Source organism: Adiantum capillus-veneris, chromosome 22 (assembly GCF_014529385.1).
Source record: "Adiantum capillus-veneris isolate H3 chromosome 22, ASM1452938v2, whole genome shotgun sequence".
Lineage (NCBI taxonomy): Eukaryota > Viridiplantae > Streptophyta > Polypodiopsida > Polypodiales > Pteridaceae > Adiantum > Adiantum capillus-veneris.
The window spans coordinates 46,127,568-46,199,656 of record NC_140952.1 but is presented as its reverse complement, the minus strand read 5'-3'; the positions used below and the strand labels follow the sequence as shown (position 1 = coordinate 46,199,656).

General features: G+C 41.1%; 2 protein-coding genes across 3 annotated transcripts; one reads left to right on the top strand and one right to left on the bottom strand.

Moving 5' to 3' along the window:
- Window positions 1–26,448: 26,448 nt before the first annotated feature.
- On the top strand, window positions 26,449–27,910 carry LOC147429270 (S-adenosylmethionine decarboxylase proenzyme-like). The gene has a single exon (XM_086495388.1). The coding sequence runs from the start codon at window positions 26,587–26,589 to the stop codon at window positions 27,727–27,729; it is 1,143 nt and encodes a 380-aa protein (XP_086351514.1). The 5' UTR covers window positions 26,449–26,586; the 3' UTR covers window positions 27,730–27,910.
- Window positions 27,911–39,732: 11,822 nt separating this feature from the next.
- LOC147429269 (putative voltage-gated potassium channel subunit beta) lies at window positions 39,733–44,882 on the bottom strand. 2 transcript variants are annotated; one of them, XM_086494950.1, is made up of 4 exons: window positions 43,976–44,882; window positions 43,636–43,779; window positions 43,290–43,454; window positions 39,733–40,042 (listed from the first exon to the last, which is right to left on the bottom strand). In XM_086494950.1, the coding sequence occupies exons 1-4, from the start codon at window positions 44,537–44,539 to the stop codon at window positions 40,028–40,030; spliced, it is 888 nt and encodes a 295-aa protein (XP_086351076.1). In that variant the 5' UTR covers window positions 44,540–44,882; the 3' UTR covers window positions 39,733–40,027. The 2 variants fall into 2 exon arrangements, with proteins under 2 accessions (XP_086351076.1, XP_086351075.1); XM_086494949.1 differs by lacking the exon at window positions 39,733–40,042 and adding an exon at window positions 41,881–42,210 and having other exon boundaries at window positions 43,976–44,881.
- Between the last annotated feature and the right edge of the window lie 27,207 nt (window positions 44,883–72,089).

Genomic DNA, 72,089 nt, shown 5'->3' with positions numbered 1-72,089 from the left:
CTAAAAGAATTACAAAAGAAACTCATGCAAGAAATCTACCATGAGAACCATGTGACCACAAAAGTAGCAAATAACATAGCAACCCAAGCAGAGGAGGAAAGCCCCGATCAAAGATCAAAACTGAGTGCAAATGTAAGATTGGTGACCTTTACTCAAATGCCACCTTGTTTCTTCAATGTTCATATGTGAAGTGCATCAAGCACCCAACTGTTATAGAAGTTCTTTAAAGTTTGGAACTTGATCAACCTACAATCAATGGTTAGAATATGAGTCGATAGCCATGATCCACATACCTTACATTTTTGAGCTATCCACCCATGGTATTCAACATGGCCAATTCTTTTTTTTGCAACTCTTTTTCTATTTTTCCATTCTCACGATTGTGAGTGGAAGAGTAATATTAACCCCAAAAAAAGGTACAAATATCCTCAAGCACATATGGTGCCTTGAGGGATCATATTCCATAGACGGAATATGATCCCTCAAGGCTGCATCGTCCTTGAGAGCCAAGAGTTACTAGGTAGTTCATTGTAGCCCGATAGGGCTTTAGCCGTTAGATTCCAATCTTCAGAGTTCTTCTATATACAATAGAGATGATCGCTCCCCTACTTTGTCATAAAATCTAATATCTAACCTACCCAAATGATTTTCTCATATTAAATTGATCATTTAATGTGGGAGAATAAACAAGGACAGGGGTTAGAATATAGACATGTGCTTATGGATCTATCTCAACATGGGGCCAAGGTTAAAGGGGTCCAAATGAGAGATGGTCTGTCAAAAAAAAAAAGCTTGCATAATGGAGCTTGGAAGACCTTGGGGTTAGCTTCATTATATACCTCCAATGGTTAGTGTAAAAGTCCTTAGACCTTAGGTTAAGCTAGGCCTATGCTTGAGGTGCTTGATGATTAAAATGCATGTGATGCTTGATAGCTAATGTGCATGCTTAAGCTAGGCATGAAATTGAAAAGTCAAATCAATCCCTACAAGGAGGGGGCGAGCCCTTGAAGCTAGGGGCATGAGTAAGAGAGATCTTATACTCTTGCTAACCTTGCACTTGATGACTAAGGTGCTTAAGAAGCTTCCCATGCCTTGGGGGGTAAGGTGCTTGAGGAGCTTGAGTCAAAAAGTGTCCTACAAAGGAGGGGGCGAGCCCCAAAGCTAGGGGAATGATTTGAACAACCCCCCACTCACCCAAAGGACACCCCTTCCTCAAGGGGCACAAGGACACATGTCTAGTTCTCCCTATGCTTAGCCACATGGGGTGCTTGAATCCTATTGGCTAGGCTAAAATGGGGTCCAATGAGCATTTAGTTATTTAATTGCTTGTCTAAAGAATTTTCCAAGTCCTCTCTCTCAAAGGGGAAAGGAGGACACTTGTCCAAATGCTACCATGGTTGCTTGATATGCAATATACATGTGATTGGCTAGGATTGTAGGGGTCCAATCAAATTTTAGCTTGCCCGACAAGGAGGGGTCGACCAAGAGAATCTAGGGGTGCGCTTGGGGGGTATACTCTCTCTCAGACACACTCACGAGCTCATTCTCAATTGGGCAAAGTGAAAGAACTCCATCTCCTTCTCCAAGCTTGTTGAGAACTTGAGAGCCTACACCAACACTCTTGGCTATGGAATGCAAATCCAACGAAGAGCCATGGTTCAATGCTTAATCTTTCCATCTTCTTCATCTTCATTACTATGCTATTATGCTATGCTAAGCAAGAAGAGCGATGATAAGTGAGGAACTATTTCTTTCTTCTATGAGTGTTTCTTCCTCCTCTTCCCTACCCTCATTCCCCGCTAGCTCTCTCCACCTTTGAAGGTGTTTGAGGCCTTGGAATTGAGACCGGGGATGGTTAATGCTTTTACAAAGATTATGTTATGCTTGTGATGCATGAATCTTTCCATCTTGATTGCATCACCTAGGTCACGAGGAACACAAAAATTGTATTGTACCAAGTCTCTCTTGAAGGGAGAATCTATAATACAAAAGCCTATTATAGGGAGAACCGGATCCACATAAATCCGGTCTTCAACTGTTGTCATGTTCTCTAATTATTTCTCTTGAAAAAATATTGTCTATGCCAAGTTAATTAAGTAAAATGATTATGTTGCTACCGCTAATTAAGTTCACCCTCTATGTTCTCAAAGTAGTATCACAAAAATGCTCACTCTAATTCTCTTAATTCTGCTATTCTCAAAGTTCATAGGCCATTTCCATTACATTAGTATCAGAGCTATTGGTTTTTCTTTTCTTGCTTAAGAAGAGAAGTCCTTAAGTTGTCCATGAAAGGTTGGACCTATTCATTTCAATAGGGTAAGTGGGATAGGATCCATTATCTTGGTTGAGAAGGACTTAGTTTGAGGTACACCTTTGGGAACTATAGTCTTAATAATGGAGTCTCTTGGGGCTTGCCTTTGGCTTAACCATTATTGAGCTACAAGCAAGCTCAACAGGAACCATAATCAACGGAGCAATGTTAGACCCTTCCACTAGTCTTCGCAATCAACAGTGTCTAAACCATGGGTGTGGCTGCTTGAGCACTAATTTTCAAAGGTAAAGAAGAGTAGCGACTAAGGTTTTTGAGGGTACCAAAGCACAAAGTAATTATATACATAAGTTTAATTAGCATGGCTGACAATAATCTAGAGAGTAGATTGAATATTGATAACTTTGATTTTTCACATGAAGATGCTAATGATGATGCCCCCATGTTCATTAAATACTTTGTTACTAGGTTGCAGCAAGCTATGGGCAACCCTGCTTTGCAAGCCAAAGTTACCCAACAACTTCGTGCTTATGGGATTTCCCTTCCTGTCCAAGGGAAGAGAGAGCTTAGGAGGTCTCTTGATGAGACTCCCAAAATAAGACTCTCTCCCATAAGAGAGGAGGAATCCAAAAAACGAGAAAGAAGTGAATCCCTAAATTCCTCTAAAGATGTGGCTCCACGAAGACAACGGTCTAGACGGTCGCCAACTCCTCCCAAGAGGAAATGGTCAACCTACAGTCCTTGTCCTCATCACTCCAAAAGGGAAGAGAGGAAACAAAGGAAGAAAATGGCAAGAAAGAAGTCACCCTCTTCTCCTTCTTCTTCACCCTCCTCCTCTTCCGACGAAAGCAATAGCTATTTTCCTAGAGCATACAAGAGGAGAGGACATCACAAATCTTACCCTGCACGGCGAAGGTCCCAAAAGCTCAAGAACTTCAAACAAGGAGAAAAGAGTATCTCTTTTCTCACCTATGATGGCACCTTTAGTACTACAGACAAAGTTTTAGCCTTCATCCAACAGTTTGATGTGTCCTTTGGAGACAAGGGCTTCATAGAGTCCTCCAAGCTATGCCATGTAGCTATGCACTTCCAGAAATCTGCTCGTCAATGATGGTCTAACCTTCGTGGCAACGACGAAGCCCCAAAGACATGGAAAACTCTACGAGTTTCCATCCTGAAGCAATTCCTTGCAAGCGATGCAAAGGACAAAGTGCTTATTGAATGGCGGAGTTTGAAGCTTCTCTCCCATGAGTCTATCCATAAATATGTGGACAAGTTTTTGGATTTACATCTCAAGGTTACTATCTTTCAAAAGATAGACACCGCCGAGCAAAAGCAACGATTCTATACAGGATTACCTGAAGAGATGGCCGAGTACGTTAACTCCCAACAGCCTGGTTCTATTAGCGAAGTAATCCACCACACTATGGTTGCTTCGTGCATCAATTTCCAACAAGGGGCTAAAAGGAATACTAAGCCCATGGAAAGCAAAGATAAAAAGTGATGCAAAGGGGAAAAAATGCCCAAAATTCTTCCCAAGGCAATTCCAACAACGACAACAAGCAGTCCAAGGAAAAGGGAGTTTACAAAGGTAAAAATAAACTCTCTCTTGAAGAGCTTGGACCACAAATTTTTGAAGTGTGGAGAGCAAGGACATGTCTATCGTTCTTGCCCAAGAGAATGACCGCAATGATACTCCTAGAGCTTCCACGATCGAAGCTCCAAAACAGGATGCTCATTGGAAAGTTTCACCTCTCTCCTATGCTTGAGGAAAGGTAAGGGAGCATGATGCCTTCATCTTGTTTGACCCTGGCTCTACTCACAACTTCATATCAACAGAGTTGGCCACTAAGTTGGGCATTCAAGCTTTCGAGATGGGAGATACAGTAGCTACCGATGGAGATTTCAAGGGACAACAAGCCTCCGTTACTCACTTGATTAAGAAGTTGAGGTTTCATGTCCAAAGCTACGTCGACAAAGAAGACTTTTTTATCTTTCCCCTCTAACATGAGGATGTTATCCTAGGGGCGCCATGGTTCAATCGCATGGCTACCAACATGTTCCCTGAAAGGAGAATCTACTTCACCTACTACAGAGAAAAGAGCATGTATATAGTGGCTAATGAGTCCGGTCCTACTATACCACTTGTAAATTCACATGTTGTTGATAAGTCAATGAAAAACTCAGTTTTTGCATACATGATTTTTGTCAAAGAGTCTCTAAATGATGTTAATGTTTTAAAAAAGCAAAGTGTTAGGAATCAAGGAGAGTTAGACTTGTCTAATTTTCTAAATGGATTTCAAGGATGTGTTTATCGATGATATCCCTATGGACTTACCTCCAAAACGAGGGGATGATGACCATCAAATTGAGCTCCTACCAGGAAGCTCACCGCCTAACAAGCCTCCTTGTCGAGTTTATCAAGCTCAACAAGAGGAGATCATGAGACAAGTACAAGAATTGGTAGACAAAGGGATGGTGAGGCCTAGATCCTCTCCCTTTTGTTCTCCAGTCCTTTTAGTGCAAAAAAAAGATGGTACATATCGCATGTGTGTGAAATATTGAGCGCTAAACCATATCATTATCAAAAACAGATTTCTCATACCGCGGGTAGAAGATTTGTTTGATAAGATACAAGGTTCGACCTACTTCAATAGGATTGACCTTAAAAGTGGCTATCATCAAATAAGGATAGTGAATGAAGATATCGTAAAGACAGCGTTTGTACAACGTTTGGTCTTTATGAATATCTAGTCATGCCTTTTGGCTTGACTAATGCACCGGCCACATTCAATCGTTTGATGGAGAAAATATTTAGACCCTATCGCAAATTCACTGGAGTGTTCTTTGATGATATCATCATCTACTCCAAGTCTTTGGAGGAGCACAAGCAACATCTCCAAGTGATTTTTCAAACTTTAAGGGAGAACAAGCTTTTTATCAATCAAAAGAAGAGCATTTTTTTCCTTCAAGAGATTCAATACCTAGGTCATATTATCTCTCAAGATGGTATCCATATGGATCCATCAAAGTTGGAGGTAATAAAAGCATGGCCTAATCCAAGGAATCTACATGATCTACGAAGCTTTATTAGTATGTGTGCATACTATAGACGCTTCATAGCCAAATTCTCTCAAATAGCGGGACCATTGCTTGACTTAACAAAGAAGACCGTTAAGTACTTATGGACTGCTAAAGAGAAAAATCCTTTTGACAAGCTCAAAGAGAAGCTTACCTCCCAACCAGTCCTTATGCTTCCGGATCTCTCAAAGCCATTTGAGGTCCAATGTGATGCTTGTGGTGATTGCCTTGGAGTAGTCTTGCTTCAAGAAGGGCATGCCATAGCATATGAGAGCCGAAGGCTCAATGCCAATGAACGAGTCTTCGGCATATATGAAAAAGAGCTTTTAGTTGTTCTACATGCCCTAGACACATGGAAGCACTATCTATTGGGGACTCCATTTATTTTGTGAACAGACCACCGAAGTCTCAAAAACTACTTCATGACACAAACCAAGCTTTCCGACAAACAAATGAGGTGGACAAATTTTCTTTCGCAATTTTATTTTCATATTGCTCACATTGTGGGGTAAGCACAATCAAGTGTGGCCAATGCACTTTCACGATGACCAAGAGTTAATGCACTGTCTATAGCAACTCACAACGATCCATCTTATGATAGATGAGTACGCTACTGACCCTGACTTTAAAGACATAATGTCAGCCATTGCATTGGGAAAGAAAGAAGAACCTGAAGTGTGTGTGCAAGAGTGTGTGTGTGTGTGTGTGTGTGTGTGTGTGTGTGCAGTAATGGAGAAGAGATGAGACACAGGTTTGGGTGGACTCCAGACACAATAGTGTTAGGGTTATGAGTCCTTATTCTTTTATGTAGAATGAATGGTCAATGTTAGTTCCCAGCTAGTCTCATGCTGCCCAACACTCAGGCACAACACATTGGGCTTTACCACCCCAACAACCTCCCACTTAAAGGACAATGTGCCTTTAAGCTGGGGTGACAATGTATATATACATACAATACAGGTAAACAATGACCATGATCATCTACACAATGCCCATGAGTGCCCGACAATGTGCAAACCGCTCTGAAGGTAATCCCTTTGCTAAAAAATCATCATGATTCTTAGTGGTGTGAATCTTGGCAAGCTGCAGTCGCTTGTCCTCAAGCACCTCACAAATGAAGTGATACTTCACATCCACATGCTTTGTCTTGCATGAAACACAGGATTCTTTGTCAATTGTATAGCACTTTGGCTATCACAATGTAACACATGCATCTTTAACATTGATTCCCAAGTCTCCCACTAGCCAACCAAGCCATATAGCTTCCTTGCAAGCTTCTGAAGCTGCAACATATTCAACCTCTGTAGTAGACAAGGTAACACAATCTTGCAAATGAGATCGCCATGAAACTGCACCTCCAGTGAATTCAAAAAACATAGCCTGAAGTGGACCTTCTCTTGTCCAAGTCTCCTGCATAATCTGCATCTGTGTAACCCATTACACATACTTCCTTTCTTCCAAAGCAAATGCACATACCTTTTGTACCATTCAAATATTGCATAACCCCTTTCACTGCCTCCCAATATCTCTTGCCTGGATTTGACATATATCTGCTAACAACTCCCACTACAAAAGCAATATCAGGCGGTGTAGCAATCATAGCATACATCAAATTCCCAACTGTAGATGAATAAGGCACTTGTGCCATTTCAGTCTTTTCCTCTTCAGACTTAGGGCAATCATTTTTAGAAACTTTTACATATGGAGGCAATGGAGTACTCAATGTCCTTCTCCATATTGAAACGCTTGAGCACTTTAGCAATGTACTCAGATTGAGACAAATAGACCAATTTCTTGCATTTGTCTCATTTAATGCGCATGCCAAGGATATGGCTTGCTTCACCCATGTCTTTCATTTCAAATTTTGCATGTAACTCTGCCTTCAAGGCTGAAATTTCATCCCTACATTTCCCGCCACATAAAGGACCAAAATCAGCAAACTGCCATCTTAAGCTCGCTTAGTGTAGAGGCAATGGTCCATATTGCTACGTTTGTAGCCTTGAGAGAGCATGAATGAGTAGAATTTATGATACCACTCCCTTGATGACTGTTTTAGACCATAAAGAGTCTTTTCTAACTGACACACCAAGTCTTCATTGCCCTTCTCAACAAAACCTTATGGTTGTTGCATATAAACTTCTTCTTGAAGATCACCATGCAAGAACGCTGTCTTGACATCCATCTGGTCAAGTTCCATGTTGTCTTTAGCAACCAATGCAAGTACACACCGCAGAGTAGTCATCTTGACAACTGGAGAAAAGATCTCATCAAAGTCAATACCCTGTTGCTACTTAAATCCTTTAGCAAAAAGTCGTGCCTTGTACTTGGGTTTATTATCATAAGGTGTAATTTTTTGCTTCTACACCCATTTGCATGGTAATGCCTTTTTACCTTTAGGCAACCAAACCAACTTCCAAGTTTGATTCTTATGCAACGAGTCCATTTCTAATTGCATAGCTTTCTCCCACTTTGCCTTGTCATCCATTGACATGGCTTCCTTATAGCAGGAAGGCTCTCCGCAATCTGTCAACATAATGTAGTCCAGTGAGGGAGTAAATCTATAAGGAGGCCTTGAAACTCTTGTAGACCTTCTAATAACTACTTGAGCCGGTTTTCCCTTAGCAACATCTTGTACTACAGGAGGATTCTGTCATTGTTGTCTGACATTAGGCACTTCAGCCCTATTGTGGACAATTCCATCTTCGTGGAAGATAACGCTCCTTACCTCCACTGTATGCATAGGCTTCTTATGCATCTTTTCTTCATTGAAGTATACGTCATTGCTACGAACTATCTTTTTGGCTTCAGGATCTCATAACCAAAATCCCATCTCGCCAGGATTCCCATAGCCAAGAAATATGCATTTCTTTGACTTAGGAGCCAACTTGCTTTGAAACTCCTTTGGAACATGGCAATACGCTTCACAGCCAAAGACTCTAAGATGCTTATAAGAAGGTGGCTTCCCAGACCAAAGCTCTTTTGGTACCTTCCCATCTAAAGCCTTGTTAGGAGATCTATTAATAAGATTGATAGCAGATGCTAACACTTCCGCCCAAAATCTATTAGGAAACTCTGCATTAGACAACATGCTACGTAACTTCTCTTGTATGGTACGGTTCATCCTCTCAGCAATACCATTTGGTGGAGGGTTATATGGAGAAGTCAACTCTCTTTTGATGCATTTGTAATCACAAAAATTCTGAAAGGCTTTAGTGACATACTCACCACCATTGTCTGACCTTAAGCACTTGACTTTCTTGCCACACTGATTCTCCACTAATGCCACAAAATTCTAAAATTCTGAAAGAAATTCATCCTTCTTCTTGAGAGGATATACCCACACTTTCCTTGGAGAAGACATCAATAAATGTAACAAAGTACAATGAACCTCCCATGGATATGTTAAGCATAGGTCCACACACATCACTATGCACTAACTCTAATGGCTCACTTTTTTGAGTGCTTCCCCTTTTGTGTGGTGATTGTGTTTGTTTACCATAAAGACAATGCTCACAAACTGAAAAGTCTGAGAAATTGAAGCCAGGAACATAACCAAAATGAGCCAAGATTTTCATTCCCTTTTGAAACATATGTCCTAACCGGCAATGCCACAAAGAAACACTTGGCTACTCGGCTACACAAATTACATGGATTTTAACATTAAATACATGTAGCATGTACGAAGTCCCAGACTTTGAACCATGTGCTACCACTAAAGAACCTTTGGTGATCTTTCACAAACTGTCACCAAATGTGCAGTAATATCCTGCATCATCCAATTGTCCTGTACTAATCAAGATTTCGGTAAGATTTGGCACATGTCTCACATTCTTGAGCATGAATGAAGAACCATTCTGAAATTTCAGTTGCACATCGCCGACACCAACTATGTCGCAAGCAAAATCATTGCAAAGACAAACATGACCTTTACGGGCTGCATCATATGTACTGAACCACTCTCTGTGAGGAGTCAGTCACATGAAACGATGCACCTGAGTCAATAACCCAATCCTATAAAGCATAGTCATTAGTGGTGCACCAAAAATGTTGAATCCATGGCAGATGTGAGATAAATGTCTCCATCAAAATCTTCAACAAAAACATTGTTGATCTCTTCAATCTTTATACTGCCTTCCTTAGTCTTGCCTTCTTCCTGCCTCTTGTCTTTACCTTTCTCTTGTTTCCACTTTTGACAGTAATTCTTCATATTACCCTTTTTGTGACAATGATAGCACTCAATGTCTTTTCGCTGATGTGATTTTCTATGAGATTTTCCTCTCTGATTGTGCTTGTCCTTTTCTTGTAATCGACCACAAACAATGAGAGCATTGCTAGTACTACGAGAAGTATCAAGATTCTTCGTGCTAACCTCTTAAGTAAGAAAATTGCCCTCAACATCAACACATCTTAAACCATCAGGAGGTGCTGAGTTACTTATGGCTGTGCGAAAAGTATCCCAACTTTCTGGCAACGTAACTAGCAAGAACATTGCTTTGAACGAATTGTCGAAATTGAATTGTGTCGAACTCATTGAGATGGTTGCACATGGGTGTGCCCTCATCCATCTTCGAATCAACTCACTTTTTTAGCCAATAAACCTGTGATGCTGCACTTTGCTTCTCATACAGGTCACATAGCTTCTTCCATAGCTCATAGCTAGTCTTTTCCATGTTCACATTGAAGTACACATGCTTTGACAAAGTCAGCATGATGGTGGACCTGCTTGCTCATCCAACTCCTCCCAATCATACTCGTCCATATCCTCAGGCTTTATCCCCTTCATCTTTATCAACCAGATCTGCTTCTTCTGTACTAAGACATTGTAAATTTGTTCCTTCCAAAATGGGAAGTTAGTCCCATCTAACTTCTCAATGTTGAACAAAGAGTTCTCCGATGATGAAGCCATCACTCGATATGGAAAAAAAGTGATAGATCTGCCGCACTAAAGAAGATGATAAAAAACCTGAGAATTTTTGCCAGAGTTTCCCTGCAAAACTAACTTTTGAACCCAAAACAAATGTGTATAATGACTGAAATGCTGATCAAAGTGGCTAAACTGGCAAGATAGAATCTCAAAGAACTGTCACTATCAGTGTCTCCAACTCTAGAAGAGTGTCTCTGACCAACTGAACACTGTTAAATGCATACACATAAAGATGACAGCAATGCCAACAATGGCGGGTCAGTAGATACAAACCAATACTACACTAACCGCATAAACATACATCCTATGTCGATGTCGAAACTGTGGGGATGTTGGGGGCTCGCTCCAAAACCTGTATCATCGAAAGGATCTCCACATTTGAGAATCCCCCAGCTCAATGAAACCTTACCACTACCCTCAACAATAGGCTTTGCATATTTCCATCACAATACATAAACCGCATAAGATCTTACATCAACCACAGAAACCCTTTCGTGTAACCTCTATGGCGGTTTGTCTGAGTTAACAGACTCTCAAGATCTTACATCAAATATGCATGTGATAGAGATTGCAGAAAGAGTCTGCAACAAAAATCTATACGCAGAAGAACCGACGAAGGTAGACCACTCTGCTGTCTGAAATGAATATCTCTCAAACCGTGCAAAATTTACACAAACTTCCTTTTGCAAAGTTGTAGATCACGCAACAACGGGTAGGAATTGCGAGAATGGTCAAAACAGATCTGTAAAAATATGTAGCTTATACTTCATGACCTGCAGGCAGTCTGAGTGACGTATCTCAAAATTGGTGAAGATTTTAAGAAAACTTTTTTCTACAAAGTTGAAGAGGACAAAAAACCAGTTAGAAATCGTGGGAATCGGCTTGAATGAAGACGTTTTGGTAGGCCAAAATAGATCTGTAAAACGTGTTGCAGTTTTTGTTGCTTCTCCGCCTGCCTCCCTACTAAGCTCCAATGGTGCTCCCAATCCCTAAGCTCTGATACCAGTTAAAGTGCGCGTGCGAGAGCGCGCGCGTGTGTGTGCAGCAATGGAGAAGAGAGGAGAAGAGATGAGACACAGGTTTGGGTGGACTCCAAAAACAATAGTGTTAGCGTTATGAGTCCTTATTCTTTTATGTGAAATGAATGGTCAGTGTTAGTTCCCAGTTAGTCTCCGGCCGCCCAACACTTAGGCGCGGCACATTGGGCTTTACCACCCCAACAGAACCAATCATCTTGCAGGATGGTTATCGTCTCCATGGCAATAGGCTATGTGTCACCCACTCCCTTCGTGAGAAAGTCATGTATGAATCACATGCTCCTCCCTATACAGGGCATAATGGCATTCAACCTACTTTTCGAGGAGTAGAGACGTACCTCTATTGGCCTACCATCATGAAGGTGGACATATAAGAGTATGTTTCAAAATGTGTGGTATGCCAAAAGACTAAGTATGATAGAGGGATGCAACCTGGATTACTTTAGCCATTGCCAGTCCCTAATTCACCATGGGAGAGTATATTCATGGATTTTATCTTTGGATTACCCAAAGTCTATCCATGGGAATATGGACAATAGTCGACACGTTTAGCAAGCAAGCACACTTTAATCCTGTCAAAAAGACTATTAGGGCACACCAAATGGCAACTCTCTTTATATCTCAAATTTTCAAACACCATGGATTGCCAACATCCATCATGTCAGATAGAGATCCTAGAATGACCAGTAATTTTTGGAAAGGTCTCTTTGAAAATCTAGGTACAAGATTGAATTTCTCTTCAGCCTACCACCCCACAAACAGATGGCCAAAGTGAGATAGCCAATCTTACGATACTCGATCTACTAAAGACTTATGTTACAGAAGTAGATCAACGCTCACAATGGGAGAAGTATTTACCCCTTGTAGAGTATGCATACAATAACAGTGTCCATATTTCTATGAGAAAAGCAACTTTTGAAATCATAGAGGGAAGACCTAAAAGTCTCTTGCTACTTAAAATACATGAAAAGATCTTCATTGCCGATGAGTATAGCCGTGACCTACAAGAATCTTTTCAAAAGATTAAGGAGGCTATATCCATCTCTCAACAAAGGCAAAAAGCTACTGCTGACAAACACATAAGTGCCTTAACCTTCAAAGAAAATGATTGGGTCTTGCTTAAGTTTCCCAAGGCTCGATTGAGGCAAATGACGAGCAAAAATCCTATGGGCCATCAAAAGTATCATGCTAAACTAGCAAAAAGATACTATGGTCCTTTTCAAATCTTGAAGCCGATCAATGAAATGGCTTATCAACTCAAGCTGCCCAACCATTGGCTCATACACAATGTTTTTCATGTAAGCCTACTTAAGCCCTACAAAGGAGAGCCACCAAGTGAACCAATTATTGAAGACCCTCCAAAAATTGAAGACCAAGAAGAGGTCCTACAACCTGAAGCTATCCTTCTGCATGAAGACAAGGTACTACAACATGGTAAGATTATCCGATGGTATCTTATTAAGTTAAAAATTATCCTTTTGAAGATGCTAGATAGATGCAAGGAATACAGCTTTATGAACCTTGTCAATGCTTACAATGCTACATTAGAGTAAGAAAATGTACATATTTCTTTTAAATGACCAATTTTTTTTCTTATACAACTAATTCTCCTTTTATTGTGCACAAATTTAAATAATATGTATGCTTAGAATCATGTTTGTGATGACGACGTCTCTCAAACACCAAGTAGAATATGTCACTCTACTTTGGGAGAATGAAATGGACTCAAGAGTAGATATGCTTGCGGCAGCTAAGTCTTGCAAGCCCCAAATGGATTAGTCATCCATTTTGGAATGATGTCGTAGGGTAAAAAGGGATCCCCTACCCGCTAAGAAACATCGACTATAGCGAAGGCTTTATCTCTTCTACCTCACAGTCGAGGACGACTATGATTTCAAGAGAGAGGTAATGTCATAAATTCTAATATCTAACCAACCCAAACGATTTTCTCATTATTAAAATGATCATTTAATGTGGAAGAATAAATGGGGACAAGGCCTAGAATATAGACATGTGCTTATGGATCTATCTCAACACGAGGCCAAGGTTAAAGGGGTCCAAATGAGAGATGGTCTGTAAAAAAGAAATGCTTGCGTAATGAAGCTTGTAAGACCTTAGGGTTAGCTTCATTAAAGACCTTCAATGGTTAGTGTAAAAGTCCTTAGACCTTAGGTTAAGCTAGGCCTATGCTTGAGGTGCTTGATGATTAAAATGCATGTGATGCTTGATAGTTAAGGTGCATGCTTAAGCTAGGCATGATCTTGAAAAGTCAAATCAATCCCTACAAGGAGGGGGCGAGCCCTTGAAGCTAGGGGCATGAGTGAGAGAGAAACCATTGAAAGGCATAGGGAACTGGAGCATGCTAATCTCCACCCACTCATGCTCTATATAGGTCCTTGGCCTGCTAAACATAGAGACCCCCTTCACTGCATGTCCATCCTAGCCCTTGTCCCTGCCTGGTCCTACCCTTGGCATGACATTACTCCCCCCTTGGAGAAGCGTTTTCGTCCTTGAAAACAAGAGTGATGATACACTAATGTTTTCCATAGTGGCATCCTTCATGGATCCATGTGACATCTTGATTTTCCACATTGTTGTCCATTTGCAACCATCTTGTGTTACCGATTCCTATCCAATCATAGTGTGTAGACTCCATTTAGAACGCACATGAGCATGCTAAACGAGTTATCACACAAAGATGTACCTGAAAGAGTACCGCTTTTCACGTTACAGGAAAGTAACTTGCTGACATAACTCATCGGCCAAGTTTAAGTCCTTGACTTGTTCGCAAACTTCATCAGTAAACAACCCCACCATAACTAGTGTTCAAGGTTGAGAACCTGACTTAAACATGAAGGGACTAAACTGAGTCACAAACATGCTTTACCTTATTGTAAGCAACGCCAACTAGAGCAATATAGTCTTGCTAATTGGATTGCTTGGTGCTAACGTACGCGCTTTGCATATCCTTCAGCACAAGAGTACACTTGTAACTTGTAATCTTCCTATCCTCTTTGGATTTTGACAATATTGAGATGTGTTTTTCCCCATGGTTTACGGACATTCGTCCTAGATGACTCATAGCCTTGCTATATGCATAAACAACCATCCGTTAATGTTGTTTAGCAACACTTGTACGTTTAACAAGTCATTCTAAGTATCCGACAATTTCTGGCCATTGAAATTGTTCCTGATACGACGTGCTAAAAACGATCGTATTAACGGATTTGACCAGCACATAGGGACTTTGTTGTGACACATAGTTGAAATAGTGGGCGCCATTGTCAGTCTGAGAGACTCAAATTCTCCACATGTGGAATATGTCTCATGTAAGGGTGTTTGAAAAAAGAGCATCCTTCAAGTACAATATGTACTTGTGCATGGAGATAACTGCAAACACTCTACGATGAGAGTGAGAGGATCCTCATTAGCCTTTCTCCCACACTGGCTAAATCGAACCTTTGTAGTTCCTAGACCATGTTGTATCCCATGTGACATCATGTGCCGAATAAACTCTACAAGTGGGTCTCTAACTGCATAATGCAAAAACTTATTTTGAACACTATAGGCCAAATTTCTTGGTTCTTACCTGACCTTGTCCTCTCGCTAGATGTTGAACATAGTGTTCACTTATTTGTAGTGAAAGGCATCTGCCCAAATTTCCTGTCAACAAAGGCCTAGGAACACTAATTGAAAATTAGTGAAATGCAAGTAGTATTGCACATGTAACCTTGGGTGTTGCCCTTGCAATCCAGACCCCTTGGTTAAAATTTGCAAGAAAACTGCTCAACTAGCAGCTGACCCTTGCCCTATGCCTGTGGCCCCCCTTGGGTGTGCCCGTAGTAGCACATTAATTTGGAAGATGAAATTTTTCCACTATCCCATGGTAGATTGTGTACTTCTTTCCTTGAAAATGCAAGCGTGAAGGTTCCAAGAATTGACCATGGACCCTTACTAAGTGATTTAGTAGTCACGACCTGGGTCTTACCCAAAAGTGTACTCATATAGGCACTCTTAATGTTACTAGGAGCTCCATAAAAGCTGGAGTCGTATTCTCACAACGAGATCGTTTGCACACCCAAAAATCCATAATCTTGGGGTTTTGTGAAGAGTCGTGTTGTTTGAAATGCTTGCTTCATCTATACACCTTGGTAGAGAGACATATTTCCGAATTTGAGACTTTCAAAAACTCAACTTGATCTTCACACTCAAAGTGTGTAGTGCTAAAATAACACCCAATAAATTAGTAAAGGCAAGATGCTTGCTTGGTCATTAAAATCAATGGGTACTCAACGGAACAGATTTTTTCGATCACGGATGGATTACAGACAGATGGCGCTTAGCCATTCCAAAATAGGTGGCTCTTAGCCCTTCAAAAACAGATGGCTCTTAGCCCTTCCTATTACCATATCGACATAGAAAGATATGGAGAAAAATCATGCCTAGATGCACCTTTCTCGTAGAGAATTACGAAGGAGAGAGAGAAAATGCTGAGGTGAGGAAAATCCCTTATGCAAATGTGTTGTATGCCCCTTGCATATGATCCAGTGCAAACCATGGTTGTGTCGTAGCTTATCATATAAGCGTACAACAGTGTTCTTGTACTACGCTCTCAGAAAGAGAGGTACCATAGATCACATCTTGACTCACTTACCATGTATGTGATCGACGCATATGTATGGTACTTTTCCTATGACTAAACATAAACAAAATGTTCTCAAACATCAATAATTGAGCTCGTCCGTGCCAAAGCACCTAGTGCTATAGAGGAAGCGTATGCAATGATGGGTGTTGTATGGCCATTGTACTAGTATGCCATGCTTACCAAATCAAAAATAGAATAATAAGCCCTTGGCTTCAATGGCAGTCTCAACCATGTGAGCCCCTAGTATACGTGCCGTGCACGATTACATTAGCATGGATACATCACAGTGCGCCGTTGCGTAAACTATGAGCTTATATCCATATAGTACCAAAGATATGTGTCATTAGCAGTGAGGATCGAAAGTCAATTGGGCACATAAGAGAAGCCCTACTTCACATAAAGACCAGCAAGCACTTTGCGTTGTACAGTGGTTTCTTATGGAGTCTGCCCAAGCACTTTACTTTGCACAACAGAGAGATTTTTTCCAAAATAAAAAGTAAAACATAAACAAACATCGCTTGAAATTGACTAACCTTATCGTCCACGTGTGGGCAGATTTTTGGTAGTGAGCTCAAAGCCATACATGCGACTAATTTGACAGCTGTCAGATCTCTCGCACATGCCTTCTTGGCTTGGTTTAATCTGATCTCCGCTTGGCTTGATTACGGTTGTCCTTGACCATCTAGATTTGTCGCGAGTGACGTAACCTTTGTAAAGCTTTGCCTAGGAACCATGTCCTAGCAAAAACGCAAATCTAGAATATGACATGGAGAAACTCCTATCGGCTTCTCAAGCTAATGAGTGAGTCATACCCACTAGCCGTATTGTTGTAAAACTTGAATTAAGTGCAATGAAGAAAAGATCCTTGTGACCCCATAAATTTTTTGCATTGTACCGATGAGAGAGAGACCTTGCAAGTCCGTCAGATCTCGATTGGCTTGGGCGACAATGGGTTGATCATGACCAATGCCGACTACCTTGGTTTCTTTACAAGCCACATGCCTCGCATGTACCTGCATGTCATGAATGTTAGGCAACCTGCCTAGGAGACATGCCCTAGAGAACTGAAGCCTTGTTTCTATTTTTTCTTCTACTTCTGCTTCTGCTTCTGCTTCCCCCCTCCTTTTGAGAGTAGGGAAGAGATACTTGTGAATCAAAATCTATTACCAAGTAAGTGTATGGAGCCGTGCTCCTCTGCGGAACTCGAAAAGAGAGAGAAAGAATACTTGCTTCATAGGATAATCCACATGCCATGCATGAGAAAAATCGTGCCTAACCGTGAACGATTTGTAGCGGTATAAATCGTTGGCGTACCTCAAGCTACTCATTGTGAGTAACTACGTATGCCCTTGTGCCTACATGCCTTTGCTATGAGGCGCCTTGCATACCTCGCAATTTTTTAATCATTTTTTTCCGAACTCATGGGTGCTGCTATGCTGTCCGCATGCCCTTTCATGCGGCTCGAACCCCTTGGTGCTCATGCTCTCAATGTGTCAAAGCCCACAACCTTGTTGCATTCAATGGTAGGGTTGGAATCACCCGTTATGTACACGAACCCTAGGAAATTTGAGTCAAATTAGGTGGCCTTGGGTGCCTAAGGTATGAAAATACCTTCAAAGTGAGCCATGGCGATGACGAGCCTGCACAAAATGCAGAATTTGATGCAGCTCCCGGTACATAGGTCGAACGCAAGCGCAAGTGAAACGGGAGTTTCTCCTTGTTGCCGCGTGGCCCTAACTTCTGACGCTTTCGATGTAGTTGACTGTCTCCTTCTCCTCCCGCTAAGCAGGCCTGCCCACGTGCCTTTGATCTCCCCGTTGTGGTTTTGGCCCCCCCGCCCAGCAAGAGCTTCTGCACACGTAGTGTGCCTCAACCCCGCCTTCTTGCTTAGCCGCTGCACACCACGGCTTGCACTCACATGCAAGACCATGCACGTCGTGCTGCTGAAAACGAGGGAGAGAGAGAAGACTTTGAAGCGAAAGAGAGGCCATGCCTCATACTGAATTCCAGACAGAGAGACCTAAAGAGAGAGAGTCCTTCCCCCTCCTCCATAGCTCTCCCCTCCCCTGAGCTCTGATACCAATGAAAGGCATAGGGAACTGGAACATGCTAATCTCCAGCCATCCATGCTCTATATAGTCCCTTGGCCTGCTAAACATAGAGACCCCTTGATTGCATGTCCGGTCTTGGCCCTTGCCCCTGCCTGGTCCTACACTTGGTATGACACCCATACTCTTGCTAAGCTTGCACTTGATGACTAGGGTGCTTAAGAAGCTTCCCATGCTTGGGGGGATAAGGTGCTTGAGGAACTTGAGTTAGAAAGTGCCCTACAAAGAAGGAGGGGGTGAGCCCCAAAGCTAGGGGAATGATTTGACCAACCCCCCACTCACCCAAAGGACACCCCTTCCTCAAGGGGCACAAGGACACATGTCAAGTTCTCCCTATGCTTAGCCACATGGGGTGCTTGAATCCTATTGGCTAGCCTAAAGAGGGGTCCAATGAGCATTTAGTTATTTAAGTAATTGTCTAAAGCATTTTCCAAGCCCTCTCTCTCAAAGGAGAAAGGAGGACACTTGTCCAAACGCTACCATGGTTTCTTGATATGCACTATGCATGTGATTGGCTAGGATTGTAGGAGTCCAATCAAATTTTAGCTTGTCCTACAAGGAGGGGCCGACCAAGAGAAGCTAGGGGTGTTCGTGGAGGGTATACTCTCTCTCACACACTCACAAACTCATTCTCACTTGGGCAAAGTGCAAGAACTCCATCTCCTTCTCCAAGTTTGTTGAGAACTTGAGAGTCTACACCAACACTCTTGACTATGGAATGCAAATCCAACCAAGAGCCATGCTTCAATGCTTAAGCTTTCCATCTTCTTCATCTTCATTACTATGCTATTATGCTATGCTAAGAAAGAAGAGCGATGATAAGTGAGGAAATATTTCTTTCTCCTATGAATATTTCTTCTTCCTCTTCCCTACCCTCATTCCCCGCTAGCTCTCTCCACCTTTGAAGGTGTTTGAGGCCTTGGGACTGAGGCTGAGGATGGTTAATGCTTTTACAAACATTATTATGAAGCTTTCCATCTTCATTGCATCACCTAGGTCACAAAGAACACAAAAATTTTATTGTACCAAGTTTCTCTTGATGGGAGAATCTATAATACAAAAGCCTATTGGAGGGGGGACCGGCTCCACATAAATCCGGTCCTCAACTGTTGTCATGTTCTCTAATTCTCTCTCTTGCAAAAGTATTGTCCACGCCAAGTTAATTAAGTACAATGATTATGTTGATACCGCTAATTAAGTTCACCCTCTATGTTCTCAAAGTAGTCTCAAAAAAATGCTCACTTTAATTCTCTTAATTTCGCTATCCTCAAAGTTCATAGGCCATTTTCATCACATGCTTTCTTGAATAATCTCGTCGAAGCTTGCAGTCAAATGATCTTTTCCAAAGACACGCTTGTTCCTAGATTTTGAAACTTGTCTAAAGTAGCAAAATCAAATGATTTGTGTGCATATTAGGATGGCTTAGTTCTTCCAAACTCTATCTCCCAAGAGTAGGTCATTCTTGTAAAACAGGATCTCCCAAGTCTCCTGTACTCATTTATATAATCTGTCCCGCTAGGCCCTTTGTAGATGGACAATGTTGAAATAAGTGGAGGGATTCCTCACTAGCTTCTTTACACCCTGAGTATCGCAGCCAATCCCTTCGATGAAAACCTTATTCTCGATCAATATGGCCCCCCATAATATCTACCATAGGAAGATCCTCATTGTTGCTAGGGGCAACTAGGGGTCCTAGATGTTGCTTGCTATCAACACTTATATGGAGTTTGGTCAAATTTTCAAATCAATGTTTATTGAGTGGGAAGAACCACTCTAATGTGAAGATATGTTTGCAACATATTTAGTTTGCGGTTTGGTGAAGCTTCTATTATGAGGCCAGTGCAAGGCTTTCCGATCAAATTCAGCCTCATAGGTTGGTATAAGCACAAAGTTGAGACCCTTGACAACTCTACTAATCAATAGTCATTCAATTCCGTTGAGATTGAATTGGGTGTCCAACTGATATGCTTCTTTCCAACTCATGTTGTTTCAATCCCAGAATTAGGTTAAGTGGGTGAGACCTTTGTTATTGACTTTTCTGGCAGCTTCTCTCCAAAATGGATTCAACACTGCACTTCCCACTTTGGAGAGCCAGGGGAACCAATGGGTTATGGAGATTTTGAAGTATCTAGTTGCCTCTCCCCATTCTAGTGTCTATGAGGCTTTGATGCATTTGCATACCAGCTGGCCCATGTTGCCACCTAGCTTCAATTTTTTTCTTTGAGGTGTCAACAATTTGTCGCGTACCCCGATCTCTTATGTAAGAGACCTAAAACAACCACATGCCCATCACCACCCAACTATACTATATATATAGGCCCTTGGCCCTATTTATGTATAGACCCCCGTACTACATGTGTGTCCTGGCCCTTGGCCTAACAATTCTCCCCCCTTGGAGAAGTGTTTTCATCCTCAAAAACAAAAGTGGTGATATCTTCTTAAGAACACTAATGTTTTCCACAGAAGGGTTCAACAAGCAAGTGCTTACGCTTTGGGGACAACGATGCATCCATAGTCAGATACACTGATTCGGATTATGCAGGTTGTGTGGACTCAAGGAGATCCACATCTGGCTACGTTTTCTTGTTTGCTAGAGCGGCAGTCTCTTAGAGATCATGTGTCCAAAATTGTATTTTGTCTTCCACCACTGAGGCTAAGTATGTTGTAATTTCTAGTGCTAGCAAGGAAGCTGTATGGTTCTCGTCTAGTGGGAGACCTTGGTATACACCAGACTCCATTGTTATATTGTGACAACCAGAGTGCAATTGTGTTAGCAAAGAATCTCGTGCTTCATTCCAAATCAAAACACATCAAGGTCAGGTATCATGTGATACATGATATTTTGGCTAGCAAACGCATTGAGTTAGCCAGAGTTCACATGGATGACAACCTTGTAGATGCTCTTACGAACAGCTTATCGACAGAGCGGTTTTCACATTGCATTGAGATGATGGGTGTAGGGTGAAGCCTCATGATGCTTCACATTTGTACAGGTTTGTACTAACATAGACCATTTGGGCCACTATGGCCTTCAAGTGGGAGATTGTAAGGGTGCAGGCCATACGGGTCGAGCACCGCGCGTTACCCATTTACTAACCTTATTCATTTACATAACATAAAAGAATAAGGGGCTATGGATAGTTAATCCACTAAGAGCTCCACTACACCTCGTGTCTTGCTGCATTGCACTCTGCACTTGCACTCGCACACACACGCTCCTCATCATGCCTCACACTTTGTCCACATCGGGCATAGGTCCTTGAATGTGTTGGGGGACTCAAAGAAGGGATCCCAAGGAAGTACACATATCGGCGAGTGGTTGCAATAGAATGGGATTCTAGAGAGGACCTTGTATATTATGACCGTGTTGTTGAATTGAATTGAGGAGAATCCTTTTGTCAAATATTGGGTGAATACCACAAAACCGCCTTGATTAAGGACATGCAAACTATATAGCTACTTATAAGTTTGACCCTAAACGGTACTCTACCCATAATCCCAAACAATAACATCGAGTTAGCTAATTCAACCACTTGTCTCTTGTTCAAGGAAGGAGGGTCACTGTGAGAGCATCTTCCACCTCCACCCTTTGTAGGAGTGTCTTCTTAAGCGCCTTAAAGGCCTTGTTACCTTTGGTAGCATCCATGGTGGCGTTAGGTGTCAAGGACTCGTCAAGCGATCTCTTGTTTGATAAAAGGCCAAGACTGTAGACATCTCTTTTTCTAGATGATCTTGGCGCTCTTTTATCACTATCATATTCAATCATGTATTTTCTATTTGACCATCCTGGTTGGCACCCTAGGTGTTGAAATCCATTTCTCGAGTTTTTGAGGTAGTGCCCTCTACCGCCCTAGAGGGGTTAGTTTTGTCATGCCCCTTCGTCCCAACACCCTCTCGACATAGGCTAGTTTGGGTTTGGGCTCCATTTCACTTGAGAGCTATCAGGCTAGCTTGCCAAGGCTTGCAAAGCCTGAAGGCAAGTCTCAAACCGATGGGAGCAAGTGTGAAGTAAGAGTGCCAATCATGGTCACTTGAGAGAAATAAAGAAAGAACGCTACTATGGCTTTAAGCAAATAGAGCGCTCCTAAGTTCAAAAGGCGCTTAGTTTGGTTCCTAAGGAAGAAGGGAAAAAAAGCGCTTGTTAAGGACGATGCATGAAGCAAAGACAAAACATTGTGTGCATTTGGGAGCGTAGCAGAATTGGGTGCAAAAACACGCCCACAAAGACACGTCCAAGAAGGGTAGCCTAGGGAGAGTAGGCAAGTTAGTCGGTAACCAACATGAAGGCCCTTAACGAGCGAGAACGCTTCTCTACGATCCAACATGTTTATAATCTTTTCATTACCCACACCATTTTACTTCCCTTAAGGTTAAATTCTCCATTCCTCCTATTCTTATTCTTCTTCTTCTTCTTTTTTTGCCATACTGTGACGTGTCATCACGAGAGAGAGAATAGATCAAACCAAGCTTGCTATTCATAGGTCAGGAAGCCCTTATATCGATTGAGGGTAAGGTTACAATTGCTAGCTTCTTGGAACACACACACACACACGACCTTTCACATATGGAATTTTCTGGGCCAAGCACCACACCTCCCCCCTTAGGGAGAAAAAGATGGATGTCTTTGTTAATGGACTGAGAATGGACTCGACATGAAGGAATCAACTCCAACGCCTCATCTGCGGGGAGTGATCAAACAACAGCTTAGGAGCTAAGGACTTCAGCTGGGGGCTAGACTCGTCATTATGCCGATCATCAACAAGGCATGGAACTCATACATCTTGCTTATGCAAACATTAGGTCGCTATCCCAATGTCATGGACAATACGAGGAAGGACAAATTGAGGATTGGGCATGATATTTTTGCGACATATATCCATTTCCATAAGGGGGTTTGTGGGCTTAACTTGATGCTTAATTGAACGAGAAAAACTATGGTAGAAAGAGTACTAAATTGAAGATGAAAACTAGAACTTTGCAAGAAAAACCAATGAACTAAAAGTGAGAAGGGAGTAAAATTGTTGTGATCTGCATCTCTTCTCATTGAGAAGAAGCGCCTCTGTAGTGATGCTACAACAACTCAAGTTTCCAACAAGAAAACTTTATAGAAAATCAAAATAAAGACTTGATGTGCAATTTTCAATGCCATGCAACCTAATTTTTGTTTCCATTGGATTGGTTTACTAAATAAAACTGCTAAAGAAAGTGCACGAAGAGCATTTGGTGCGTCAGAGAGTGGATGGTTCTGAGGCAGTCAATGTGGCAGTAAGGTGTTAAGATCCTACTTCTCGAAACATTCACCAAAATGCAAGTGCAAAAGACATTTCACCAATGTGTTTCTGTTGTTGCAAACTGATGCTGCCATTGAGCTTCGTCTTGTTGTCTAGACCGTTATCTGTTACTTGAGCCATTAAGGATTTGTTGGTGCATGCGTGATTACATTGTCTGGGACCTTGCAGATCGACCCAACACAATGTTTCTTTGCAACAATGACATGATTTATCCCCACCATGTAACACTGTCTACTGATGAGTAATTTCAGCAAGGGCTATTTGGTGTGACATTTCATTAGAACACAAAGTTTATAACCAGAAACAAGTATCTCCTTGCAACAAAGATTGTCGACGATGAGCAAAGAAACGTCACCCAGTGTCAAACACTAGCCCATCCCAAGGGAAAAAGAAGTATGGGTGATTTGCGATAGCTGCAGAAACAACAAAAAATCCCGCAGCAGTAGGGGAAACGAAATTGCAGTTGGTGAGATTATTGCATGAGAAAGTACTGTGGGGGATGAAACGCCTTAGGAGTTGGAAGAGATAGGGCGAAGGTGAGCCTTGGCCCCTGGGCTCCTAATCTAGCTTGATGGCAAATGCCATAGATACGGGAAGCAAGAAAATTAAACACCAAGAAAATTCCTAACAACCTAGGGACTGCCCATCAGCTCCACCAATGTGACGTGCCATCACGAGAGAGAGATTAGACCAAACTAGGCTTGCCATTCACATGTCTGGCAGCCCCTTATATCGATTGAGAGTAAGGTTACAACTGTTAGCTTCTTGGCACGCGTGCACACATACACACACACACACACACGACCTTTCACATATGGAATTGTCCAAGCCAAGCACCACAATCTCCCAATTATGAGTTGTGATAATTTATATTAACCCAATAAGAATACAATAGCCCTCAAGCACAACATGTGTCTTGAGGGGTACCAAATGAGTAACTCCTCTCCTCTTGGGTGTTCTAAACAACTCAAAGTATGCATCCATCCTTCATCTTTGTCTGCTACCCCTCTTCTTGCTCCTACCATGTGAATGAGCTCAATGCTTGATCGCACAATATCATCAAAGAGAGCTACCTCTAGTTTTCCCTCAAAGACTCGAAGGTTCCTAGACTTCCATACTTGGTTCAAGTAGCAGAATCTGATATTCTTATTCTTCTTCTAATTCATCTATTATTGACTCTTATCTCAACTTGTGGAGACCTACTACTTTGTAGTCTTTTATGTTCATCACCCAACAAAACATGTTACTTGGAAATATTTATACAAAATATATCTTGCTAGATAAAATTGCAAATTTGCTAGAAGTGATCATCTCCATTGGAAAACACAAGAGCTCTAAAGACTAGAATCCACCTATCAAACCTTCTTAGGTCTAGTTCCTCTAATTCTCAAATGTAACTACCTTAATAACTCTCCTATTTCTGAATTCAACAGCCCCTCTTTGGAAGTGTTGTTCCCTCAAAACACAAATTGTGCTTGAGGTTCATTGGACATTCTTTGTAGAGATAATATAACATCTCCACTCACAATTGTGAGTATGGATAATTCTTCTTTTGCAAATTTGCTCCATCTTAGGGCAAACTTAGGTCAAACAGGTTGGCCAAATCCTAGTTAACCATAGCTTATGGCCCTATGTCCGTAACATTTTTAATCTTCATCTGCTGAATATGTACCACATTTCTCTGGAACAAACTTTAAGGTCGTTGCTGTAGTTGTTGTCACACAAAGTCTCAACGATTACTTCGAACAATTTTTGCACTGCGGGTGGTGAGATGCCCCACTTTGGAGAATCCAATTAGGCATATGTCGTTATTGTCGCTCGCAACTTTGTCTTGTGGGCGATGGGGGGTGTCTTTGAGAGGTGATACACTATGAGATCTTTTTAACATTCTGCTCTTTGCTTTCCACTTGTCCTTGAAAGACCCACATGAATAATTGTGTGAATTTTGGTGGTGCCACACGATCTCTGGAAGGAGGGGTGCACCTTCCTGAAGCCCTTTTGCTTTTGCTGTTGAGAATGTGCACCACTGGTGACTGCACCCATTTGTAGGGTTTGCCTTTTCTAAAAGTGGGGGTTAGAGTTTCAATAGGAGTGGCCCAAATTGTTCAGTGCCGTGTGGGCGACGGTCAAGGTGTGAAGCAAACTGCCGACTAAGGGCACGCCAGGACTATTAAAAGCGGGGGAGCGTAATTTCGTGCACCCATCAAAACGTAAGAGACACCCTCCTCGCTCTCTGCCCCCCTTTCCTAGTCCGCGTTATCTGCACGCCTCCTCCATCGCCAAAGCTTCTTAACCTTGTCCAGCCTGCGCTTCGTCTCCTCCCGATCATCCTGCCTGCTCTTCGTCTCCTCCCGATCGTCCAGCCTGGGCTTCGTCCTCCTCCCCCACCATCGCGAATGTTTTAATGGAGTCCTCCGGCAGTGACAGCGATTCCTCCAGCAGTAGTAGTTTCCGTTACCTGCTCGACCTTCTCTACGGTATTGAAGACGTTCGACCAAACGGAGGCATCGTCAAGTTCCAGAACGCTGCCTACTCAAACGTAAGTGCATGTGAATTTTTTCTGCGTTCATATAGGTCATTAGCGTTTCGATTGAAATTTTGCATCTTCTGTGTGATGTTCTTGTGGTTTTTTCTGTGTTCCATCTAGGGTTTTGGTTGATCTTCTGTGTTTTGTGTGTGATACCCGTGTAGATTTTTCAGTGTGAGTATATGATGTTTTTAGGGTTTTTGTTGAAACCTGCTTTTCAACCAAACTCCTAGGAAAGGCACAGCCGATTTGTGCTTATGATGATGGGGTTTCACCCTTTTTGGAAGAATTTTTGCATGCCTGTCTGTGCTTATCCTTCAATCAGAAGAATTTTGTCCTGAGAGGTGGAGGAATTGTCCCATGATACCTGTTCTTTCTCCATTGTTGTTTGAGCCCTTGTAGCCACATGCAATATTGTGATCTTTGGACACTAACACGGTTTAATACCTGTCCGGTCTCGATGTGGTTCATGAGTGTGTATTTGTTTTGCGGTAACATGCAAGATATGCAAGTCATTTGGTAAATAGTCTTGATCCATTTTTCTCTTGACCATTTTGCAGTGCCTAAGGAAGCCATCCTGACATCGCTTCTGAGCTCAACAGTTAGGAAACGTTATCTAGTATTATAGTTTTGCAATAAGATTGTATAGTGTTCTGCCTTTCCTCCACTTCAGTAAGCTCAGCCATTACCTACAGCAATCAACAATGTCGGTAATTGGGTTCGAGGGTTTTGAGAAGAGACTTGAGGTGGAGTTCTTTATCCCCTCCATGCTGGTGGACCCTAATGGAAAGGGGCTCAGAAACCTGTCTCGCAGTCAAGTTGATGAAGTTCTCTCTGCTGCTGAGTGCACCATAGTTTCTCAGCTTTCAAATGAGCACTTTGATTCATATGTGCTTTCAGAGTCGAGCCTTTTTGTGTATCCGTATAAGGTCATTATCAAGACATGTGGCACGACCAAGCTGCTGAAAGCAGTGCCTGTTCTTTTGGAGATGGCTGAGAAGCTCTGGCTTGAAGTACGTGGCTGCAGATACTCTCGTGGTGCTTACATTTTTCCTCAAGAACAGCAGTCACCACAAGGTAGCTTCTCTGAGGAGGTTTCATACTTGAACAAATATTTTGGCAATCTCAGCTGTGGGAGCGAGGCATTCGTGCTTGGCTCATCCAAAGATCACAAATGGCATATCTATTCAGCGTCAGCGGTACCTAATTTGACATTCAATGGGCCTCTTTATACTCTTGAGATGTGTATGACTGAATTGGGCAGGGAGGAAGCAGCGAAGTTTTACAGAAGCTCTTGTGACAATTCAAAGGAAATGACGGAATCCACAGGAATCAGCAAGCTACTGCCTAACTCTCAGATCTGTGATTTCGTGTTCGATCCATGTGGGTACTCTATGAATGGTATTGAAGGGACCTCCCTTTCCACAATCCATGTGACACCAGAGGAAGGATTCAGTTATGCAAGCTTCGAGGCAATGGGCTATGATTCTGAGAATGTGGATTTGAAGGCCTTGCTGGGCAATGTGGTGATGTGCTTCAAGCCCAGAGTTTTCTCCCTTGCTCTTCATGCAAATGGCAGTTCAAGGAAGAAGATGGGTTCTTGGGAGTCATCTTTTGTGGTGAAAGGTTATGTGTGCGATGGAAGCACTAAACAGACTTTGCCTGGTGGAAGTGTGGTGGTATATCATACATTTAGAGCTTGTGGTGGTGGTGAATGCACCCCACAGATTACTCCGATGCCGCTTGTTGATGCAATGCAGGGAAGGGTTTTATCTGATGTGGAGGAGAAGATGGCAGTGTCTTTAAATACAGAGAAAGAGAAACAGTTATTTAAGGTAAAGTGTTAGCTGTCATTTAGGTTAGAATAACTCATTCTATAATTATGTTAAAATCTTGATTGCCCGTGGGCACTTCATAGACATGACGATGCTTCATGATTTTGTAACTATTTTTGCCTCAAGGGGCAGAGCTCTGATTATTGATACTCATGTAGCTTACTAATTTGGAAAGGGTATGTGCTTTTACTGATTTGGTTTAGTGTTTGCTATTTATCAGGGCTCCAGCGCCCACATCCTGGATAGGCTCATCTTCTTAATGTTTGGAATTGATTAGTCTTTCCAACTCCTGTCTTCAAGGGATAAATTGAATGGTTAGTAGGTGTGGTAGGTGGCTTTTTTTGGGTTTTTTTTCTGTCGTATTTCCTTGGCACTAATGTAGGGGTGGAGTAATGGGATCGATGGTCTGGGTTGAGGGGTGGGATCTCGAGGCAGGCTAAACACAGTTGCACAAAAAGCGAGACGTAGCTATATTTTGATGGAGCTGATATGCCAAGTGGCAAGTAGTACTTATGAGTTGTTTATTTGAGTATTTGAATATTCTATTTGACTGGATATTCAAGTAAAATATCGAGTCATGATTTTTTTATTTGAGTATTTGAATATTTTTATTTTGTGGCTCTATGGTATTTGACATTTTGGTCTCTTAGAATATCACTCGTGAGAGCAAAGACTGTGTTGGGGTGATGTCGGCTCAGCTCTACTTGGAAGGGCAAGCCGCAAGACCCACCCACCTAGTCATGGTGCGTGAACAACGTGGATGGCTGATTTGCATAGGTCGAGAAAAAGTTGTGCGCGCCTTTATTTTGGAAAAATGACAGTATAGGAGCATGGCTGATTTGCATAGGTCAAAAAAAAGTTGTGCGCGCCTTTATTTTGTAAAAATGACTGTAGGAGCTCATAGGTAGACGGGTCCATTGAGAGAGCGAGAGAGTACGCCAATTGTTACCATCCCTTCAGGGATTACGGGCTCAAATTATTCTAGCCTCTAGACTTCTGGTCCCTCAGCACTATACACAATGGGTTTTTACCTAGTGGTGGGATTAACGATCAGAAATTGGGGCATGTTTTTCATTATTTATTGTTGAGGGTTGTTGGATCATCCAATTGGATGGACTTTTTTGTTCAAGCTATATATCTGAGTTCTAACTAAATGCCCTCGTTAAATAACGACAAATATAACCCATTTGTATGCTTAGGGGAATGGAAAGGTTTTAAGTGCTCAGTAGTATACATACGCTTCTGACGACGATGAAAGGTGGAGGAAAGTTTTAATTATGTGTTCACATTCACATGGAATTTCTATCGTGTTTTATCACAATCACATGGAATTTTTGTTTTGTTTTAATAAGAAATTATAATATTTACATATTCTATATATTACGAAGGGCACCACTTAAATAGTAATATACATTTGTACTCTGAAACAAGTGATAAAAGCCACGAAGCGCAGCAAGCGTATAAACACAAAATGATGGGCAATTTCGAGATTCTAGCATGTTAAATACATGTCAATTTTATAGGCTTTGATTCGCAAAGTTGTAGAACACATCGATTCCGGTCTCTCACGCGGGTAGTTTTTGTAAAATCGTTTTCAATAAACAAAAAAATGAAAAACAAAAATCGAAAATTACTTTTTAGATATGTACGCAGTCCGCGAACGATAATTGAGTTTAGATCTCACTTCAAAATCTCTACATCCTTTCAAAGGCAATCCAAAATCCTTCCCTCGTAAATGAGTATTCATTTCATATTTCAAAACTCAAGATATGTCTTATCATTAGATTTACACATTTCATTTAAATGAACGTCCACTATCTTATTTCAACCAATCAACATTTTTGGCTTATCAAAAAATGTTTAAAAATATAATTAACCTTTTTCCTATTTTAATCAACGAAAAAAAGGCATCTCTATAGCCTTTGCTTTTGGGCATGTCAAAAAACAGTTTTGCAAATGCTCGCCAACCATTGTGGTGAAGCCATGCCAAGTAAGAGGGCTAAGGGTTCTCCTTCATGCCACGGTCGCTTCCAAATTCCAACACAACAAAAGGTTGGTCCCCTTCAATGGTTTCGCCAACATGGCATCCTTGAGCTGCGGGTATTTCAGCAGCTATCAAATAGTGATGGCGCCATCTTATTAAACTGCTAATTGAAGTTGCCTTAAACTGCGGGAGGGCGTATTTGAATTCACCCCGTCTCATAGTCTTGACAACCACTTATTCTAATTCTCCTGCTCCCACCCCTCATCATCCTCGATAGGCCTACACACCTGCTTGACAGGGTGATCTGCGGGCTCTCTCAATCTCTCTCTCTCACCCAATAGCGCTGATCTCTCAACATGGCAGCTCCACGTGCATCTGACTTGGAAGGAGAAGTGCCGGCTAACAAGGACGTAGGGGAGAGACAAGGGCCGGATAACAGGCAGGACAACTGGATGATTGAGAAGGGCACGCATGAATGGCGACAACAACATTTCTAGAAAGCTACGATGGAGGTAAAAGCAGGTAGGGTAGCCGAGTGATTGAGAAGGACAAGCATGAAGGGCAGCAACAACGTTTCCAAGCAACAACGTTTCCAAGAAGCCACACTGGACGTAAAAGCTTCAAGCTGGTGGCCCTCTGGCTACCACCAGCTTTCACTCTCTTCTCTAAAATGTGTGGGATCCCTTTATTTTGGGCACCACTAGATGTATGCAGAGAAATTCAATAGCAAGCTGATTTTGTAATCAATCGAAAAGCCAGCCCAAAGCAGCAAAAAACCATCAAAATTAATTTCCAAAGGTTTGGCTTATGATGATACTGTTCAGATCGTTGTAGCTAGTGCACTTGCCTTATAGGTTTCCTTTCTATCTTTACTTGCCTTGCTATTTTTTCATGTTCTCAAACCCTTGCTTGATCTGTGACAAGAGTTCAAGGGCTCTGCTTTGGCATTGGACGTCTACCTTAATGGATGCTAAGGTTTCCCTCATCCATTAATTGCTAGCAACAAATGCTCTTTATCTACCTTATGCATAGCGCATCCTTCATAGAGGCATAGTGATAACAGAGGGAATGCGTCTTTCTATTTTATATGCATAGGCAACAACGTTGAATCATCTGTGTAAGGAAGCCGACATGAAATTTTAGGTTTCTTTTAACCTATACTTTGAAGAAAGAGTGAGATAATAGATTTCTCTTTATGTATAAGTGTTCTACAATACAATTCACATGGTCATACTTTGCATGTAATATGTATGCATTCATCGAGCATGTTGAAGAGGCTTTTTCCATGTTTGAAATTTTGTTGATATGTAAGCACCTAGACGTACATCAATACAATATATGGATATCAATGTAAATTGGTATGTAGCTACATACATTACATACCATCCTGAGGAGGGACCTTTAATTGCCCTCTCTATACTATATATATAATAGGGAAAGGGAGCTCCATGCTATATATATTGTTAGTCAGGAGCTCTTGAAAGAAAATGCTGTGCTTGGCATTGCCTTGGTCAACATGTATGCCAAATGTGTTGCGCTTCATAAAGCACAAAAAGTGCTAGAGGAGCTTCATGTTAGAGATGTCATCGTCTCTTGGAATGCATTGATTGCGAGGTCTGTCCAACTTGGGCGGCAGGGCAAAGAAGCTCTGGCCTATTTTCAGCAGATGCGAAGCGAGGGTGTCTCTCTAGACGCAATTATATATGCTTGCATCTTGAAGACAAGGATCAGGGTCGGGAAGCTTTGGGCTATTTTTAGTAGATGAAGAGAGAGTTCATCTTTCCAAATGAAATCAAATGCAAGTGCATGTGACATCTCTCTCTATGACAACCATGGCTTTCATGGCCGCTTCTCTAGCATGTCCTAAGGCATTGTATGTAGATATTGATGGTATGTTTAAGCTAAGAAAATCCACATAGCACCGTTGGAGGCAACGTCGTTGTACTAATTATTTATTATATATACATAATCACAAATGGTTTATATATTACGAAAGGCTCTACTTAAAAGGTGCACATTGCACATCAGTATTTTGAAATAAAATATAATGAAACAAAAGTAAAATAAAAATATACACTAAAAATTTAAAAAAATTACTTTCATCTTTTTTTTTCAATAAGCATAAACTAACAACTTAGTGAAATGAATATTTTGAAGTTTTTAAATAAAAAGTCTTTTTATCAATCTCACATCATTGAGATCAAACTCTTATGAATATGTTGTTTAATATTTTGTTCTTTAAAGCTTTTTCTGAATATTTTGAAGTTTTTAAATAAAAAGTTTTTATCAATCTCACATCATTGAGATCAAACTCTTATGAATATGTTGTTTAATATTTTGTTCTTTAAAGCTTTTTCTTCGACCATGCAAAAAAAAGTGTGGATCTTTGGAGAATAGCATTTAAAAGGCTATGATTTTTTTGTATTGTAAGACTTTTTAGACACTTTTTTAACAATGGAAATTGAATGACCTTTATCCTTTGGGTGCTAAGGCCTTTTTTTTTTTTTAGCGTGTTTCTGGTGTTTTTGTTTTTGGGGTGGGGTTTTTTTTTTGGGTTTGGGGGGGGGGGGGGGGGGGGGGGGGGGGGGGGGGGGGGGTGTGTGTGTGATTTTTCAGAGGCTTCAATGCCATCTCAAACCTTTGTACTTGCTAGATTTACAATTACATCTTTTAAAAGCTATTTTGAGGCTTGGGTTTCTTATCCTTTTGATCTACAATATGTACATGAAGAAAGTGGGGTTCATGATTATGCACAAAAAGTTATTCCTTTTTTGGGTAAACGTTCAAAGCCCAATTGAATTGGGGGAATATGCTTTGTAGGGGTGCGTGCGTGCGTGTATAGATGTGTTTGTGTGCCCTTGTGCATGTGAGATATGATGTACTACATGCTCATCTCCTTTTTCCAAATGGGCACAAACATGTCACTCTCTTGCTTAACCAGGTCTTGAGACCTTACATTCAACAATATACCAATATCCAACAAGAAAGCTGACCATCACATAGTGTGTAAAGATGAGCTAGAGTTAGTTGTATGGACAATGAATTTGTGAAAATGGAATGCATGCTCAAGCTTGCATGTCACACAAGGGGGTGCCTATCGCTAGCTCTACAACATGTGGATGAGAGGGGTCCAATGGGTGCGTGCACTGTTTGGCCAGTGGTTGCTTCAGATTGAGTAAAATGGGCCACCACCACGCATATAAACTTGTTGTCCACAGCACATAGGCCTCCTTGTTAGCACGAAACAATCAAAGTATCTATCTGACCTTGTGTGGCACTAGTCTTGGACACAACTCTTACTTGCCATTCTCACAGACGTCACAACATAATTATTTTGACAACTTTTTTTAATTCATGGCTGCACTTCTCCCATCTTTCATTCAAGTTACAACATCCATGATGATGAGTTCTTGCATGTTTGGCATCATGGGGAGTGTAAATCATTCACCGTAAGGTCAAGACCATGACAATTTGTTAGAAATTTATTGCATGACAATTGCAAGTTTGTTCTTTGAATGGGATTGATTGAGGAACCAAAATGGTTAGAGAGGGGATGTATTCTTTATAGAAAATTTTGGACTACATAAGGAGTCCTTAGTAAAGCGTTTGTTTTTTGGTGCAATTGTGGATCATTGGATAAAGCTTGAAGATTAGTGCCACATGGCGAAAAAACTTTCTTTTTGAATAATTTTTCTAGATATTTGTGAGAAATGTTTGTGTGCCTCTCTTTAGAGAGAGGCATTGAATATTGACTTTCATCATTTTTTAAGCTTTTGGGATATATTGTAATTTAAACAAGTCATTGCTACACTTGTTTCCAAAAAGTGTAATACTCTATGGTGACAAAAAAATCTAAATGCTAGTGTCACTTTATCGTTTTTCCTCTCACAAAGAATCCTTTCATTATTAAATTCTTCTTAATAGCATTATGTAGGCCAGAGTAAACTTTCACCTTGTTTTTCATAAAGTATAGACGACTTGACGAAATTATTTTCATAGGAACAATGTAGGGCAACTCACAATTTTGGCTTTGCCTAGAGGGAACGGCCATCACAATTTTGGCTTTGCCTAGAGGGAAAGGCCATCACATTTCTTACTCTTTTTGGGTAAATTAAACTTGATATTTTCTATTCTCATGTTGAAAAATAATGCTATTGGTAAATAAAAGACACGGCATTGTTATGATGACATAGACTCTATCAAGCTTGTCTGAAAATGAGCCATTTCAAAAGATTTTAATCAATGTGTAGGAAAGGCTTGCCAGAGCTTAGCCTAGAGCTGGTCAAAAATTTAGACTAGCTGATATCATATGAGAGTGAGAGGAAGAGAAACTTCAAATAAAAAAATAGTGCAAGTGTCTTGTAAATTTGAAAACTTCTATTAGCACTCCAAGTGCTGTCAAAATAAGATTGTTATTTTATATTCTCATGTTGAAAAATATGATATTGCTAAATAAAGGACATGCCATAGTTATGATGACAGACTCTACTGAAAATAAAGGCTAGTGATCAATGTGGCTTGCAAGAGCTTAGCATAGAGTTGGGTAAAAATTTAGATTAGCTGTCTGTCACAATAGCTGGCGTGTCAAGTCACTGAAGACCCAAAGGGTTAGGGCTCCCTAGCCCTAACCCTAGCCAACATACAGATCCCGATCAAAGGGCCTAAACTCTAATAGAAGCAGAAGAGGATGAAGTCCTTACCAACTTACACATACTCATCGATTGGCCTATTATTAAAGGGGATCCCAACTGATGGGCCCTAAAAGTAAAGCATCAAAAGACACATAATATAGCTTGCGTAGAAGGCTGATGATGTGGCAATTGTACGTATGCTAGCATTTTGCGGTAAACTGATGTTGTGCCAGCAATATGGATTTTTGTGACTTGCACTAATTGTTGCCTTAAGGCACTAACTTTCGAACCAGATGCTTTTAGACTTGAAGCTTTTCATGTAAACTGCTTTTGGATGGCTAAGAGCGTTTAAATATGTACAAGAGCTCACTCTCTAGCATTCTACTCGTGGGAGATGCAGAGCAGAGCTTCGAGTGTTATACCATGTTGAATCAATATAAAGAAATACCAAAAGAGGCGCTACAGGTTGGGGCCAGTGCACTCTAGCAGTGAAACTACACCGCTCCATGTCTCATATAAAGTCTCTTTCTCTCTGTGTAAGTGTTAAATGTTTATCTCAGTTTGTTCTTTTCAGTTGGCACATGGTTCCCATCCCATTACAATGGTATCAGATCTTCAGTCGTGCGCTTTTCTAAAAAAACATACCAGTCCTCCGAGAGTAGACGGAGCAAGATGGCGCTTCCAAACTCTACAAATTTTTTCCCCTTTTCTTGAGAGAAACTACATGAACCTACAAATGGAAGCTATGGAGTTGGATGAAGAAGAAACGATAAGAGAAGGAGGAGGTGAAGAAGAAGGAGTTTGTTTTTGCCCTCGAAAACTCTAGAAACATGGTTTTTGACACTTTTCTGTGCTATAGAGGCCTTTAAAAATCTCTCTCAACGAGCCCTAGGCATTGACGAGAGTGGATTTTGATTCTAGCAATTTTGAAAACTTAGGGTTTTAAAAAAATCAGGATTTTTGTAGCATGGGTCAAAATTATGTTTTGGGTGCCTTTTGCAGACAACAAGTAATACTACAAGCATTTCGGAGCAGGGAGCTGGGGATCCACTCTTTAAAAATGAGGAGAACCATTTGCTTGTAGTTTTTTTGAGAAATTGTTAGAATACTATCTAGAATTTGTTTCAGATGGATTTTATATGTTTTGAACTTGTTTTGGTGCGGATTTGAGATTTCTTGATTCTAGTTTTGGTTTCAATGTTTTTGGGAACATTTTTGGATACTCATCACTTGGGATTTCCTAGGAGGACCATTCAAAAGGAAAATATGATTGTAAGTTGTGTTTTACTCATGGCTTATGCTTTCTCGGGAGGAGTACTAAAGAGAAGAATTTCCGTTTGATAGTGTATGAAATCATGGCCTAGAACTTCGTGGTTATTTGTGGTGGGAGTATTCAATGATTGAAAAGCATTGTTTGTACTCATGGCCCACACCTTGTTGGTTATTTCCAAGAGGAGTATTGAAAATAAAGTTGGATACAATTTGAGAAGTATTTACTCTTGAAACCACCAAGCCACATAGGCTGCGGTCTAGGGAATGTTTGGTTGTAAAAGGCCTCTATATCTCATGGATCGAACCTTTTTAGGTCATTTGCGAGAGGAGTGATGAGGGAGTCATTGATTAGCTCATGGCCCATACCTAGAAGGTTATTTGCGGGGGGAATGTTCATCGGCGACTATATGTTTTTGTGTCTTGTAATATGCATTTGTGTTGCATCGTGATGTGCCATCTTACATGGGTGAGATTGCATGTGTATGTAACTTTAGTGCATCGAGACACCCGTTCCAGATTAGCGCAGTCTAGGTGTGATAGCTAATTTTTATACGCCAAAATATCAAGAGCTCTGATATAGAATGAGAAAATGGAATGATCCTTGGATATTACTTTTCTAACTTCTGTTTTTCCGTATATCGTGGATGATTACTCTTCTTTCAAGAAGAGGGGATGTCACAAACTGCTAACATGTCAAGCCACTGAAGACCCAAAGGGTTAGGACTCCGTAGCCCTAACCCTAGCCAACCTGCATATCTTAGTCGAGGGGCCTAAACCGTTGTAGAAGTAGAAGAAGATAAAGTCCTTACCAACTTACACATTCTCGCAGAGTAGCCTATTATTAAAATAGGGTTAAGATTGAAATCCTAACCCCCAAACAACTTATGGGAACCTTGATCAATAGGGCCTAAAAGTGAAGCAACCACACACACACACAATATAGCTTCCGTAGAAGCTTGACGATGAAGGTTATTTGCACAAGGAGTGATGAGGGAGTCAATTGAACAACTCATGGCCCATATCTGGAAGGTTAATTTCCACGGAGGGGAGGTGGGGGGGGGGGGGGTTGTTAATCAACGTCTATATGTTTCACTATCTTGTAGCATGCATATGTAAGCATCTATGTTGCATCGTGATGTGCCATCTTACTTGGGTGAGAATGATAACTTTAGTGCATCAAGACACCTGTTCCAAATCAGCAAGGTATGGGTGTGATGGCTAATTTTACTGTGCCATAATATCAGAGCTCCGATATGGAATGAGAAAATGAAATGACCCTCGGATATTATTTTTGTAACTCGAGTTGTTTTGCAGATATAATCTGGACGATTACGCTTTTTTAAGAAGAGGAGATATCACAAATTGCTGATGTGTCAAGCCACTAAAGACCCAAAGGGTTATGACTCCCTAGCCCTAACCCTAGCAAAATTGAAGATCTCGACAGAGGGACCTAAACCCTAGCAGAAGCCGAAGAAGATGAAGTCCTTACCAACTTACATGTTGCCGAGTGGCCTATTATTAAAATAAGGTTATGATTAAAATCCTAACCCTCAACAACTTATGGGAACCTTGATCGATGGGCCCTAAAAGTAAAGTAGCCACACATACACACACACGCACGCGCACAAAAAAAAATAAAATCTAGATTGTGTAGAAGGCTGATGATGTGGCAACTATACGGATGCCTGCGTTTTGCGTTGAACTGATGATGTGGCAATTATACGAATTTTTGTTATTTGCACTGGTTACCGCTTTGGGCGCTAGCTTATGCGACCAAATGCTTTTACACTTGAAGCTGTTCATGTGAATTGCTTTTGGATGACCAAAGGCTTTTAAATATGTATAAGAGCTCACTCTCTGGCATCCTATCTACAAGAGATGCAGAGCAGAGCTTTGAGTGTTGTATCGTGTTGAAGCAATATAAAGAAATACCAAAAGGGGTGCCACATTTTGGGGCCAATGCACTTTGGGAGTGGAACTACGCCAGTCCATGTCTCATGTAAAGTCTCTTTATTTCAGTTCAGTTGTTTAAGTGCTAAACATCTATCTTAGTATGTTCTTTTCGTTGGCACGTGGTGTCCGTCTTGTTACATTAGCCAATATTAAATGAGGGCGACAGGAAGGAAAAAAAACAAGAAAATAGTGTAAGAATCTTGAAAATTTGCAAATTTATGTTAGTACTTCAGCCTGTATCATAATAAGAAGGAAATTTGGCTGACTAGGTGGTGAAGGGGGAGACTACCTTGTATGAAGCTCAATATCTGGTGGATAGCGTCTTCAAGGGCTGCTTGTAGCCAATTGTGAGACGCTAAATAAGCTTGTAAGCACTAAGCCATAGAAGAAGAGTGCTCAATGTTTGAACTCCAAGGCTTTAGAAATCTTTATACTTTAAAAGCTTTAGTGACATCATTGATGATGACCACCTATTCTATAATGAGGATCTCGTAAGTATAGCCTTCAAGATAGAGTAAAGATAAACTCAAGGCATAATAGGATTAAAACATGATGAAAATAAATAATAGGATTAAAAACCAAATACATTAATAATCTCGCTACGATACCATGCTAGAAATAGAGGGAGAAAGAGACGACACACGATGGCACACAACTGAGCACTAGAATTGAAACCATAACTACTAGAACAATGGAAATACACAAGAGATAGCTTTATAGGCAAAATGAAATGCAAAAGATAATATCATAGACTTGCATAGTATGTTGCCCCCATAGCTTATGCCACGTCTAGGATGCTAACATAGGGATAGTTCGCACCCCTAATATTAAGAGCGGCAATATGTTTTTCAAAATTTCAACAAGGTGAAGAATACAATGGCTTGCTAAGGAAATGTAATACAAAAGTAGATGAGGATTATGTTTGTAAAATTTATTTTTTCACATCAAATATTTCGAAGGATTGTAGAAAGGGCGTATCATAAAGGGTACAATAGATACATGGCAAAAGGTAACTAATAGGTCAAGCTGTTTCAGTGGTAAACATAAAGAAGCTACTTATTGACCAAATTTGGTTAAACTTGGAAATTTAATTTGTTACTTTTTGAGATAAATGTTATAGTGAACTATGTAAAGAAACCAATGTGATTATTTCAATATAGGTTGTTGGGATTTTTGAGTTAATATCGACATTTAGATCACATTGAAGTATGATCAAATGACATTGAGCATTAGATTATAGAAACATTTCTAAAGGAATGATAGGCCTAAGTAATTTTGTGTGAAAATTTAAGTTAATATTAATAATATTTCATGAATGTGACTAATTAATGGCATTTTTCTTTTTGCAACATTCTCTTGATCAAGTGTTACATGTGACACATATATATGAGTTTTTCCTTTGAAATGTATTTTATCAATATTGGGAATGCCTAAACTTAATCCCTAATAATGATACATGTACACTAAAGTAACAAGGTAGCATTTGTATGTTAAAACCAAAAGTTGAAAAACATTATTGATTGTGAGAAAATTCTTAAAAATTTATAATTTTGATGAAAAGATTATAATTTTTTTAACAATTTATAATTCTTTCATTCTTAGTGTGAAGAAATCCTTTCATTTAAGGACAATTTATGTAATTTTCAACTTTTAATTATCTTCAAATGAAAGAAAAATTTACAACAAAAAAGGTATGTTTTAAATAAGAAAGTTGAAAACAAAGTCATTAGATCCTTAAATGAAGGGACCTATTTACGAACTAAACAACGACAAAATAAAAGAAATCAAGTGAGCATTAAATGAAAGGACCAAGTTACAATGATGGAAAGACCTATCTACATTATAAAAGGAAGATATAATCTTTATAACACCTTCCTTTTCAATCAAAGAGGACACTTGTCTACCATCAACAATCTTTCTATCAATGACACAAAATGTACATAATTTCTCAACCTTTCCCTATGGCATTCTGCAACAATTGTACGATGAGAAGTACACATACTAGTCTTTTAAGTGAAACGATCCATTTACAAAGAAGAAAACCAATGAAGAAAGGACCCACTAATGATCCTTTTAAACATAAGACCCATTTACAAATCATAAAACCAAAAATAAATAAATGCTATGACATCAAATGTATCCTCCTTATGGTAAAGCCCAATAAGCGGGCACCCCCCAAATTAAGGATACTTGTTAACTATTGGCGGAGCCAAGAGAGAGTACACAATCGAGTGAGTGTAGCGAGGCATTTGGCTTGATGTGTCTAAATCTAATTTGTGGGATCATGGGTTTGAAACTCACCGCTTGCTATCCTTTTTAAACATGACATGTATGTTTGCCCATTCGGGCCTTGTTTTTTTACACTAGTCAAAAAATCGCATTTTCTCTACTGTCTATCAGATGCAAAACCATTGACATCGTCATGTACCCTGAGAGAGAGAGAGCCCTCTTGCCTTGCCTACCTCCCCTTCTAAAGCTTTGGAATCTGCTTAAGAAAACAACTTCTATTTTAATTAAAAAATAACTTCTATATTTGCTCTTTCAATTTCCAATTGAAACATTAACAAAATCTCCAATTGTATCTCAAAATAAAATCAACCTCAACATGTGGTTGTCCTATTTCTTCACTTCTTCATTCTCTCCTTCAAAAACCAACATTGATCATGCGAAAGGCCTTCATACTCAAAAGGTGAAGGTCGTTCGATTTTCATTGATGAGTGTCCCTCTGAGACCTCAAAAGTCTCAAAATTCTACAAAGCTGCATTTACTTTTTTGGCATGCTTGAAAAAGACTTTAGAGAACAAAAGATTGGACAATATATTCATAGGAGTTTGATCCCATGATGTGAGGTCAATGCTTGAGAAAGGTGTGTCTGAGCTTAGCCTTGAGCCGATTGAAGACTAAGATTAACCGGTTGCGAAAAATGATAAAGGAAAAAAAAACTTGATTAAATATACCAGAAAATAGTCCAAACATCTTGCAAATTTTCAGTTTGCATCTGTATACGAAGAAAACTTGCCGCTTAGACAAAAATGACTTTCTCGAACATTGTTTGAGGTATTGATAAAAGGTCCTTTCATTTAAGGATTTCAAAAAAATTCATTTCACTAAATTGTTTTATTATTTTCTATGCTTATTAAATTAATCTTTTCTTATAATAAGAAAACATTAGAATATTTTTTTATTTTAATTTTTAATATCTTTATTTTCTTTTTCTTTTATTTTATTTCAAAATGTTGATGTGCAATGTGCGCTTTTTACCGTATTATTCAAGTAGAGCCTTTCATAATATATAAACCATTTGTGAGTAGGGAGTACCAGTTAGAGAAAAAAATCAAAAAATGCCCCACTAGATGCCTGAGGAAATTTAGAGGTAGAGGAGTGAGAAGGGGGAGGCATGCCACGTAGAGGCCATGTCTCCCAATTAAATCTCTCTCTCTCTCTCTCTCTCTCTCTCTCTCTCTCTCAGCAGAGGTAGGGACGCTTCATAAGACATAAGCGAATAGAATCTCTTTTTTTTTTCTTCTTCTTCTCTCTCTCTCTCTCTCTCTCTCTCTCTCTCTCTTATCACGAAGCAGAGATAGAGAGGTTTCAGAATGCATAGGACGAAAGGAATCCCCTCCCCGGTTCTCTCTCTCTCTCTCTCTCTCTCTCCAACTCTTCCTTCCTTCCTCGACACATGCATAATGGAGATAACGTGGAGAGACTGCTCTACAGGTGCAAGTCCATGAATGGTGGGGAATCTTAGGTGCAAGCTTGCAGAGAAGACATATTTGCAAGCTCGTAGGGACGCATGGGTAGGAAAGCATGCAGGATAAGGTTTTGCTGATATGAGCAAGAGGAGAGCTAAGCGATGAGGACACAGGGAATCTTGAAGGTATCCATTAATTAATATTTTAGTTTAGGTGAGCCAATAGGAGCCACTATTTAAAAATAGATTATACAATTAAAAAAATTAAAGGTGATTGTAAGCACTTAATTAAACTTACTCTCCCTTGTCCCCCCTTAACTTGACACTATTGATTGTTTTTAGTCAAACTTATTATTCTTGCTAGTCTGTACGTGTGCAACCCCCCCCCCCCCCCCCCCCCCCCCCCCCCCCCCCCTCCTCTCTCTCTCTCTCTCGCCTAAGCCCCGATCGAACACGAGAGAGATACGCACGGGGAGAGGGGCTGCCAGAATCCCTCCCCACTTTATATATAGTATAGATTTACATTAAATTTCTCCAAATTTGGTAGCTCAAATTCAAAATTTAAGGGTGGGATTGCACTAAACCATGCTTGAAATGGCGTATTGAACATGGAATCACTAACACACGATATAAAACAAATTTTTAATTGCTCCATAAAAGCTTCACTAGTGCTCCTCCGCTTGCTTCAGGCTTCACCATTCATATGCTGAGCTTGAATTGAGAAACTTGCTTGTGGATAAATCATGAACCATTTGTTTCTTGTGTAAGAATCTTGAAACGGGGTGGTCTTTAACAAGAAAGTTGTACTTCACTGGCCAAATAAAACCCTCCAAGTGTCAAAGGGCCAATCACCTATATACATCGGGTTCTTGTGGCTTGCTTTGAACAACAGCCTCGATCTTTTCAAGAATGGCAGGAGTAAGCAGTGGTATGACATCCAATGCTTTCATGTTTTGTATAACCTGGGTACATTTTGGACAACATACAATTATGAACTTGTCATTTTTCTTAATAACTAGCCTCTAGCATATCAAGTTTCAACTAACAATTTTGTGGGTTCGCATTCCCAATGGGTGAACTTGAGGATGTCATTGTTAACTCCTTGCTATTCCATGATGTTGGAAAGCAAGCAAAAGCATCCTTTCCTCATGATAAGCAAGTAAGAAAAAATGTTTTGGAGTTGGTATATTCATTACGGCGGTGCCTAAGAGTAACTCTTGGCCAATGGTTCATGTCCCTTGCCTAAGTATGATATAACCCACATCCATGGACCCCTTTGGAGTGTTAAAAAATGAAAGACACCATAGCGAATTCTTCAAGTGTCTACACATTTAATACCTCAAGAGTAAGATGGGTTCCATGGAAAATGCCTGACCCAGGTTACATGCAGCTAAATGCATAAGTTTAAAGTGAGAAGAGCCACGCTTCCTCACTCACCCGATGAATGTGCAAGTGATCAGTGCTGTGTCTTCTTTCCTCTGTAACTATTGTCTATGTATTATGGTAATCGAAAGACCAAGCGACAGGACAAGGGTCCAAATCTAAAGGATGCTAGCAGGCAAGGGGCTCATCCTATACAGAACGTTTGGGTGGTGATTAGCGAGTCTCTTGCTAACAGGGTTCGTGGATGAGGGATCAGGGGGCCGCTCAGGGAAGTCTCAATCCTAAGGGCACTACCCTTAGGATGCAGGCCCCTAATCAGTGCTGTGCTGAAAAGTATAAAACATCTAAATTCATTCCATACTTGAGCTTATAATATGCCAATTGAAATGTGTAGGAACTGGTCCTTGCGAAAACAATGTGAAACATATGGTGTAGGATTCATGTATTCCAGGACACAACAGAGTCCTTTGTGTGATTGTATATGCATAAACAGTATGTAATTCACCAACTAAGTGCGGTCGCAAATAGTAAAACGACGGGTCGCTTTGGAAGTAGCATGTGGTGGCTCTAGCATGGAACTCTCCACAATACTCGTTGCTAAAGATGTCACAACTCACATCTAGCCTTGAAATATTTATGAGGGGTGCAGATTTCTTACCTGGTGCTCCTTTGTTGCCCCAGTGATCACTGTGCTGACATTCGGGTTGAGGGCGCACCATGCAATTGCCAGTTGTGCAAGGGGCACATCTAACTCCAATGCGATGGGGATTAAACCCTCGACTTTAAGAAGCACCTCGTCTACAAGAGTCGCTCTAGCAAACTCCTGCACAAAGTCATGAAATGCCATAGCTTCAGAATGACAATTCGCAAGCAGACTAACTGTTTCTTTTGCACAATCACTCTTGCCTCACAGCTCAAACCTCACCATCACCAAGCTAATTAAAATCATGAACGATTGCGACACAAACAAAGGTAAATATATGGTAACATGCGAGAATTCATACCTTAAAGTCCTCTAGCGCAAATCGGCTATCATGTGGTACTCTATCATGATTATATTTTCCAGTGAGAATGCCGGATGCCAAGGGACTCCACGTTGCAAGTCCCATCCCAAATTTATTGTAGAGGGGTGCAAAATCTACCTCCACCTATCAATGTGACGAGAAACATGTCAGGATTTCCCAAGACACACACCATCTTTGTGCGTGTTTATACAATTCTTGAGCATATGCCACATTATGAGCCTAATTTTTCTCTTACAATGTGTAGACAGGTAAACCAAACATTGAACAGCTTTCATTTTGAGATGAAAGGCTTTGTGTACTCTATTGACTTGAAATCAACCTTGTAGCGTGCGAAGAGGTTATACTCTGGTTGCTCGATGGCAGGGCCAATCAAATTCAACCTATTTGCAACCTCCCAAGCTTCAGTTATCTGTCTGGCATCCCATTCACTAGTTCCCCAATAGAAGGCCCAGCCTTGTTGAATGACGTAATTCATACTTCGCACAGTCTCTTCAATTGGGGTGGAAGCGTCGGGCCTATGACAGAAAAGGATGTCGACATAGTCCATATCAAGCCGTTGAAGAGACTTCACAGTGCCCTCGATGATGTGCTTGCGAGAGAGGCCCCTGTCGTTGGGACCCTGCCCTCCCCAAAAGATCTTGGTGGAAATGACGATGTCCGAGCGTATCCATCCAAGCTCCTTCATCGCTTGCCCCATTATGATTTCAGCTTGCCCATTTGCATACACCTCTGCGTTGTCGAAGTAATTTACACCGAACTCTCTTAATCGAGAGAGAAGGATCTTGGCCTCCTCCAAGTCAACCTGGTTTCCAAAGCTTACCCATGCGCCGTAAGACAAGACGCTCACCTTCAATCCGGTGCGGCCAAGCCGTCTGTACTGCATTTTCTAGTGATGAAGATCAATGAGCAGGTAGCCGGAGAAAAATGCTGGTAGAGAGGAAGCATGTACGCACAAAAAGCACCATCAATATGCAGGTTCGACTCTGATAGAATGTGTTTGCAGAGGATTTCCCCTTTAGGAGAGTTCGCACTCAAGGAAGTAGCAAATCAGAACAGAAAGGCCTGCAGGTGCAGCAAATGTAGGTGAGTATCTAAATTTCCAGAAAGTCAAGCGCGGGTGGTCGCAGAAAGTCGATGCACGACGCCATAGCTTCTGCTTTGAAGGGGTTAGTTGATTGTCCCATCCCGTAGTAATACCTGCCCAAATCTCCCGTTGTTGGCCTGCCCATTTTGGTGTGATGTCCGTGCATTCAGAAACAACTTGTCCGCGTATCACAAACTAGTTTGCCATGATTGCACAATGTAAAAATTCAAAAAGTGATAATGGTGTGGCTCTTACCTCATGGCATAGTTTGTGTTGATGGCTCGTTAACATATCTCTTCGAAGCTTTCATCAAAAGCTCTATGACCTCGCATCACAAATGAGATTTTGCATGAAAAGATGTATGAATGTAAATAGCTCCAGATTATAATAAAAACAAAACGAGATGCATTTCGTGCATTTACGATGCTTGTGCCCATAAAAAAAGAAAAAACCATACATATGTATGGTGTGGAGTTGGCACCGTTCTCCACATTTATAATAATACCGTAGGGAGCGTGCCTCTCCCCCGCCACTTTTATCCCCTTCAGTGTTGAAGTAGGACTTATGCTTCTCCTCAAATGTTAGAGGGACTTTCTTATTGTAAAAATAATACAGCTTTACAAGGAAGAACTCATTACCAATGTTTTATAAAGAGATGTATCATTCCACGTTGCCTTGCCGTGGCGTATTATCAACATGTCCCTTTGTTGGGCATCACAAAAATTCTTCAGCCTTTGTCACCCTCATTTACAATCTTTTAAATAAAAATGATGTTAATTTATTGTTTTAATGTATACATGCTTTAATCTAAGTACTTTTGAGATCACATAAAGGAAATCAAAATACGGAATATAAGTGTACCTTTGGTATCGGTCGTGTGGATCAACGCACAATTTTGGATGGAGCCGCTTGTAGACCTTCCTTGCATTGTTCCGCCACCTTTCCACCAGTATACATTCTACCATCGTCATCCATTCTGCAACTTCTACAAACATGTCGAATGATGTTGAATTCTCTATATTGTTCGTTCATAGGCTCACATGTACACATACACAAAGTCGTAGTCTTTGGGGTACCCCATTTGATATATGTATTGATTAAAATACGGCCAAGCATGACATCTTTCTCCAAGATTCCTTGCTTCGCATCTGCTAAAAACAGCCTAGAGCTTTCTTACGCTGCCCTTTTGGAGAAAATCTTGCAATCATGAGAGAGGCCATAGATTCTAATCTGCTGAGAACAGACCAGAGCTATCACTTCAAATATGTTGAAAACAGAGTAGATCTTTTTGGCCTGCCCCTTGTGGGGTAAATCCCACAATCAGTCCACACTCTGGATAGGAAGCTTTTCGAGAAGTTATGGTGCTCTCTGAAGTGCACCACATTTAGCAAACATGTCAACCAAGGGATTGCCAAGCACGATAACTTTTTTAGCAACCCTTTACCAACAATATCAACGTGAATTTTTATACCCATATCAGCATCTTGCGTAGAGCCACATGCCTTCAAGATGCACACGCATGTGATTGCATCAAGAGAGAGGCCCTCGCTTGATGCAATCAAGATATGCAATCGCAGGTGATTTCATCAGGACAAAGGCCCTCTCTTTGCATGCATTGATATCTGTTTTCCTGTGCAGCGACACAATATTTTGCCCAAACACCCCACAACCCTCTTTTTTGATCGGCGGGATTCACAAGATACATTTAAACAAGTTCTGGTTTGTCCAATAACGAGATGTTGCTCTCAAGGTCACACGATTTTAGAATAAAGCAATTACCATGTGGTCCCATGGCCAAGTATTTACAATGTATGTGAAAAGGAGAGCAAATATGAACATAAAAGCTTCTTTTATGTAAAGAGAGATGTAATAGCCTTATTGACAGAGGCACAATATCTTCTCTGGAAGCTTTTGAATATTACTCTTATTGCACAGACACAAAGTAGCTGAGAGCAACTTGTGCTGTTTCTAGATCTTTTAAAACATTCATACCTTGCAACATAGCCACAGAATTCTCATTCTAAATACTAGCACCTCCATCACATTCAAGTATTAAGATAAAAATCAGGTATCCCAATGCAGATCATCTTTGCAGAATAATCATACAGGAGAATCCTCTTACCCTTACAACGATCCCATGTTCAGCTAGAGCCAAAATAAGAAAATCAATTTCTGCTTCAGCATCTACAATTTCTTGATGTAGGGGAGCCCTGGAATGGCTTGCTTGGTCAACTTTCTTTCAATCTGTAGCAACATCTTGTCTCTCTCTCCATCACTTTCTCCAATTTCACCCCATATGTACTGTCAACGAGGCAATCAAAAACCTTAAATATGTTGACATGATAGCAAGTAGTAAGCAGAAGGGAGGAGGGCCTTACTGGAGTCGTAACAGCATACTTGTTGCATACGCATGTCTGTGAGATCACCCTACACTGGCATTGGGCCTAAACGACATTCAACACGAGGAAACAAAAGAGCAAACCTACAGCATGTAGCAGAGAGCCACACGTGGTATCAACGGGAATCTCCACGAAGTTCGAGTATTCACTAAGTTAGAGCCAGATGAGCTGCTATCAAAATTCTCTAAGTGATTGAAGCACTGGTAATGTTTAGCAAAGGAGTTAGCTAGCTACGAGAAGAAGAGTGATGGTCTTGTCCTTCTCTTAATGGTAATATCAGATGCCTTCAAGACGAAATTATAGTTGACTGAATGGTGAGAGATACACTCGCTTTGCATCTGCTGAAAACAGTCTAGAGATTTTTGTCCCTGCTCGTGTTGCGCATATCCCGTAATCAGTGCGTTCCAAGAGACGACATTCCAGACAAGAAGCAGCTCAAGCACTTTTTTATGCTTTCTGAAGCGTACTACATTTGACATACATATCAACCAAGGGAGTGCCAACCACGACCTCTATTTTCAAAAGCCTTTGACGAACAAAGAAATTGTGAATTTTTGTGCCATATCAGCATCTTATGTAGAGCCACATGCCTTCAAGATGCATGTGTAGGTGGTTGCATCTGGACAAAGGCCCTCACTGTGCATCTGCTGAAAATAGCCTAGAGCTTTCTAGCCAGACTTCTGTTGTGTGTATCCCGCAATCAGTGCATTCCAAGATATGCTGTTCCGGAAAAAAAGCTCCTCGAGCACTATTTGTGCTCTCTCAAGTGCACCACATTTGGCATACACATCGACCAAGGGAGTGTCAGCATGATATCTCTTTTCAATAGCATTTGAGTAACAATATCACTGTGAATTTCTGTGTCCATATCAGCATCTTGCATAGAGCCACATGCCTTTAAGATATACACGTAGACAATTGCATATGGAGATAGCTCTCGCTTCACATCTGCTGAAAATAGTCCACAGCTTCCTAGCCCTACTCCTCTTGTGCATATCCTGCAAACAGCAGTCAGTGCATTCCAAGAGATGCCGCCTCGAACATTAAGCTCTTCAAGCACTTTCTGTGCTTTCTCAAGTGCACCACATTTGGTATACATGCCAAGACAGTGCCAAGTACCTCGTTTTTTTCCAACAACCTCCAACTAACAATATAATCGTGACTTCTTTTGCCCATATCGGCATCTGAGGAAACTCATTCTCTCTCTCTAATTCTTGCACTCTGTATCAGCTTCTTCCATCTCTTTCTCTCTCTTCGATATGCAGGACCATCTATCATGTATGGCAGAGAAGCAGACTGGGTTCCCAAGGCGAACAGGGAAGCTAGCCGACATTATGCAGAGCCCGAAATCCAATGGGGCAAGCTTTGTGGCACTTGTTGCTAGCGTCATTGCCAAGCTTGATCAGAGGCAAGCGGGATCACAATACCTCAAAAGCGCTGAGCTACAGTAGAAAAGGTGGTCACAATCCTTCAAAAGCGCTCAGCAGAGACGCATCTCTCTCTCTCTCTCTCTCTCTCCGGCAGTAGCATGGAAAAGCAAGCTCTCAGAGTGCAGTTGACACACACACACACACACACACACACACACACACACACACACACACACACACACACACACACACACACACACACACAATGACCTTGCAGAGTAGCGCTTGCATGTCAGTGTGCAGGTATTGAGGACGAATCAAAGAGAGAGAGAGAGAGAGAGAGAGAGAGAGAGAGAGAGAGAGAGAGAGAGAGAGAGAGAGAGAGAGAGAGAGAGAGAGAGAGAGAGAGAGAGAGAGAGAGAGAGAGATGTATTGGCCTAGGGCTAAGGTTGCAAAGCAATTCTGCGTAGAAAGATACAAACCGAGCTTCAAGGCTGCAAGCGACTTTCGGCAAGAAGGAATCTCCAAACTCCTCAGCAAGGGCAGGTACACTGATTGAAATCAGTCCAAGATCAGCGCCCTCTGCATCTTGTGCTCTACGTCAACCTTTTCTGCTCTACGTCAGTTGCTTTCTCTCTCTGTGTGTGTGTGTGTGTGTGCGCGCGCGTGTTGCTTGCTTTTCTGCACGCTAAGAACAGTGCACACTACTATGAAAGGTGGTGGCTGCGACTGCTTTTTCAGCATACTTTTAGCAAATCAACGCCAACGCACACATGCCCATTCTTAGCTTTACCACCAGTGCACACATGCCAAGTGGCATACCTCCCCTTCCAGTATGGTAGAAATCACTCTTACATAATCAAGGTAATGAAAAACTAGTATGCCTTGATTGCTTCACTATGTATATGGTAAGAAGTAAAAAAGTGACAGTGATTGCCCTCAAGGTACGTAATAGGTTATTGCATCTTGAGAGAGGCTCTTTTCGCTTTGAAAATCGTTCAAAGCTTCTTTTCCATTCCAATGTTTAGCAGGATACTCTCAAGTGAGCACATGGTTTAGACATTGATGGGTTGTAGGCTTTCCTACTGTACTACACGTTATGGACTCCAGAGTGCTTCTTGCTCCAAATACACATGAGGCACTCATGGAGCCTACAAGAATAGTTTGAGAGTGGGAGACAATTACAACTCAAGGATCGAGAGTCCCAAGACTACACCCTAGACAGTTCCAATACTATAAGGGCTCTTAGGAGAGACACACCTAGATGATACACACCTAGATGATACACACCCCGGTACACCTGTTTTGTCCCATAGCCCAACCTCGCATCTATCTCTCAGGTGATCTTGTTCTCTTTAAAGGGTTACCTACAAGGCCATGTTCACCCTCCTCATCCAAAGATCTTTTCGTCAGAAGACAATCTTGCCTTGTTGTTTGGTCCACATCCCTCATGGAAAGGATAATTTAATTCCTTGGTGCGTGCTTGCCACCTATTGTGTCCTACCTAAACAAACAAAATCTAGGTTGAGAATTAGATCATGAATGCTAGCGTCTTGCCTAATGCCACTTGCTTCAAAATGTAAGCATCGCCTTTGAGACGAAAGAATAGTTGACTAAAGTTGGAGAGATGCACTCGCTAAAAACAGCCTAAGCTTTATTTGATTCACTCTAGATATATTGTGAATTAAAGAAGAGGAACAATGTTGTACCTTTCACCTCATATCATCTCTTATTCTGGAGGCAGTGTAGCATCTCTCCTCAAAGCTTGTACCAAAAGCTCCACGACCTCGCAAGACAGATGAAATTTGACATTAACGAATATGTGGAGGAGAAAATTTGTAAACATTAAATTTAATAGATGGAAGAAGATGCATTTCGTGCATTGAGATGCTTGTGGCCAATTTAAAAATAAATAAAAAACCATACATACGTATGGTGTGGAGTTGGCACCATTCTCCACATGTATAATAATACCGTAGGGAATGTGCCCTTCCCCCGCCACTTTTATCCCCTCTAGTTTTGAAGGGGGACTTATGCTTCTCTTCCAGTGTTGGAAGGACTTTCTTATTTCAAAAATCTTGCAAATGCACAAGGGAGAACTCATTACCGTTGATATACGTTGGCTTGTGATATTCTAATTGTCACACCGTGGTCTACTCTCAATGTGTCCCTTTGTTCGACATCTAAGAATTTCTTCAATCCTTATTACGTTCATCTACAATATTTTTAATAAATCTGATGTGGATCGACTGTCAAATGTTCCTTCTTTGTTCCACCACCAAGTCGCTAGTATTTGCATTGATGATATACTGTGTTCCTTAACAAATGAGATGGTCCTCTCGTATTCTTGCATGGGATATTTCCAAGGAAGATTTAGATTCTTTGGGATGAAACAAGCATGTCTTTTGTGGCTGCTTTTGCAATCCTCTCTTCTCTTTGGGTGAATCTGCAAACAATCCTAGACCATAGTCGATTCGCATATGCTGAAAACAGCTTAGGGATTTTTGGCCCTACTCCTATTGTGCGTATCCCGCAATCAATACATTCGAAGAGACTATTTGTGCTTTCTCAAGTGCACCACATTTGGCATACACATCGACCAAGGCAGTGCCGAGCACGACATCTCTTTTCAATGGCATCCGAGTAACAAGATCATCGTGAATTTTTGTGTCCATATTAGCATCTTGCGTAGAGCCACATGCCTTTAAGATATAAGCATAGGTGATTGCGTCTGGAGAGAGCCCTCACTATGTGTCTGCTGAAAACATCGCACAATTATTGAGAGGAGAAGAGTATCTAGTGGCTTTGCTTGGCATCTTTGAAGGTGTTGTGCTTGATGGTCTAATTCTCATTTTCATGTTACTTCTCATGAGAAAGAGGAGCAAAATAACAAAGAAGGTTAGCATATGCAAGACTTAATTCTATTGTTAGTTTCCCTCTGTCGAATGGTCGTGATTAGTATATTCCAACCCAGTTTTTGTAGGCATCATTGACAAAGGAGAAGGAGCATATCACTCCTCATGATGATGTTAAAAACTTTGAGAAGTCTAGAGACAAAAGGAGAAGGTGACTAAGGAGAATGTAGTGGTAGAGGAAGTATTTGTTATTCGACATAGAACCATGGAGAGAAATGTGAGGTTTGATAATGTTGTGTACTCTTGAGAAGAAACCTCAGCTAGATTTTTGTATTAGAGTGTACTCTCCACTCCATACTTTTACTTTGTACCATCATGTGGAGGACAACACCTCCAGCATGCCAACGGCTGTATTGTGATCTCTGAGATTAGTGTTAATTTCTATTTTACCTTGGCTTTTGGGCAAAATTGGGATAGATTTGGTGACCCTCCTTACCCTAGTCTAGTTAGGGAAGAGACTTTGAAGTGGGGACATTATGAATGTCTACCTTGTAGAATTGCACAGAAGTACCTGGTACGACCTTAGACAAAAAGAGATTCTCATGTCTTTGGATCATCTCATTTTGCCTTCTTTTTATACACACTTTGAATGTCTACCTTGTAGAATTGCATGGAAGTACCTGGTACGACCTTAGACAGAAAGAGATTCTCATGTCTTTGGATCATCTCTTTTTGCCTTCTTTTTATACACACTTTGCTACAAAGTTCTCTTGTTTGGTGATGGGATCTCTCTCTCTCTCTCTCTCTCTCTCTCTCTCTCTCTCTCTCTCTCTCTCTCTCTCTCTCTCTCTCTCTCTCTCTCTCTCTCTCTCTCTCTCTCTCTCTCGTGTTCAAGACTCGTGAAATACATCTGTGAACTCTTGGAGTGTGTTGATTGTCCACTTAGTACCTTTTCTTTCTATTTTCGGTACTCCGACATTGTATCAGATTCATCGTCTTGTAAATTTTTGGTCTCGTAGACAAGTAGAAAAAGGGCCAACTCTTGTGCATGAGCAGAGAGAGGTAAAGAGAGAAAGATAAAATAAATGGTCTTTAGCTCGAGATAAGGTATAAGCATCTAAAACGGTATATTGTCAAGTAGGTGTGCAAGTCATCCACACCAGAGGATATCCTAGGTAAGTGTTTGTTGCTAGTTTTAGACTTATACATAAAAGAACATAACAGTTCAAAAGACAATTGGCTTTATTAAAAAAAAAAAAGATTAGCATAAAAAAAATTTATTCTTTGATTCATTTTTGTACATAAGATAGTCAAATACAACTTATTCTGAAGTGAAAGAGTCGAGCTGCGACAAGTGATGGATAACGGCCTAACCAAAACGATCCTAAGTAAAGATAGAGTCATCACCTGCATCCATATAAACAAGACAACACATTCGTTAGCCTTGAATACATATTACAGGTGTCAACGAACCTATCAATTGTAACAGACGAGTGTTAAACCTTGCCCATGCGGATGCGCCCTTAGCATCGTCTCACATTCTTGAGAGAAACATAATTCATGATGTGGGTGCCTTATCCAAGCCAACAAATTGTCTTTACCTTGATTATCTAAGAGCGTTTTTGGAAACGCCGCAAGGAGAGGCACTCCACTTGGCATCGGTTCATTTGACATACAAAAGTAAGAGTGAGAGTGGCGAGTTGCATGGCTAAGAAAAGTAGAGGTTGCCAGATCGAGCAAGAGAGGATGGGCCAGCGGACGCGCTGTTCACTTTAGGGAGAGACGAGAGAGAGATGTCGAGTGCGATACTGGACGCAGGATTGGAGAACTTCAAGAACTGCTACTTTTAGTCACCAGAAGAGCTTGGGCTGCTCTCCGACCACAAACAAGGGCACCATCAAAGGTGGCTGAATCACGGTGATCCCCGCAAGCATAGATGCTTGCAAGGACACGAGGGTCCTTGCAAAGGTCTATCGGCGGGGTTTGATCTGGTTATGCAAACTTGATGCGGTATGTTTGTAGAAGCTTCGACGACTCAACGATCCCCTTGCCAAACCATTCACCAAGCTCCCAGCGTACAGCATCCACCAACTCCTTATCACAAGGGAGACACCTGCAAGAGCCTTCCATGGCTTCTTGACACAGTTGACAGCAAGAACATGCTGTTTATTATGATCCCACTCCCAGAGCCATTGAACAGCAAAACAAGCTCCTTGATAGGCATCTCATCGGCTGCAAAATACAAGCATACAATGCTGTTTGGTGGACTGCTTACAGAAGTTGTCTCTTGGAGATGTGAAGGAGGGCTATTAAAAGCAAGGATCAAAAGATGCAAGACTAGCAGCAATAATCAAGAGCAAAAGTGAGAAGCATAATCTCATGGAGCTAAACTTCGAGAACTGCTACTTTTAGTCAACATGAAGGTGGGCTATTAAAAGAGAGGAGCAAAAGACGTAAGTCTAGCAGCAACAATCAAGAGCAGAAGTGAGAAGCGTAACCTCATGGAGCGGGTTTTAGCAAACATGAAGTGAGATGCTACAATGGTGGAGGTTGTGGAGCTCAGGCTTGCCATGGACTGGGTGGCTGAAAAGCTTGTAGATGTAGAGCGCAATACTGAAAGCCTAAAGACTTAGCTCGTAATGTTCAATCAGTCCATGGCCATAGCCATCTCTAGCTCCTTATTGGTTTTTGAAGTTTCCCAGCCAGAGAAGACGTCGGACGAGGTTAATGGAGTTGTAGTTGATGTCAGACTATGTTGCTCTTTAGACGCAGAGAATGTGGTGGCTATTTCAAAGAGATGCGAAGTGAGGGTTTCTTGCCAAATGAGATCTTTGAAAAACTCTCTTGGGAAGATATGCCCATGCCCATCAAGACTAACCAGGGAATTTCTTTGCTATTTTAACTTGATGCGGAGTGAGGGTTTCTTGCGAGAGAGAGAGAGAGAGAGAGAGAGAGAGAGAGAGAGAGAGAGAGAGAGAGAGAGAGAGAGAGAGAGAGAGAGAGAGAGAGAGAGAGAGAGAGAGAGAGAGAGAGAGAGAGAGAGAGAGAGAGAGAGAGAGAGACTACCATAATAGATGGCATCTGATAACGTGATGGAGACATCCTACTGTTGCAAGATGTTGGTATGGGCAAAAGAGTTCATGCTGATCTTGTTAGTCATGGGATGTTGACAAAATGTCGTGGTTGGCACTTCCTTGCTCGACATGTATACCAAATGCGGTGTACTTCATAAAAAGCACAAAAAGTGATCGACAAGCCTGTCTCTTGGAATGCTCTAATCACGGGATATGCCCAACAGAGGCAGACCCAGAAAGAGCGCTGTGTTTCTTGCCAAATGAGATCCTTGAAGCACTCTCATGGGAGGATATGCCCATGCCCATCAAGACTAACCAGGGAATTTCTTTGCTATTTTAACTAGATGCGAAGTGAGGGTTTCTTGCCAGATGAGGGAGAGAGAGAGAGAGAGAGAGAGAGAGAGAGAGAGAGAGAGAGAGAGAGAGAGAGAGAGAGAGAGAGAGAGAGAGAGAGAGAGAGAGAGAGAGAGAGAGAGAGAGAGGCTACCAGAATGGATGGTAGCTATTATCCATGATAACGTGCTGGAGACATCCTACTTTTGCAAGATGTTGGTATGGGCAAAAGAGTTCATGCTGATCTTGTTAGTCAGGGGATGTTGACAAAAGACGTCGTGGTTGGCACTTCCTTGCTCGACATGTATGCCAAATGCGGTGTACTTCATAAAACGCACAAAAAGTGCTCGACAAGCCTATCTCTTGGAATGGTCTGATCACGGGATATGCCCAACAGAGGTAGACCCAGGAAGAGTGCTGGGCTATTTTTAGCAGATGCAGAGAGAGGGTAGCTCTCCAAATGCAATCACCTATGCTTGTATCTTGAAGGCATGTGGAATTATGCAAGATGCTGATATGGGCAAAAGAATTCACGATGATATTGTTAGCTAGGGGATGTTGGAAGAAAATGAGGTACTTGACATTGCCTTGACATGTATGCCAAATGTGGTGCACTTGACAAAGCACAAAAAGTGCTTGAGGAGCTTACTGTTCAGAGCCGCATCTCTTGGATGCACAAGAGGAGCAAGGTGAGAAAGCTCTAGGCTGTTTTCAGCAGATGCAAAGTGAGGGCCTCTGTCTAGATGCAATCACCTATGCATGCACCTTGAAGGCATGTACCTCTATCCAACATGCTGATATGGGCTTAAATATTCGATCTTATATTGTCAACAAAGGGCTCTTGCAAAAAATATCGTGCTTGGTAATGCCTCGGTCCACACACATCCGTTTTCTCTCGCAACACCGCCAAGCAATTAGCAATAAAGGCTACGAAAACAAAAATGGAGAGCAACAGAATGAGTCTTTCTTTTGTGAGCTTACCTAAAGACTGTGTTAAGCAGAAGGTTTTGTACCAAAGCAGTAGGATCCATGCTGCTATCATTAGCCCTTGACAAAAAACGTAGTGCTTGGCACTGCCTTGCTCGACATGTATGCCAAATGCGGTGTACTTCATAAAGCACAAAAAGTACTTGATGAGCTTCCTGTCTGGAATTCCGTCTCTTGGAATGCTCTGATCGTGGGATATGCCCACCAACAAAGGCAGGGCCAGGAAGAGCTGGGCTATTTTCAGCAGATGCAAAGAGAGGGAAGCTCCCCAACTGCAATCACCTGTCAATGCGCAACAAGTCTTTGACAATCTTACTGTGCAGAATGTTGTCTTGTGGAATGCACTAGTTGCAGGATATGCCCAACAATGACAACCCAAAGCTCATAGCATTCAATATACAATCAAAGCATGTTAAAAGTAACATATGCTGACAAGGCATAGCATTCATGAGACCTCATGTTCCCACAAGCTTGTCCTGTTCCCAACATAGGTAGGTCTGCAACGTAGTAGGTCTTGAAAACCATGTCTTACAAAAGAAACAACTGATTTGGAATTGAATATGAACAATTTAAAAACCCATTATTAGATAGAAATTACAACCTTAAAGAGAATTTGCAACCTTAAAGAGAAACAATTGACCATACAACCACTAGGAAGACACACCATGCACAACAATGATTTTGAATACACTATCATGCAAGGTAGGTATAGCTCAAAGTAAGGCTACATACCTGCACTTTGACAAACAAAATTTCCTTACTAGCTTCTTCAATTCTTTCTTCTTTTGCTGTGCTTTCTCCACATCAAACTTAACTTTCCACTTTGTCTGTATTCTGCCTGGTCCATATCTCAATGGAAAATTGGACTTCTCTAAATGAAAATACTTAGGATTAGGGATCTCTTGAGCCTTCCATGTACCCATGCATGCAAGGTCATTAAGCATGAGGACATACCACTTGCCCTTAACACATGATTTTGAGTTTTCGTCCTTCTTCATTCACTGCTTCAAGACCACCCACGCATTTTGGGTTGGGAATTTCAAGGCTTATTGAGGGCACTGTTATAGGCGCACCTTTGTAGTTATCGACTGAAAACCTTATAAGAAACATCTTCAGTAACTAAGCAGTTTTTGATTTTGCATGTTGTAAAGATACAAACATAGCACACCCAAAGGTGATGCCTTTGTTTGCTTTTTTTGTGGCTTGTGCTTGTCCTGTCATGAATAACAAATAAAAATACACGCCTCAAGAAAAACAAAGAAATCAGACTTGATTGAATGCAATTACATTTCAAATCCACGAGAAATTAAAGCTAAATTTTATCTTGCTTCAAGGAAATCTTTCTGATATCTTAAATTTAGAGACAGAGTATTTTCACTCATAGAAATCGTGTAAGGTTCATTCTCACAAACTTCTTGGCTTTTCGATAAAATAACTAGCTCTCTAGAAATGCATCCAAATTCAATAATTTTCTAGTCTCCTGTACAATTTTTGCTTCTTCCCAACGCTAACTTGCTGCTACGACATACCATATTTAGCTAGAGGAATCCAAAAAGAGGCCAAATTCATCTTTAAAAGGAATTGCAAGTTTCAAGTTATCCATAAGACAACTATATTCAGTATAAATAGTATCGACCAAATACTACAACATCCCCACTTGGTATTAGTATTTACTCTCTCTCTCCCTCTCTCTCTCTCTCTCTCTCTCACACACACACACACACACACACACACACACACACACACACACACACACACACACACACACACACACACACACACACACACACACACACACACACACACACACACACACTGTTATACTCTTATGGTTATATAAACCAAATCACCTCCACACCCCCCAATACCGCCCCCCCCCCCCCCCCCCCCCCCCCCCCCCCCCCCCACCACCACCACCACTTGGATCTAGCCCGGATCTTACTGGGTCACTTTAGTGATAAATACTCAAAATGTGCCATTACCTATTAAGACCATGGGGCCTAGCGCTTAAATAAAATATGATATTCAAAAACCCCCTGGAGAGCCGAGTGTGATCAATGGTTTTTTTCCTCATTACGCCGTGAAGGCGGCCTCTCCTCTCTGGCTTTGGATCTCCCCATTCATGGGTATCTGCGTACCACTTTATGAAACCATACACTCACAAGGGAGCGTGGCCCGACTCACTCATTATTCCAACTCAGAGGACGTGCATACCATCCTCCTCCTGCTATTTAAACAGGTGAGGGTGCATCTCTGCCCCTCACTTAGACAGTGTAGTTCTGTTGTGTTTTTCTGAGAAGTCTTACTGCCTGCTTCACAAAAAAAGAGCTATGGAGCTCACCACTCAGGTGTCTCAGGTTTTTCTCTACCCGAGCTTGCTTTGTTACTGGTTATATTGGAATTTTGTACTGTAACCATTCTTCTGACATTGTAAAACTAACAGTATATGTTTTAGCATAGTGAAGGTTGTTTTACCTTAGGCGTATTCTACATACGTTCATAATGGGCTTTTACAGATGTCGAGGACTGTCGAATTTCACACTGTGTACAACTGGTCTTTTTATTTGTTGTATCCTTATACTCAGCATAGAAATTGTGGGTTAAAAATGGTTGGCATCTACTGCTTGATTTCATTGAAAAAATGGGGGGTTTTTTTTCCTACTACTTTTTGAAAGGAAACTGTGTGTAGCATGGTTGAAAAACTACTATATGATCATGTAACTTGGGATTTTTCAAAACCGCTGCAAGGTATTACCGTCTGCAGACATTACCTAGTCTCGGCATAACTGTTTTTTTTCAAAAAATGGGGTTAGTTTTTGCCTTTATAGCATCTGAGGTGCTGGGTACTTTGTGATACTGTGCGTACTCACATTCTGAGTAAAGGGACATTATTTACACTTGGCAATAAAGCTGGGTATAACCCACCGTTTTGGGGTTGCTAATGGTTGATGAAATGGTTCTCTGTTCAATTTTTTTGAAGGTAAGTATATGGCAGTATTGGCTTAACATTTATATGGAAAGAAACCGAGCAAGAGCTCTGAAAATGTTGTACCTCGGATAAGGATGGATTCCTACTACTAATTCAGCCGCTAGTACTAATGGATGGCATGTTGTCTACCACTTTTGCACTTGGAAAAACCTTCCGTATGGAGGGAGTGTTAAACTGTTGTACCACTGTTTTCGGACCCATGTACTAGTTTATGTTGCTTTTATGGGAAGGAATATGATCCGTTACATTCTATGAAGGACGTGATCAACATGATTTGGATTGTTTGCAACAATGCTTTACAGCATTTGCATTCCTATACTATTCCCGACTTATAAGAATCATAAGCATAAATTTAGATGGATTTTTGATGCATCCAATAGCCTGTTCTCGTGTGTTACGAACGACATCACCTACTACTTAAACTTTGTTCTACTAGAAATTGAAGCTATATGTGCCATCAACATTGTGATTTGAAAAGATTCAGAAATATAAATTGTTACCCATTTTGGGTTATAAAAAATGCAGCTGAGGTGTCTATCAACCTCCCAGTAAACATTTTCTCTATCTTTACGGCAGACATAACTCAATGTTATGAAAATATCCCACTAAATGGACCTTATGGGCTTTTTGATCCTTATCTAATCTTATAAGGATTGCCTTTGCTCACAGAAAAAACTAGGGTATACATGCATCTCTCTTAAAAGGAATAAAGGATGGGTGAAAAAATCTAATAAGTTTACACCTTTAGTCTTTAAAGAGGATGATTTATGTAAATATATCCTTTGGCTACTTAATAATAGTTGTATCCAAGTAGGTGATACCTGCTACAAACAAATTTTAGGGATCCCAATGGGATTTGCATGCTCTCCGGTTATGTGTAATCTCTATCTTTGTTACTTCGAATACCAGTGGCTCTTAAAAATTATAAATAACCCTAATAGTACTTTGTTACTCACACAATTTGAACATTCGTTTAGATTTATGGATGACCTGTGTAGCCTTAACAATCCCATGTTTGAGGCTACTCTTAAAGATATATATCCACCTTGCCTTAATATTGAACCGACATTCTCCAATAGAGTTCTATGGAAAGATAAATGGGTAATTACTAGGACTCATTTCCTGGATATTGAATTTGTGTTGTCCCCCCCTTTCTTGGGAAATTTCTATACTCACTTTTATTGGAAAAGGGAAAAACTCAAACTTGTATCCTCAGAATTTACCAAAAGGAAAAGTAATAGACCCTTCAAGAATTCGCTACAAACCTGTCTAGGAATGCTTTTCCTTATAATGTAGGCCTCGACTGACAGTTTTATTGCACATGAAGAAATCAATACTTTGATTACCAAGTTCATTAATAATGGGTTTTCTAAAAAAAAGACCTCGTTGCGTGTATCCGCCATTCCCTAAAAAAACATGACTGGACTTACCTTAAGTTTAACTTATAGAATTTGATAGATCTCCTTAATTCAGTATAAATTTAACTACTGCATTGCATGTCACAAACACTTCTTGACACACATACACACACACACACACACACACACACACACACACACACAAAATTACATGAGATCTTTCACTTGACTCATCTATGAAATTTGACAAAAAAAAGCTTGGCAGTTTAGTATGTAAGGATCCCTTCATCTACATCTCGATTAAGCCACGCATTACATGATCACACAAACAGCTATCGCAGTAAAAGCAGGTGTTCGGACGCTTAGCTAAAGGTAAGATACGAGTCGCCAAGACTACCCCATACTCCCGGGTGCGTGGAGTACTGTTAAAATATCCTCCTAGTGGATGACCATAACTACGATACAAGAAAATTTTATGAGGTGGTAGGAACTGGGCTAGCAGGTATAACCGCTCAGAAAAAACCTGGCTTCATTGAATGTTCTATGTAATAATACTGGGGCCCTAGGCCCAGAGCCTCAGTTACCATCGCCAATCTGATATTGTTCCTAAAATGTTCTGCTACCATATACATGTGGTAGTGATGTGTGTGAACACACTAGGACCGCCGGGGCATTTTTTCCCTCTTTAGGAGGTTTTTTCCCCCGTGCATTGTATATACGCCCATCACTCTAGGGCTAACTATCTTTCCATTGCACACTAAGTAACACACTCTCTATTGTGTGCCTTGAGCTTCCTTCGTCTTCTCCAAGCTGTGTGTGTTTCTCTGCAACCCTAATTCCAACAATTGGTATCAGAGCAGGTCACGTCCTCCCGGGCCTAGTCGCCAGTTGCTCCAGCACACGCCTGCTCACTTTCTCCGATTTCAGTGAGCTTTGGCGAGCGTTCGCAGGTCGACAAATATTTTGGGAAAGCACGAAGAGCTTGGTCTGCTCAGAATTTTGATTTGGGCTCATTTCGGCCTCCGTTTCCACTACAGGCAGTACTGCACAGGCTATTTCGTCATTTTGTGCAGATTTTCTGTCAGTGCCGTTTTCTGCATAATAGGTGCCTTATAGTCTTCTACGGTTTGTGCTATATAGCACAAGTTGTTCCCGCTCCATTTCTCCTATTTTCGGGCAGTTTTCACATCAGGGGCAACATTTACCATGGCTAACAACAACAACACAGATGTGTTCAAGATGTTTGCTGCTGAGGACAGGTTGGATGGGGACAACTACCCCATGTGGGCTTATATGATGCAACATGTTCTTGTGTCAAAAGGTGTCTGGAACATTGTGCAGGGCATTGATGTAAGTCCTGGTTCTGAAGATGTAGGCGATGTTGAGGATGTTGCAGGTCTTGCTGCAAGGATTGCAGCTGTTAGAGTTGTTTTGCCTACGGCAGAACAAGCTCATTGGGATGTTAAGGATGCGCAGGCTCATGCATTGATTGCGTTGTCTGTGAAGCGCACCATTATTCCTCACATTCGTTCAGCAAAATCTGCAAAACAGGCTTGGGATATTCTAGCAGGTCTTTATGCAAGCCGCAATGAGGCTAAAATTGCTTTGCTGCGTAAAGAGCTAGAGTCGAAGATTATGCATGAGGAAGATGATATGGACACTTTCCTTGCTAGTGTCAAGGATATCAATGAGCAACTCATTTCTGCAGGTGAAGTCATTTCGGACAGTTCCCTTGTGTAGACTGTTCTTGATGCCTTACCAGATTCCTACCAGACTTTTGCTAGTACTTGGAGACTGATGACCCAAGGAAATCCTGAAGTTGTCAAGTTTGATGCATTATGCACATTGCTGTTGCAAGAATCACTTTCTAGAAAAAACAGGACTAGGCAGCGTGCAGTTGAACAGGCTTTTATTGCTTCTCAAAGAAAGGGTGGTAACAGTAATGCAGCCACTTCTTATGGTTCTGCTGTGAGTGGCAAAAATTCTGTTCCTAATGCTTCTGGTGGCAGCACTTCGTCTAGTAATTCTGGTGATAAGGGCAAAAAGAAGATGCGTTGCCATTATTGTAAAGCCAATGATCACTTGATCTAGTCGTGTCCTAAGTTGAAGGCCAAAGAGGCTAAGGAGAAAGAGGGTGGTTCCACTGCAAATGCTGGTTCCACTACAAATGCAGCCATTGTTGAGTCTTCTGTGAAAGGAGACTGTGTTGCTGATGTTGATGCAAAATGGGCTTTTAGCACAGAGTGCACTTACAATCCTTTTGTCCATGATGCATGCTTGTCAATTGCTGCAGATTCACATGTGTGGTATTTCGACAGTGGTGCTACAAAGCACATTACCTCACATCGTGAATTGTTTACCTCTCTCGAGTCTGTCCCTCATGGGAATTTAGGCACTTGTGCCAAAAACGCCTCTTATCCAGTTCAGGGAGTTGGAAAGATTGTGCTCACTGCTGCTAATGGTAGTTCCTTCACACTTGTTGATGCACTTTATGTACCTGGGATCAAGAAGAATCTCTTGTCTGTATCCGCACTTGCTAGACTTGGACTTGTAGTCAAATTTGTGGATGACAGATGTACAGTTCATGATCTCAGTTTTGGTGATGAAATTGTTGCATATGGCCTTTTGTGTCGTGGGCTGTATAAGCTCACTTTGTATGACAAGTGTGGACAAAATTTTGCAAATGCTGTTGCAGATTCAAGGGCTATTTCAGATGCAAAACTTTGGCATGCACGTTTTGGTCATCTGAATTTTGCCAATTTGCTGCGTTTGCAGAAATCTGATATGGTTGCTTCTTTGCCGCCTCTTGAAGCACCTGTCAAACATGTTTGTGAAGGCTGTATTCTGGGTAAAAGGCAGCGTTCTAAGTTTCCAAAGGATGGTTCAGTTAGGGCCACATGCAGGTTGCAGCTTGTGCATAGTGATGTTTGTGGGCCCATGCAAACTCCGTCCTTGGGCAATTACCTGTACTTCGTGACTTTCATTGATGATTACTCCAGGCATGCATGGGTATTTCCGCTTAAAGCGAAGTTCGAAGTTTTTATGTGTTTCAAACAATTTTTGGCTATGGCTGAAAATGTCTCGAAATGTACTATGGGCACCCTCCGTTCCGATCGAGGGGGGGAGTATATGTCTCATGAATTTAATGCATTTCTGGCTAGTCGTGGGATAAAACACCAATGTACAGTGTCTTATACACCTCATCAAAATGGTGTTGCTGAGAGGAAAAACAGGTCACTAACGGAAATGGCACGATGTATGGTCAAAAGTCAAGCTTTGCCGCATTCGTTTTGGCTTGAGGCCATCATGTGTGCCACTTATGTACTTAACAGGTGTCCTTCGAAAGCTTTGCAGTCTATTACTCCATATGAAGCATGGCATGATAGAAAGCCTTCTATTGAGCACATGCGTGTTTTTGGCTGTTTGGCATATGCTTTGGTGCCACAAGTGCAGCGCAGAAAATTGGATGATAAGGCTGTCAAATGTATTTTTGTTGGTTATAGTGCTGAAAGCAAAGGTTACAGGTTGTATCATCCGCAAACAAAACGTATTCGGGTTTCACGAGATGTAGTGTTTGTGGAAGATTCTGTTCAGCCCTTGCTGTAATGTACTAGAGACAGTAATGTAAGCTCACAGGACATTTATGACACTTTGTTGCCTCTTTTCAGTGGTGGAAATACGAATATAAGTTCCAATGAGGCAAATGTACAGCCTATGGGGGTTTCTGAAAATGTTTTAGAACAGCTTATTACTGATGCAGATGTACATGATGTACTTGATGAGGAAAGGGCTGAAAATGAGCAGGCTAGAGGTATGCCAAAATGGCTGGTGCACACTTTGCGTGACAGTAAATTGGATGCACCTTTATCTAGTCGTACTCGTTCAGGCTCTCGCCATGCATCTTATGCATCAGATTGTTATGCTTTGGCTGTGTCTAGTTTACATGATGTTGAGTAGCCTCTGTCTTTTGATGAAGCACAGAATTCAGAAAATTGGATTGCTACCATGAAATCAGAATATGATGCACTTATAGAGAATGACACATGGACTTTATGTGATTTGCCTCCTGGCAAAAAGGCCATTGGTACGAAGTGGGTTTACAAGTTGAAACGCAAGCCGGATGGTGAGATCGATCGCCATAAGGCTCGACTTGTTGCAAAGGGTTATGCACAACAAAAAGGCATAGATTATGAAGAGACTTTTGCTCCCACTTGTCGTATGACTACTGTGCGTTTTCTATGTGCATTGGCAGCTCATTTTGGTTGGGATGTACATCAATCAGACATTGTTACTGCTTTCTTGAATGGTGACATATTTGAGGAAGTTTATGTAACGCAGCCTCGCGGTTTTTTCATAAAAGGACAAGAGGACAAAGTGTGCAAATGTAAGAAGGCTTTGTATGGGTTGAAGCAATCTCCTCGTGCTTGGTATGAGAAAGCTGACACTCATTGGGTTAAACGAGGCTTTCGTAACAGTCCAACAGAAAGCACATTGTATGTAAAGCGTGAGGATGATGTATTTCTCATTGTGGTTCTTTATGTTGATGATTTGCTGATCACTAGACCAAATGAGAGACATATTGCTGAATTTAAGGCTGATTTGAATGCTACTTTCAAGATGAAAGATTTGGGGCTGTTGCATCATTACTTGGGTATACAGTTTAAGCAGTGTGATGGTGGTATTGCCTTGTGTCAGAAAAGTTACATAGAGACATTGCTATGTAAGTTTGGACTTGAGGATTGCAAACCTATTGCCACTCCCATGGAAACAGGTTTGAAGTTGAGTCTACATGATGCTGACGCTCCTGCTGATGTCACTCTTTACCAAACTGCTGTTGGCTGCCTCATTTATGTATGCAACACGAGGCCAGATATTCAGTTTGCAGTCTCGCAGGTCAGCAGATTTATGCATAGCCCAAGGTCTAAGCATTGGCAGGCTGTCAAGAGGATTTTCCGATACCTTAGTGGCACTTTACATCTTGGCTTGTTTTATCCCAAGGGGGATCATTGTGGCCAGACTTACATGCTTTTTCAGACTCAGATTGGGCTGGTTGTTTTGACACGCGAGTGTCCACAAGTGGTTTTTGTTTCATGCTTGGCAGTTCATGTATATCATGGTTGAGCAAGAAGCAACCTACTGTGGCCACTTCGAGTTGTGAGCCTGAGTACAGGGCAGTCTTCACAGCTACGGTTGAGTGTGTATGGCTCAGACGCCTTATGGCTGACTTGGGTGTTGGACAGGACACTGCCAACACTATCTACATTGACAGTCAGAGCGCATTGGCAGTTGCGAGGAACCCAGTTTTTCATGCTCGCACAAAGCACATTGAGGTGCATTACCACTATGTCAGGGAGAGGCTCTCAGCAGGAGAGATCATCTTGGCTTATGTGCCAACACAGGACAACCTTGCAGATCTTTTCACGAAGGCATTGTCTCGTGAGAAGCTTGAAGCTTTCCGCAAAGCTTTGGGCTTACTCCCCTTTGTGGACTGATCCTGTCCTCAGGGCATGGCGCGCAGTTCCCTTTACTCATGTGCCAGCTCTCATTCACCGCATCACTCCAGGGGGGATTTGTTACCATATACATGTGGTAGTGATGTGTGTGAACACACTAGGACCGCCGGGGCATTTTTTCCCTCTTTAGGAGGTTTTTTCCCCCGTGCATTGTATATACGCCCATGACTCTAGGGCTAACTATCTTTCAATTGCACACTAAGTAACACACTCTCTATTGTGTGCCTTGAGCTTCCTTCGTCTTCTCCAAGCTGTGTGTGTTTCTCTGCAACCCTAATTCCAACATGTTCGCGACCCCAAAGGGTCACACGAGTCATGATCACTCGGGCCTGATAGGTCCACCATTTAGTTTGGGATACAGAGGTTCCAATTGGGGACATAGATGAAGTTCATAACGGAGCAAAGTTGCTCTCCGGGTAGATTCACCTGACAGATGAAGATGCGCGGTAGCTATGGCAAAAACCAGTTCTTGCCTGTAAGCCATAATAAGATAGTTACTCCTGAAGAGCAAATAAACTGAAATTTTAACTTTGGTAATGTTACTCCATACCAATACTATGGACTTGGTTATGTAAAAATGCCTTCTGTCTTTTATAGACCCACCTTATGACTTTGAGTAAAAATTGGAAATAATATATAAAATTGCCGGCTCTAAGTAATATAACTCACACCGTTAAGATCGGGGTTTGGATACCTTACCCTAGTGGGTAGCTGTATGACATAAGCTCCGTGAAGTGTTCAGTTGTATGGCTAACGGGTTGTATATAATCAACCGGTGCTAGGTACATTAAGCAGGTAATGGATTAGGGACCGGGTTCTCGACCGTGTGAGCGGTTTTTTTATCAGGTGATAGGTTGTAAATTGGGACAAGGTGACTTGACCTGGATTTTTACTTAAATTATCTATGAGGTATACACATTTCTGTGTAGCGTTTATAATCTTCACTTCATTTAATAATCGTGCATACTGCTGCATGTTACCGCCTGTGTGCAAGGGTTTGGTCTGTAGGTTTATGTAGCAGCGAAGGTGTGCGACCGGGTCTGAGCAACCGGATCTTTAGCTGGGGACAATTAGCTGGGGACAATCCCTAAGAATCTGATTGTATGCGCGACCTCGGGTATGGGTAAACCTATCCGAGTCTGTGGCGTACCCTCGTCTGATAGGCTTCAACCAGTATAAAGGCATCTTAAGGTGAGTACTCATACTCACTAGCATCGAGCTGTGTTATCACCTGTGTGTGCATTCTATACTGTGTGAGTTAAAAGGCTATTTACTACTAAGTGCTCAACATGCAGAAAAAGAATGGGAAGGAAATTGTCGATGAGTTTTCGTCTCCTAATCTACAGGTTAACAAAAAATCCTTCTAACTCTCAAGACTGTCAAAAGATAATGAGATGCTTTGATGTAAGTGGTTTGAAATGCTTTGCAAAACCAGTAATTAGACGTTTTTATTAAAAAACCTGTTCCGGTAAGTGATCTTTCTGGTTTATTTGGTGGAATGGGAGTGGTAATATTTGTTTGCTTCAGGACTATTGGAAGATGTGATTCTCTTTGACTAAAGGTAGCGGTTTTCGTAAAATAAAAAAGATTATGGTAGCAATATCTAGGTTATATTATCTGGTTGTTTTGGATGTAGTAAATCTGGCCCTAGAGGCTAAGAAAAGCCAGGTCTCTAGGAGATCTATCTGTATGGCTGTATTGAGTATTGGAAGCATTATGGCTAATAGGATAGGGTGAGTCTGTCTTGTTGATGATGCTAATTGTTAGGAAGAAGGTACTTTTGAAGGTGATTCTGCAGGGATTTGAATCGAACCGGTAATTCACAAATAATCATATATATAACTCTATACTGGGAGCAATAATTATTGGATTCCTTGGTAAGTGGTAAAACTAGTAGGTCGGACTACTCTGGTTACACTGGCTGACCACAGACTGATTCGGTACTTAGTACAGATACCTAATTTTTTAATAGTCTAAAGAGGCCTTGACTGAATTGAAAACTTTTTTCTGTTGTATTGCCAAAATGGTTGGTGATCTGAAGGCGGTAAATGGCATCACATACCCTATTATGGTGGCTAATAGATTTGTTTCTCGATTGGTTTTACCATATTACATCACAAGGGGGAAGTTTAGTGAAAAGAGTGTTTTCACTAATTCAGCTTATTGACTGATTTATTCTTACTGTTGCCGGTATGATCAGTAATAAGACTTTTTTATTAAAAAACCTGTTTCGGTAATTGATCTTTCTGGTTTATTTGGTGGAATGGGAGTGGTAATATTTGTTTGCTTCAGGACTATTGGAAGATGTGATTCTCTTTGACTAAAGGTATAGGTTTCCGTAAAATAAAACAGATTATGGTAACATTATCCAGGTTATATTGTCTGGTTGTTTTGGATGTGATAAATCTGGCCCTAGCGGCTAAGAAAAGCCAGGTCTCTAGTAGATCTATCTGTATGGCTGTATTGGGTATTGGAAGGCATTATGGATAATAGGATAGGGTAGGTTTGTCTGGTTGATGATGCTCATCTTTAAGAAGAAGGTACTTATGAAGGTGATTCTGCAGGGATTTGAATCGAACCGATAATTCACAAATAATAATATATATAGCTCAAAAACTGTGAGAAGTAATTGTTGGATTCCTTGGTAAGTCATAACACTAGTAGGTCGGATTACTCTGGTTACACTGGCTGACCACTGATTGATTTGGTCCTTAGTACATATACCTAATTTTTTAATAGTCTAAAGAGACTTTGACTGAACTGAAAACGTTTTTCTGTTGTATTGCCAAATTGGTTGGTGATCTGAAGGCGGTAAATGGCATCACATACCCTATTATGGTGGCTAATAGCTTTGTTTCTCACTTGGCTTTACCATATTACATCACAAGGTGGGATGTTTAGTGAAAGGAGTGTTTTCACCGATTCAACGTATCGACTGATTTCTTCTTGCTGTGGCTGGTATGACGTTGGGTTATGCAAAGAAGATAAACTTGACATCTTTTTACTCGTTGCGTATTCTCTCTCGTATGTATATGAACTTTTTTGGGTACTTTGGCTAACCTCAGACTGACTCGGTCCTTAGTACAGGTACCTAATTTTTTGAATAAGTCTAAAGAGACTTTGACTGAACTGAAAGCTGGTTTCTGATGTGTTGCCAAATCGGCTGATGCTTTGAAGGCGATAAATGGCATCACATACCCTATTATGGTGGCAATTAGCTTTCTTTCTTGTTTGTTTTTACCATATTACATCACAAGATGGGAAGTTTAATGAATGGTTTGTTTACTAATCACTGATTCAGCTTATCGACTGAGCTCTACTGGCTGTGCTGGTTTGAACTTGGGTAATGCAAATAAGATAAACTTTACATCATTTTACTCGCTTCGTATTCTCTCTCGTATGTATTTGAACTTTTCTTTGCCTACTATCATGCAATATATATAGCGGAAAGTTTGTAACCTGGTTACGTTTACTTCTATTTTTTCTCGGAAGAAGTATGGGCTTGCTCTATTGACAGAGTTGTCTAGAATATTATGGTATGATATCTGGTTTATAACCGACTTGGACAAAAATATGTCAGTAATGGCATAATGACAGAGGCAGTTTTTTTGGGGCTTTGGTTTGAAAATTAGGTAACCAGTTGTTGGGATATCTCAGTTTTAAAAAAAAAGGAAATATATATATTTTGGAATAGGAATTGGTCCGAAAGTTTGTTTTTTCTATACTTCGAATTACGAAGGAGGAGTTGTCCGTAACATAAATCTGGCCCATGATGGCATATAGAATGTAGTTCTCTCTTATCTGATTAAGGTTGTAGTTCTTTTCAGCTTTGATTATCTTCCTATAAAACCTACTTAAAACTAAGGGTAGGCAAAAAAAGTAAATAATTTTTTTTCCAGCTGCTCTATGGGGATTTCACTTATTGGATTGGCACTAATCCAAGATTCTTTTTTTCGTAATATTTAAACTTAATATTGAATGAATAGAGTAGACAATGACGCAAAGACCATTAAATACAATGACGTAATGACGTATATAAATACAATGACGCAATGAATTGAGTGATAGAAGAGGCAAGTCGAAAACTCAGAATTTTCAATCAAAAGATGTGAGCGCGAGTAGAAAAGAGCGTTATACACCATGGAAGGTACTTAGAGAGCCAGCGCTTTTACAACACGGAGCAAAATTGTTCAAATACAATATTTGTGGCTTTAGGGAGTTTTATCGATCCATCAGACGCTGTTTGCGGCCAATATTGCTCCATACGATCCACATTTCTAAGGTCAACTCTGGCTCCCAAAGTATCTTTCTTGCCGGTCAAATGGTCCCATAGTGGATTACCCACATTCTTGAATATGTGCATTGGATCAAGCAAGTGATTGATCATGAGTCGGGGCCAGTATGGTAACTCGTACCATAGAGATAGTCTCTTCATCCCTGGATGCAATCCGTCATCGCACATCTCCTTCTGCTCTAACCATGCTTGTGCAGACATCCTTGGTGGCTCTCTTCCCAAAAAGCCGTCGCGTAACACATGATTCTCTGGAAGATACGCTTGATGACCTTCGTAGATTTGCTTCTTCAGTGAGGGTGCCCTACGTGCATTCAGTCTAGGTCCACATGTGACACATGCTCTGTATCCGCTTGTTTGAAGCCCTGCATGTATACACATGATAATAGATCAACTATGGGAAAAAACAAGATTTACAGTGTCTGAGTGAGGAGTGTCAATAGATCACCTGAGCATTCTGTTAGCCCGGGATAGTCATGCATGGTCCACATTAGAATGCCTCTGATCAAAGCATTCCGTCGTCCTGTGTGTCGGCTCATATCCACCACCTCTATGCCAATCCACAATTGTTGTAGCTCTTCCAATAGTGGACGAAGATACACATCCATATTCCCCACTTTATATCGCCGTGGCACAATCAAGCTTAGCCATAGGTGCCCCTTCTTCGTAGTCAACCACGGGGGAATGTTGTAGTTGACGATGACAACGGGCCATACATTGTAAGATGTTGATCTTTGACCAAATGGATTTACGCCATCCATAGCCAGGCCTAAGCGCAAATTTCGAGCTTCCCTGGCAAAATCCGACCATGTTCCATCTATATGTTTCCACGCTACGCAATCTGCAGGAATTCATAGCACACCATCCGAAGATTTATTCTCCTCATGCCATGATGCTAGGGCGGCCATGGACTTACATTCGAAGAAATGCTTGATGCGAGGAAGCAGAGGGAAATGTCGCAAAACCTTTTGTGGAATTTTTGTCCCGTGGAGATCTACTCGATAGCTTTTGGAATCACATTTCGGACACTTCTCCATGTCTATGTATTCCCCTCTGAAAAGAATGCAGTCATTAGGACAAGCGTGGATAGAATTGTAATCCATCCCCAAGTTTCGCAAAATCTTTCTTGCTTCATCTCGGGAATCTGGCATCACATTGTCAGCTGGTAGTATGTGCTCTTTCAGCAATCTACACAACATAAAAATATGATACAGTCGTGTAAAAATCTATCAGATCATTATACATTTAGAGTTCTATTAAAGTAAACTAATTGTAATAGATCACCTGAAAAGCGCTGTGACGCTAGTGTCACTCCATCCAAACTTTGCCTGCATGTTGAGAAGAACCAGGAGTGCTTTCAATCTAGACATACGTGCTCCATTATACAATGGCGTATCGGCTTCACTTTTCATATCATCATAGATAAGCCTTTCTGAATCCATGATCGTCTCGATCATTTCATCAATCTCGGGCTCAAACATTGCCTCGTTGGGAATGTGCTCTGCATGATCATCCCCCGAGCTGTCAGAGGCTACATCTTGTGGCCTCACATATGCTGCTTGACCAAAGCGCATGCGAACACTTCTATTGGGTTGCAAGATTGCTGCTTGTTGGCCAGCGTCAGAGTCCGACGAGTTATAATTGGCAACAACTCGATCTATAATAGATGGATCGAACTCGCCGAATTCGCGAACGTGCTGCAAAGAAACACGTCTTGTCCGTCGCACAGCATGCTTGCATTGATTACAAGGACATAAGACCCTCGTTGAGAGATAGGTGTTTCGGTTGGACGGTCCCACATCCTCGTCGCTACTCATAATGAGGATAAAAAACTTATAACCTGGACAACAAATTTAATATTCTATTGGCATTCTTCGTCTTATCTCTCTCTCTCTCTCTCTCTCTTTACCTCACATTCTCTAGTCATGTCCAATCCCCACACACCTCGGTCTAGAGGTGCACGGAGATCAGAACCACCGGGTTATAATCTCATCTTTATTGGTCAATACCTATATTTGTGGGTACAAGAAATCTACACACCCACGTCTACATGATACTGCATGTAGTGGACAAAACCCCTTTGCCTCTTCTCTAGCTGTAGCACTTCACTTCATCTTAACATCTTTTCACAGTAGATCTTTTCACTGTTCGTCTAACTCTAAACCCTAAACCGTAAGTAA

What these genes read in the sequence shown, in the direction of transcription:
- LOC147429270 (XM_086495388.1), top strand. Translation starts at nt 26,587, where the DNA reads ATGTCGGTAATTGGGTTCGAGGGTTTTGAGAAGAGACTTGAGGTGGAG.
- LOC147429269 (XM_086494949.1), bottom strand. Translation starts at nt 44,539, where the DNA reads ATGCAGTACAGACGGCTTGGCCGCACCGGATTGAAGGTGAGCGTCTTG. An exon ending in TTGCGCTAGAGGACTTTAAG is followed by an intron (nt 43,455 to 43,635) that starts GTATGAATTCTC and finishes GACTTTGTGCAG; the next exon opens with GAGTTTGCTAGAGCGACTCT. An exon ending in GGGCAACAAAGGAGCACCAG is followed by an intron (nt 42,211 to 43,289) that starts GTAAGAAATCTG and finishes AAATGTACCCAG; the next exon opens with GTTATACAAAACATGAAAGC.